Genomic DNA, 72089 nt, shown 5'->3' with positions numbered 1-72089 from the left:
AGAAACTTGAACAGTATGTGGAAAAGTTCACGATGTCGCTTTCAAGCTTATTTTCCAACATTCCATAGATAAAATTATCTGCAGTCTGCATGTGCAAGAAGCAGGAAGTGTGGGAGAGAGGCAGAAGGTTGTTCTAACCCTGAGAAAGAGAGTGCAGGAAAAGGCCAGAAAATAATGACTAGTGAACAACAGGGCAGCCAAGGGACATGTACTGATAACATAGCTAGAAAATGTGAGAAAGGAATAGTGTCCAAGCTTCAGGTTATTTAAGCACTGAAGCACGGGTGGGGGAATTGAAGCTCGCAGATGGAGTTGTGCAAACTGCCATCGCCCACATCGCTGCCTCCCTGGCTGTGCTGTTCTTAGACTACGACGCTCGAGGGGGAGAGAGGTTCGAGCGAGCGGGAGAGGGCTTCTCAGCATTGTAGTTAAAGTTAAGTTCCACCCAGGGATGAAAGGCCTTTGTTTCTCTGCTTTATTCTGATTGCTCAACATACTAGCGCTATGTCTGTAATCTAATGTATTCTGCTCATTTAAATCTGATTTCTTTGAATGTCTCAATGTGAATGTGATGCAGTAGCTGAATATACATTTCATAGGCAGCTGATTAATGTAGCTTCGTGTAGTAAAGCTATATTTGGATGACTATATTGATAAACTCTTTGCATACATATGAATAGATACTGTTATTGCTATTTTCATTCTACTCTGTTGGTGTGCCAAATATATATATATATATATATATATATATATATATATATATATATATTTTTTGCACTGATCATTCTAATAAAGCTAATCTGTGTGCATTACTGGCGTGTGGTCCTTCATTGAGCGTCCTTATTGACTTATATCCATTAGATCAGGTGTCAATCACCTGGCTAAGACATTTTGGTGGCAACAGTGGGATATAAATCAATAATGCCTCTTTGGGGACGTAAGAAGAATGGGGCAGAGAGTGAAAGGCAGCACGGGGCAGAAGCCAGGACCATTCCTGGGTGGTTAGCAACTGACCCGTTTTCTGGCGTAGCAGGACTCCTGAACCGGTGGGCAGCGCTGGTTTTATGGGAAGCACTAGATGAGAAAGTGACTCCTCTTTTAGTGGATGCAGTTGAGAGTGTGAAACTAAGAGGGGCAAAGCTGGAGCTGAAAGCAGCAGGGCAAGTGGGATGGCTTTTCCTGTCTGCGCTCCGCACTGTGTATAAGAAAACATTAACTCAAGATGCAGAAATAAGAAAACTGCGGAATGAGGTTGCAGCCTTGCAAGAGAAGCATTTACTCATGAAAGAGACTATAGAAAGTGCAGTGAATTGTGGTGATCAAATGGAGGCAAGGTGCACCACATTAGCAGTACGAGTAGCAAAGCAGAAGAGTAGGCAGAAGCCTAAAGTACTCTCAGCTGTGCAAATGAGGGCATTAGTACGTAAGGAAACCAGGGATCCCTATACCTTGAATGGAATGGTTTCTGATAATGATGATTGGGATTGGGACTGGGAGGATGAAGTGGAAGTACGTATAGCAGAATTAGGTGAAGTTGTGTAGGAAAGTACCATCTTGCCTGGCATGTTACCCCCATTTTTCACTGTATATATGTTGTTTTAGTTGTATGTGTCACTGGGACCCTGGTATCCAGGGCCCCCGTGCTCATAAGTGTGCCTGAATGTGTTACCTGTGTAGTGACTAACTGTCTCACTGAGGCTCTGCTATCCAGAACCTCAGTGGTTATGCTCTCTCATTTCTTTCTAAATTGTCACTAACAGGCTAGTGACCAATTTTACCAATTTACATTGGCTTACTGGAACACCCTTATAATTCCCTAGTATATGGTACTAAGGTACACAGGGTATTGGGGTTCCAGGAGATCCCTATGGGCTGCAGCATTTCTTTTGCCACCCATAGGGACCTCTGACAATTCTTACACAGGCCTGCCACTGCAGCCTGAGTGAAATAACGTCCACGTTATTTCACAGCCATTTTACACTGCACTTAAGTAACTTATAAGTCACCTATATGTCTAACCTTTACCTGGTAAAGGTTAGGTGCAAAGTTACTTAGTGTGAGGGCACCCTGGCACTAGCCAAGGTGCCCCCACATTGTTCAGGGCCAATTCCCCGGACTTTGTGAGTGTGGGGACACCATTACACGCGTGCACTACATATAGGTCACTACCTATATGTGGCTTCACAATGGTAACTCCGAATATGGCCATGTAACATGTCTATGATCATGGAATTGCCCCCTCTATGCCATCCTGGCATAGTTGGCACAATCCCATGATCCCAGTGGTCTGTAGCACAGACCCTGGTACTGCCAAACTGCCTTTTCAGGGGTTTCACTGCAGCTGCTGCTGCTGCTGCCAACCCCTCAGACAGGTTTCTGCCCTCCTGGGGTCAAGCCAGGCTTGTCCCAGGATGGCAGAACAAAGGACTTCCTCTGAGAGAGGGTGTTACACCCTCTCCCTTTGGAAAATGGTGTGAAGGCAGGGGAGGAGTAGCCTCCCCCAACCTCTGGAAATGCTTTCATGGGCACTTTTGGTGCCCATTTCTGCATAAGCCAGTCTACACCGGTTCAGGGACCCCTTAGCCCTGCTCTGGCGCGAAACTGGACAAAGGAAAGGGGAGTGACCACTCCCCTGACCTGCACCTCCCCTGGGAGGTGTCCAGAGCTCCTCCAGTGTGCTCCAGACCTCTGCCATCTTGGAAACAGAGGTGCTGCTGGCACACTGGACTGCTCTGAGTGGCCAGTGCCACCAGGTGACGTCAGAGACTCCTTCTGATAGGCTCCTTCAGGTGTTGCTAGCCTATCCTCTCTCCTAGGTAGCCAAACCCTCTTTTTTGGCTATTTAGGGTCTCTGTCTCTGGGGAAACTTTAGATAACGAATGCAAGAGCTCATCCGAGTTCCTCTGCATCTCTCTCTTCACCTTCTGCCAATGAATCGACTGCTGACCGCGCTGGAAGCCTGCAAAACTGCAACATAGTAGCAAAGACGACTACTGCAACTCTGTAACGCTGATCCTGCCGCCTTCTCAACTGTTTTCCTGGTGGTGCATGCTGTGGGGGTAGTCTGCCTCCTCTCTGCACTAGAAGCTCCAAAGAAATCTCCCATGGGTCGACGGAATCTTCCCCCTGCAACCGCAGGCACCAAAGAACTGCATCACCGGTACCTTGGGTCTCCTCTCAGCACGACGAGCGAGGTCCCTTGAATCCAGCAACTCTGTCCAAGTGACTCCCACAGTCCAGTGACTCTTCAGTCCAAGTTTGGTGGAGGTAAGTCCTTGCCTCCCCACGCCAGACTGCATTGCTTGGAACTGTGACTTTTGCAGCTACTCCGGCCTCCGTGCACTTCCGGCAGAAATCCTTTGTGCACATTCCAGCCTGGGTCCACGGCACTCTAACCTGCATTGCACGACCTCCTAAGTTGTTCTCCGGCGACGTGGGACTCCTTTGTGCGACTTCGGGTGAGCACCGTTTCACGCATCCTCGTAGTGCCTGTTTCTGGCACTTCTCCAGGTGCTACCTGCTACTGAGAGGGCTCCTTGTCTTGCTCGACGTCCCCTCTGTCTCCTGACACAATTTGCGACATCCTGGTCCCTCCTGGACCAAAGCAGCATCCAAAAACACTTACTGCACGATTTGCAGCTAGCAAGGCTTGTTGGCGGTCTTTCGGCGGGAAAACACTTCTGCACGACTCTCCATGGCGTGAGGGATCCGTCCTCCTAAGGGGAAGTCTCTAGCCCTTGTCGTTCCTGCAGAAACCTAAGCTTCTTCTGTCCAGTAGAAGCTTCTTTGCACCCACAGCTGGCATTTCCTGGGCATCTGCCCATCTCCGACTTGCTTGTGACTTTTGGACTTGGTCCCCTTGTTCCACAGGTACCCGCGACTGGAAATCCATTGTTGTTGCATTGCTGGTTTGTGTCTTTCCTGCAGAATTCCCCTATCACGACTTCTATGTCCTTTGGGGAACTTTAGTGCACTTTGCACTCACTTTTCAGGGTCTTGGGGTGGGTTATTTTTCTAACCCTTACTATTTTCTAATAGTCCCAGCTACCCTCTACAAGGTCACATAGGTTTGGGGTCCATTCGTGGTTCGCATTCCACTTTTGGAGTATATGGTTTGTGTTGCCCCTATCCCTATGTGTCCCCATTGCATCCTATTGTAACTATACATTGTTTGCACTGTTTTCTAAGACTATACTGCATATTTTTGGTATTGTGTACATATATCTTGTGTATATTTCCTATCCTCTCACTGAGGGTACACTCTAAGATACTTTGGCATATTGTCATAAAAATAAAGTACCTTTATTTTTAGTATAACTGTGTATTGTGTTTTCTTATGATATTGTGCATATGACACTAAGTGGTACTGTAGGAGCTTCACTCGTCTCCTAGTTCAGCCTAAGCTGCTCTGCTAAGCTACCATTATCTATCAGCCTATGCTGCTAGACACCCTATACACTAATAAGGGATAACTTGGCCTGGTGCAAGGTGCAAGTACCCCTTGGTACTCACTACAAGCCAGTCCAGCCTCCTACAAGTTGAAAGTGAGAAGGAAAGTGTATTGGAAACTTTTCCACTTGTGCAAAACAAATCAAAAGGAGTAAATGGTGGGCAAGTACAGAATTCTCGCTTAGTAAGAGACTATACACAAAGTGAGTTGTTGCAAATAACCTGTATGTTTAGACAAGCGCTTGCGGAGCCTTTGTTCAAATGGCTAGTGAGATTGTGGGACACGGGCGCAGATGGTACATTTTTATCACCAACTGAACTCTTGTAAATGGGGTCTGTAACCACCCATGCCATGCTAGGGCAACAGGTAAGAGGTGCATAGGGGCAACAAGCTTTTTCTCTGATGGTCTGGTTGATAGAAGGAATGAAGCAATTGTATCCAACTGCTATGGATGTGGAAGAGAATTGGGGCCCTTGGCACACAATTTCAGAGGCAAATGAGAAATTACGAGAAATAGGAATGCAGAATGCAATGTATTCCCAACAAGTAGCAGGACCTGATGTTGAACCTGTGACAGCAGGGATCAGGGCACGACTGATTAGGAATGCCCCTCCACATATGAAAGGTGCCTTGTTAGCCCTTCTGGGACCTGCTCAGTGAATCCCAGTAGGGGAAGTATCATTATTAATGGCACAATTGGAAGGGCTTGACAGACAGAAATCAGCAAGGGCTGTGGGGCAAGACAATAACTATAAGGGAAGAGAGCCTACAATAAAAGTGACCCAACGACAAATGTGGATAGATTTATTAAATGCTGGGATGAAGGAGGAGTAAATAGATGGGAAGCCAATCCCTTATTTGCTTAATAAATGGAAAGCATTGCAGCATAGACCGGAAGAAAAGGGGGCATTCGATGAGAAGCAGCCTTCAGCACCACCAATGGAAGAGGCTGAGAAGGAAAAAGCGGAGTCAGGAAAAAATAGGAAGGTGCATGTCTCGACTCTATATCCTGACTTGTCCAGCGATGGCTGGGAAGTCCAAAAATCCTTATTAAGGTCAGGCCAAACCCCAGAAATCAGACCAGTGCAAGAGGTAAGGCCTGGGGACAGGTGGCCATATGCACCTCTTATTATTTATTGGCAAAAAAGGAACGCAACATGTTATGGCACTGCTTGATACAGGTGCGGAAGTAACTCTGATAAATGGGAACCCTAAGAAGCTGCCAGGAAAAAGCGTGATCATTAATGATTATGGGGGTGCTGAGACAGAGGCTAAACCTGTTAGACTTAAATTATCAATTGGTAAAGGACCCCCGTTCACAGCAGAAGTATTAATGGCAGAAGTACCAGACTACATTAGTGGCATGGATCTGTTACTAGGAAAAACTATAGAAACACAATGGGGGACATTCACTTTTGCTGTGAGGTGCGTACACATAAAGAAATCTGACAATCCCGATTGGCCATGCAAAGTGGAGTCCATTACATGTGCCTCCTCCAAAGGAGCCAGTGTGTATCAAACAGTACTGAATACCTGGAGGTCACAAGGAGATTTCAGAAACTATTCAAGGGCTACAAGATGCAGGTGTGCTTAGGACAGCCGTGAGTCCATTTAATTCCCCTATATGATACATATAGAATGACTGTTGACTATCAACAGCTGAACAAAGTGGCCCCGCCCTTGGAAGCCACAGTCCCAGACATCATCACGCTAGTTGAACAGTTGAGCAAAGATGTGGGAGAATGGCATGCTGTAATTGATTTTGCAAATGCCTTTTTCTCAGTTGACATTGATGAGGCAAGTCAAGACCAATTTGCAATAAGCTGGCAAGACAGTTCACGTTCAGAAAGCTGCCCCAGGGGTATATACATAGCCCCACCTTGTGCCACGGACTAATAGCCAGAGATCTAGCCAACTTCTCGGCAGGGGACACCCACCTTGCACATTACGTTGATGACATCATAATTACTGGGGAAACCAAAGAACAGGCCTCAGACACACTGGCGAGGTGGACTGAGTACTTAGAGCAGAGGGGATGGGCGATCAACCCTAAAAAGGTCCAAGACCCTGCACAAGAGGTCAAATTCTTGGGCGCTATTTGGTCAGGGCCAATAAAAATAATACCACAGAAAGTGATTGATACGGTACAGCAGCTAAAGGTTCCTACAGCAAAAGCAGAACCACAACGATTCATTGGTTTGATGGGATTTTGGAGACAACATATCCCTCACTTAGGATTAATACTGAGACCATTATATCAAGTCACACGAAAAAAGCACGCATTTCAATGGGGACCTGAACAGCAAGAGGCCTTCAATGGGGCAAAAGATGCATTACAGAACAATTTTGCGTTAGGTCCTATCACAGAAGGAAACCAGTTTGAGTTGGAAATGATAGTACAGGATGATGTAGGGGTGTGGAGGCTATGGCAAAGGCAAGGGAGAAAGAGGATGCTACAAGGATTCTGGTCAAAGAGATAAACTCCATCCATGAGCAATTACACCCCATTAGAGAAAGAACTAGCAGGAGCATATTGGGCATTAGTGGAAACAGAACGCATAACTGGTGACCGGCCAGTTACCTTAAGAACACAGGTCCCTTTACTAGGCTGCATAAGAGAAGGAGGGGTTGGCGCTAAAGTAGGCAGATCACAGGAGTCTACCATCCTAAAGTGGAAATGGTGCCTGTAGGAAAGTACCATTTTGCCTGGCATGTTACCCCTATATTTTACTGTATATATGTTCTTTTAGTCTATGTGTTACTGGGACCCTGCCAGGCAGGGCCCCAGTGCTCATAAGTATGTGCCCTGTATGTGTTCCCTGTGTGATGACTAATTGTCTCACTGAGGCTCTGCTAACCAGAACCTCAGTGGTTATGCTCTCTCTGCTTTCCAAATTTGTCACTAACAGGCTAGTGACCAATTTCACCAGTTTACATTGGCATACTAGTACACTCATATAATTCCCTAGTATGTGGTACTGAGGTACCCAGGGTATTGGGGTATCTTAGAGTGTACCCTCAGTGAGAGGATAGAAAATATACACAAGATATATATACACAATAGCAAAAAATATGCAGTATAGTCTTAGAAAACAGTGCAAACAATGTATAGTTACAATAGGATGCAATGGGGAAACATAGGGGATAGGGGCAACACAAACCATATACTCCAAAAGTGGAATACGAACCACGAATGGACCCCAAACCTATGTGACCTTGTAGAGGGTCGCTGGGACTATTAGAAAATAGTGAGAGTTAGAAAAATAACCCTCCCCAAGACCCTGAAAAGTGAGTGCAAAGTGCACTAAAGTTCCCCTAAGGACAAGAAGTCGTGTTAGAGGAATAATGCAGGAAAGACACAAACCAACAATGCAACAACTGTGGATTTCCAATCTAGGGTACCTGTGGAACAAGGGGACCAAGTCCAAAAGTCACAAGCAAGTCATAGATGGGCAGATGCCCAGGAAATGCCAGCTGCGGGTGCAAAGAAGCTTCCACTGGACAGAAGAAGCTGCAGTTTCTGCAGGAACGCAAAGGGCTAGAGACTTCCCCTGTGGAGGACGGATTCCTCTCGCCTTGTAGAGTCGTGCAGAAGTGTTTTCCTGCCGAAAGAACGCCAACAAGCCTTGCTAGCTGCAAATCATGCGGTTAGCGTTTTTGGACGCTGCTGCGGCCCAGGAGGGACCAGGAGGTCGCAAATTGGACCAGGAGGTAGAGGGGACGTCGAGCAAGACAAGGAGCCCTCTTAGCAGCAGGTAGCACCCGGAAAAGTGCCAGAAACAGGCACTACGAGGATGCGTGAAACGGTGCTCACCCGAAGTTACACAAAGGAGTCCCACGTCGCCGGAGACCAACTCAGAAAGTCGTGCAAAGCCGGTTAGAGTGCCGTGGACCCAGGCTTGGCTGTGCACAAAGGATTTCCGCCGGAAGTGCACAGGGGCCGGAGTAGCTGCAAAAGTCGCGGTTCCCAGCAATGCAGTCTAGCGAGGTGAGGCAAGGACTTACCTCCACCAAACTTGGACTGAAGAGTCACTGGACTGTGGGGGTCACTTGGACAGAGTTGCTGGATTCGAGGGACCTCGCTCGTCGTGCTGAGAGGAGATCCAATGGACCGGTAATGCAGCTTTTTGGTGCCTGCGGTTGCAGGGGGAAGATTCCGTCGACCCACGGGAGATTTCTTCGGAGCTTCTAGTGCAGAGAGGAGGCAGACTACCCCCACAGCATGCACCACCAGGAAAACAGTCGAGAAGGCGGCAGGATCAGCGTTACAGAGTTGCAGTAGTCGTCTTTGCTACTATGTTGCAGTTTTGCAGGCTTCCAGCGCGGTCAGCAGTCGATTCCTTGGCAGAAGGTGAAGAGAGAGATGCAGAGGAACTCGGATGAGCTCTTGCATTTGTTATCTAAAGTTTCCCCAGAGACAGAGACCCTAAATAGCCAGAAAAGAGGGTTTGGCTACTTAGGAGAGAGGATAGGCTACTAACACCTGAAGGAGCCTATCAGAAGGAGTCTCTGACGTCACCTGGTGGCACTGGCCACTCAGAGCAGTCCAGTGTGCCAGCAGCACCTCTGTTTCCAAGATGGCAGAGGTCTGGAGCACACTGGAGGAGCTCTGGACACCTCCCAGGGGAGGTGCAGGTCAGGGGAGTGGTCACTCCCCTTTCCTTTGTCCAGTTTCGCGCCAGAGCAGGGCTAAGGGGTCCCCTGAACCGGTGTAGACTGGCTTATGCAGAATTGGGCACATCTGTGCCCAAGAAAGCATTTCCAGAGGCTGGGGGAGGCTACTCCTCCCCTGCCTTCACACCATTTTCCAAAGGGAGAGGGTGTAACACCCTCTCTCAGAGGAAGTCCTTTGTTCTGCCATCCTGGGCCAGGCCTGGCTGGACCCCAGGAGGGCAGATGCCTGTCTGAGGGGTTGGCAGCAGCAGCAGCTGCAGTGAAACCCCAGGAAGGGCAGTTTGGCAGTACCAGGGTCTGTGCTACAGACCACTGGGATCATGGGATTGTGCCAACCATGCCAGGATGGTATAGAGGGGGCAATTCCATGATCATAGACATGTTACATGGCCATATTCGGAGTTACCATTGTGAAGCTACTTATAGGTAGTGACCTATATGTAGTGCACGCGTGTAATGGTGTCCCCGCACTCACAAAGTCCGGGGAATTGGCCCTGAACAATGTGGGGGCACCTTGGCTAGTGCCAGGGTGCCCTCACACTAAGTAACTTTGCACCTAACCTTTACCAGGTAAAGGTTAGACATATAGGTGACTTATAAGTTACTTAAGTGCAGTGTAAAATGGCTGTGAAATAACGCGGACGTTATTTCACTCAGGCTGCAGTGGCAGGCCTGTGTAAGAATTGTCAGAGCTCCCTATGGGTGGCAAAAGAAATGCTGCAGCCCATAAGGATCTCCTGGAACCCCAATACCCTGGGTACCTCAGTACCATATACAAGGGAATTATAAGGGTGTTCCAGTAAGCCAATGTAAATTGGTAAAATTGGTCACTAGCCTGTCAGTGACAATTTGAAAGAAATGAGAGAGCATAACCACTGAGGTTCTGATTAGCAGAGCCTCAGTGAGACAGTTAGGCACCACACAGGGAACATATACATGCACACCTATGAGCACTGGGGCCCTGTGTGACAGGGTCCCAGTGACACATACATATAGGCCACAAACCTATGAGCACTGGGGTCCTGACCAGCAGGATCCCAGTGACACATAACAACCATACTGAAAATATAGTGTTTTCACTATGAGCACTGAGGCCTGGCTATCAGGGTCCCAGTGAGACAGTGAAAACAGTGACAAACACCCTGACATACACTCACAAACAGGCCAAAAGTGGGGGTAACAAGGCTAGAAAGAGGCTACCTTCTCACACAACCCCCCCCCCCCAAACGAAGGACAATAAGGCTAACCTTGGCCAGTTGAGACTTTATTGTCTAAGTGGTGATAAGTAGAGAGTAGCTCTGCAATAGACTGGTTACTCCCTTTATCATCCACTATATGGTTACTTCCCTTTGGGGATGTAAACCACCCTGTTTGAAGTTTTTTAGCTAAGCAACAATGTGAAGATGTATTTTCAGAGTTTCTATCAGTAAGTTTTAGTTTAGAGCAGTGGGAATTGTCCACTGAACCTATTTGTAGTGTTGGGAATGCCAGACAGGGATGCTGTCTCAGAAAAGCCATAGCTGGGCAAAAACTTTGTCCATCTGGGTGGAAGAGAGAACAGGGATGCTGTTTCTCTTGAGTTGGAGCAGGGCAGGGATGCTGTCCTATGAGCTCCACACTAGGGCAGGGATGCTGTCCTAAGTGTTGTGAGGTAGTGCAGGGTTTCTGCACTAAAGTTTCTCTGGGAGGGTTGGAGGGATGCTCCATGTTAACTAAAATGGTGCTGTTTTTCTCACCAATGTTAGTTATCCCACAGAGAGGTACTTCCACCTCAGGGAGTCCAGCTTTGCCAGCTGATGATTCCCTTGGAACAGGTGCCACCCCAGGAGAGGTTTCTCCCACCACAGGAATGGTATCCTGAATGGTAGGGTGGTTAGGGGATACTGTGATACCCTTTTTACCTGTTGATGGAGAGGGATCCTGAGTTTTCAGGCCTTCTCTCCTTTGCTTTTTCATTTCACTTGAAATGAGAGGGAACAATTCCTCAGGGATGCCCAGCATGGCTGCATGGGCATAAAACTCTACATCAGCCCAACCTGAGGTCTCTAGGTCATTACCTAAGAGACAGTCTACAGGTAAGCTAGGTGATACCACCACCTGCTTAGGGCCAGTAACTCCACCCCAACTAAACTGAATTATAGCTAAGGGAAGAAACTTAGTGGAGTTATGGACATCAATAATCTTATACTGTTGTCCAATGATGTGTTGTTCAGGAGGCACTAGGTCTTCAGTCACCAAAGTGAAACTGGCACCTGTGTCCCTGTAGGCCAAGGCCTCAACACCATTTATTGAAACTGTCTGCCTGTACTTATCCATTGTAAGGGGACAAGCAGCCAGTGTGGCAAGGCCAATGCCACTAGGTGTGACAGAAACTGTCTTGGGACTGATTACATCAGTTTCCACTATGGACCCATAAGTGAACCCAACTACACCCTTTGCCTGACTGTTGCCAGCAGTCCCACCACTAGTACCACTACTGCTAGGGGCACTAGAGCTTGATGTATTAGTGGTGGTAGGCTCAGGGGGTTTACCCGGACAGGACTTATGCCCTGGCCTATGGCCTCTGTTTTTACACACAAAGCACCAAGGCTTTTTAATGTGTGCAGGTTGGGAAGAAGAGGAAGAATTTGTTTTATCCCCACCCTCTGAAGAGTGTTTAAGATTTGAAGTGGGATCTTTGGTTTTACCCTTATCCCCATGCTTATCTTGAGATTTTTCACCATCTTTCTTCTTATTGCCATCTTTGTCACCCCCTGTATGAACTTTTCTGTTCACCCTTGTTCTGACCCATTTGTCTGCCTTCTTTCCCAATTCTTGGGGAGAGGTCAGATCAGAGTCTACCAGGTACTGGTGCAACAAATCAGACACACAATTATTAAGTATATGCTCTCTCAGGATTGTGTTATACAGGCTTTCATAATCAGTAACTTTACTGCCATGTAACCACCCCTCCAAGGCCTTCACTGCCTGGTCAATGAAATCAACCCAGTCTTGTGAAGACTCCTTTTTGGTCTCTCTGAACTTTATCCTGTACTGTTCAGTGGTTAAGCCATAACCATCCAGGAGTGCATTCTTAAGAACTGTAAAATTATTGGCATCATTTTCTTTCACAGTAAGGAGCCTATCCCTACCTTTTCCACTAAATGATAGCCATAGGATAGCAGCCCACTGCTTTTGAGGGACATCCTGTACAGCACAGGCCCTCTCAAGTGCAGCAAACCACTTGTTAATGTCATCCCCCTCCTTATAAGGGGGAACTATCTTGTGCAGATTCCTGGAATCATGCTCTTTTGCAGGATGACTATGGGGAATACTGCTGCTGCCACCATGGGTATCTAAACCCAACTTCTGTCTTTCCTTCTCTAATTCTAAAGACTGTCTATCCAAATCCAGCTGTTGCTTCTTGAGCTTCAGTCTGGTTTGTTCCACTCTCAATCTATTGAGCTCCCTTTCTAACAATCTGTCATCAGGGTGGGTGGGAGGGACATTTCTAGATACAGAGGTATGATGGGAATGAACAGAAGGAGACCTGTCCCTTACAGAGGGCACCCTAACAGCTTGGCTACCAGTATAATGTGAGAGCACACCATCAGTATGGTGTGATTCAACCTCTGTACCAACTATGCTAGACTGTCTAGTAATGGGCAGGCTGAGAAGTTTCTTTCCTGAACCTTTTCCTGTGGGAGTCCCTGGATCAGATTGAGAACCATTAGCTACTTTTTCTACAGATTGGGCACTTATGGCCTTATCCTGTACTCTAAGCATATTAATTAACAGTTCTAAGGAAGGATTCTTCCCTACACTCAAACCTCTCTCTATGCAGAGACTCCTTGCTCCTTTCCAGCTAAGGTGATCATATGCAAGTTTGGCCAGTTCAACATTTTGGCCTGTGCCAGACATTTTTAGAGAGAGTTAAAGTGATAGGAAAAGAGAAAAAAGTTTTCAGAACTTTTTGGAAAGACAGAAAAAACTTTTTTAAACTTTTAAGAACTTTTTGAAAGTTTAGAAGTACTTTTCAGCACTTAGAAAAGAGTGAAAAGAGGAAATGCAAAACTTTTTGGCTATGTGTATATACACTGACCTTGTTTTGTATATTTTTCTCTTATGAAAAGTACAATGACAAGAGTGGTAAGTAGTCTCAAGCACTTATCCCACCGCTGCACAACCAATGTAGGAGGCTGGACTGGCTTGTAGTGAGTACCAAGGGGTACTTGCACCTTGCACCAGGCCCAGTTATCCCTTATTAGTGTATAGGGTGTCTAGCAGCTTAGGCTGATAGATAATGGTAGCTTAGCAGAGCAGCTTAGGCTGAACTAGGAGACGTGTGAAGCTACTACAGTACCACTTAGTGTCATATGCACAATATCACAAGAAAACACAATACACAGTTATACTAAAAATAAAGGTACTTTATTTTTATGACAATATGCCAAAGTATCTTAGAGTGTACCCTCAGTGAGAGGATAGGAAATATACACAAGATATATATACACAATAGCAAAAATATACAGTATAGTCTTAGAAAACAGTGCAAACAATGTATAGTTACAATAGGATGCAATGGGGAAACATAGGGATAGGGGCAACACAAACCATATACTCCAAAAGTGGAATGCGAACCACGAATGGACCCCAAACCTATGTGACCTTGTAGAGGGTCGCTGGGACTATTAGAAAATAGTGAGAGTTAGAAAAATAACCCTCCCCAAGACCCTGAAAAGTGAGTGCAAAGTGCACTAAAGTTCCCCTAAGGACAAAAGAGTCGTGTTAGAGGAATAATGCAGGAAAGACACAAACCAGCAATGCAACAACTGTGGATTTCCAATCTAGGGTACCTGTGGAACAAGGGGACCAAGTCCAAGAGTCACAAGCAAGTCGGAGATGGGCAGATGCCCAGGAAATGCCAGCTGCGGGTGCAAAGAAGCTTCGACTGGACAGAAGAAGCTGAGGTTTCTGCAGGAACGAAAAGGGCTAGAGACTTCCCCTTTGGTGGACGGATCTCTCTCGCCTTGGAGAGTCGTGCAGAAGTGTTTTCCCGCCGGAAGGACGCCAACAAGCCTTGCTACACGCAAATCGTGTGTTTGGCGTTTTTGGACGCTGCTGGGGCCCAGGAGGGACCAGGAGGTCGCAAATTGGACCTGCAGAGAGAGGGGACGTCGAGCAAGACAAAGAGCCCTCACTAAAGCAGGTAGCACCCGGAGAAGTGCCAGAAACAGGCACTACGAGGGTGCGTGGAACGGTGCTCGCCGAAGTTGCACAAAGGAGTCCCACGTCGCCGGAGACCAACTTAGAAAGTCGTGCAATGCAGGTTAGAGTGCCGTGGACCCAGGCTTGGCTGTGCACGAAGGATTTCTGCCGGAAGTGCACAAGGGCCGGAGTAGCTGCAAAGTCGCGGTTCCCAGCAATGCAGCCCAGCAGGTGAGGCAAGGACTTACCTCCACCAAACTTGGGCTGAAGAGTCACTGGACTGGGGGGTCACTTGGACAGCGTCGCTGGATTCGAGGGACCTCGCTCGTCGTGCTGAGAGGAGACCCAAGGGACCGGTAATGCAGCTTTTTGGTGCCTGCGGTTGCAGGGGGAAGATTCCGTCGACCCACGGGAGATTTCTTCGGAGCTTCTGGTGTAGAGAGGAGGCAGGCTACCCCCACAGCATGCAAAAGCAGGAAAACAGTCGAGAAGGCGGCAGGATCAGCGTTACAGAGTTGCAGTAGTCGTCTTTGCTACTATGTTGCAGGTTTGCAGGCTTCCAGCGCGGTCAGCGGTCGATTCCTTATCAGAAGGTGAAGAGAGAGATGCAGAGGAACTCGGCTGAGCTCATGCATTCGTTATCTAAAGTTTCCCCAGAGACAGAGACCCTAAATAGCCAGAAAAGAGGGTTTGGCTACCTAGGAGAGAGGAAAGGCTACTAACACCTGAAGGAGCCTATCAGCAGGAGTCTCTGACGTCACCTGGTGGCACTGGCCACTCAGAGCAGTCCAGTGTGCCAGCAGCACCTCTGTTTCCAAGATGGCAGAGGTCTGGAGCACACTGGAGGAGCTCTGGACACCTCCCAGGGGAGGTGCAGGTCAGGGGAGTGGTCACTCCCCTTTCCTTTGTCCAGTTTTGCGCCAGAGCAGGGGCTAAGGGGTCCCTGAACCGGTGTAGACTGGCTTATTCAGAATTGGGCACATCTGTGCCCAACAAAGCATTTCCAGAGGCTGGGGGGGGCTACTCCTCCCCTGCCTTCACACCATTTTCCAAAGGGAGAGGGTGTCACACCCTCTCTCAGAGGAAGTTCTTTGTTCTGCCATCCTGGGCCAGGCCTGGCTGGACCCCAGGAGGGCAGATGCCTGTCTGAGGGGTTGGCAGCAGCAGCAGCTGCAGTGAAACCCCAGGAAGGGCAGTTTGGCAGTACCAGGGTCTGTGCTACAGACCACTGGGATCATGGAATTGTACCAACAATGCCAGGATGGCATAGAGGGGGCAATTCCATGATCATAGACATGTTCCATGGCCATATTCGGAGTTACCATTGTGAAGCTACATATAGGTAGTGACCTATATGTAGTGCACGCGTGTAATGGTGTCCCCGCACTCACAAAGTTCAGGGAATTGGCTCTGAACAATGTGGGGGCACCTTGGCTAGTGCCAGGGTGCCCTCACACTAAGTAACTTTGCACCTAACCTTTACCAGGTAAAGGTTAGACATATAGGTGACTTATAAGTTACTTAAGTGCAGTGTAAAATGGCTGTGAAATAACGTGGACGTTATTTCACTCAGGCTGCAGTGGCAGGCCTGTGTAAGAATTGTCAGAGCTCCCTATGGGTGGCAAAAGAAATGCTGCAGCCCATAGGGATCTCCTGGAACCCCAATACCCTGGGTACCTCAGTACCATATACTAGGGAATTATAAGGGTGTTCCAGTAAGCCAATGTAAATTGGTAAAATTGGTCACTAGCCTGTTAGTGACAATTTGAAAGTAATGAGAGAGCATAACCACTGAGGTTCTGGTTAGCAGAGCCTCAGTGAGACAGTTAGGCACCACACAGGGAACATATACATGCACACCTATGAGCACTGGGGCCCTGTGTGACAGGGTCCCAGTGACACATACATATAGGCCACAAACCTATGAGCACTGGGGTCCTGACCAGCAGGATCCCAGTGACACATAACAACCATACTGAAAATATAGTGTTTTCACTATGAGCACTGAGGCCTGGCTATCAGGGTCCCAGTGAGACAGTGAAAACAGTGACAAACACCCTGACATACACTCACAAACAGGCCAAAAGTGGGGGTAACAAGGCTAGAAAGAGGCTACCTTCTCACACCAGGGTGCCCACACACTAATTAACTTTGCACCCAACCTTCACCAGGTGAAGGTTAGACATATAGGTGACTTAAAAGTTACTTAAGTGCAGTGGTAATTTGCTGTGAAAAAACGTGGACGTGGCTGCACCGGCAGGCCTGTGTAAGAATTGTCAGATCTCCCTATGGGTGGCAAAAGAAATGCTGCAGCCCATAGGGATCTACTGGAACCCCAATACGCTGCATACCTCAGTACCATATACTAGGGAATTATATGGGTGTACCAGTATGCCAATGTGAAGTATGCCAGAGAGAGCATAACCACTGAGGTTCTGGTTAGCAGAGCCTCAGTGAGACAGTTAGTCATCACACAGGGAACACATACAGGGCACATACTTATGAGCACTGGGGCCCTGTCTGGCAGGGTCCCAGTGACACATAGACTAAAACAGCATATATACAGTGAAATATGGGGGTAAGATGCCAGGCAAGATGGTACTTTCCTACACAACCCCCCCCCCCCCCCAATCGAAGGACAATAAGACTAGCCATGACCTGATGAGTCTTCATTGTCTAAGTGGATATTTCTGGAGAGTCCATCTGCATTGGAGTGGGTACTCCCAGGTCTATGTTCCACTGTATAGTCCATTCCCTGTAGAGATATGGACCACCTCAACAATTTAGGATTTTCACCTTTCATTTGTTTTAGCCAGAGTAGAGGTTTGTAGTCTGTCTGAACAATAAAGTGAGTGCCAAACAGGTATGGCCTCATGTTTTTCAGTGCCCAGACCACAGCAAAGGCCTCCCTCTCTATGGTAGACCAACGCTTTTCTCTAGGGGTCATCTTTCTGCTGATAAAAGCAACTGGTTGATCCTGGACCACAGAATTCAGTTGTGATAAGACTGCCCCTACCCCTAATTCAGATGCATCAGTTTAAACAATGAATTTCTTGAAGTAACATGGGCTTTTTAGGACAGGTGCAGTGCACATGGCCTGTTTGAGCTCCTGTAGGAAAGTACCATCTTGCCTGGCATGTTACCCCCATTTTTCACTGTATATATGTTGTTTTAGTTGTATGTGTCACTGGGACCCTGGTAACCCAGGGCCCCAGTGCTCATAAGGGTGCCTGAATGTGTTACCTGTGTAGTGACTAACTGTCTCACTGAGGCTCTGCTAATCAGAACCTCAGTGGTTATGCTCTCTCATTTCTTTCCAAATTGTCACTAACAGGCTAGTGACCAATTTTACCAATTTACATTGGCTTACTGGAACACCCTTATAATTCCCTAGTATATGGTACTGAGGCACCCAGGGTATTGGGGTTCCAGGAGATCCCTATGGGCTGCAGCATTTCTTTTGCCACCCATAGGGAGCTCTGACAATTCTTACACAGGCCTGCCACTGCAGCCTGAGTGAAATAACGTCCACGTTATTTCACAGCCATTTTACACTGCACTTAAGTAACTTATAAGTCACCTATATGTCTAACCTTTACCTGGTAAAGGTTGGGTGCTAAGTTACTTAGTGTGTGGGCACCCTGGCACTAGCCAAGGTGCCCCCACATTGTTCAGGGCCAATTCCCCGGACTTTGTGAGTGCGGGGACACCATTACACGCGGGCACTACATATAGGTCACTACCTATATGTAGCTTCACAATGGTAACTCCGAATATGGCCATGTAATATGTCTATGATCATGGAATTGCCCCCTCTATACCATCCTGGCATAGTTGGCACAATCCTATGATCCCAGTGGTCTGTAGCACAGACCCTGGTACTGCCAAACTGCCTTTCCCGGGGTTTCACTGCAGCTGCTGCTGTTGCCAACCCCTCAGACAGGCATCTGCCCTCCTGGGGTCCAGCCAGGCCTGGCCCAGGATGGCAGAACAAAGGACTTCCTCTGAGAGAGGGTGTTACACTCTCTCCCTTTGGAAAATGGTGTGAAGGCAGGGGAGGAGTAGCCTCCCCCAGCCTCTGGAAATGCTTTCTTGGGCACAGATGTGCCCAATTCTGCATAAGCCAGTCTACACCGGTTCAGGGGACCCCTTAGCCCTGCTCTGGCGCGAAACTGGACAAAGGAAAGGGGAGTGACCACTCCCCTGACCTGTACCTCCCCTGGGAGGTGCCCAGAGCTCCTCCAGTGTGCTCCAGACCTCTGCCATCTTGGAAACAGAGGTGCTGCTGGCACACTGGACTGCTCTGAGTGGCCAGTGCCACCAGGTGACGTCAGAGACTCCTTGTGATAGGCTCCTTCAGGTGTTGCTAGCCTATCCTCTCTCCTAGGTAGCCAAACCCTCTTTTCTGGCTATTTAGGGTCTCTGTCTCTTGGGATTCTTTAGATAACGAATGCAAGAGCTCATCCGAGTTCCTCTGCATCTCTCTCTTCACCTTCTGCCAAGGAATCGACTGCTGACCGCGCTGGAAGCCTGCAAACCTGCAACATAGTAGCAAAGACGACTACTGCAACTCTGTAACGCTGATCCTGCCGCCTTCTCGACTGTTTTCCTGGTGGTGCATACTGTGGGGGTAGTCTGCCTCCTCTCTGCACTAGAAGCTCCGAAGAAATCTCCCGTGGGTCGACGGAATCTTCCCCCTGCAACCGCAGGCACCAAAAAGCTGCATTACCGGTCCCTTGGGTCTCCTCTCAGCATGACGAGCGAGGTCCCTCGAATTCAGCAACTCTGTCCAAGTGACTCCCACAGTCCAGTGACTCTTCAGTCCAAGTTTGGTGGAGGTAAGTCCTTGCCTCACCTCGCTAGACTGCATTGCTGGGAACCGCGACTTTTGCAGCTACTCCGGCCCCTGTGCACTTCCGGCGGAAATCCTTTGTGCACATCCAAGCCTTGGTCCACGGCACTCTAACCTGCATTGCACGACTTTCTAAGTTGGTCTCCGGTGACATGGGACTCCTTTGTGTAACTTCGGGTGAGTGCTGTTTCACGCATCCTTGTAGTGCCTGTTTCTGGCACTTCTCTGGGTGCTACCTGCTGCTAAGAGGGCTCCTTGTCTTGCTCGACATCCCCTCTACCTCCTGTTCTAATTTGCGACCTCCTGGTCCCTCCTGGCCCACAGCAGTGTCCAAAAACTCTAACTGCACGATTTGCAGCTAGCAAGGCTTGTTGGCGTTCTTTCGGCGGGAAAACACTTTTGCACGACTCTCCACGGCGAGGTGGATCCGTCCACCAAAGGGGAAGTCTCTAGCCCTTTTCGTTCCTGCAGAAACCTCAGCTTCTTCTGTCCAGTAGAAGCTTCTTTGCATCCACAGCTGGCATTTCCTGGGCATATGCCCATCTCCGACTTGCTTGTGACTTTTGGACTTGGTCCCCTTGTTCCACAGGTACCCTGGATTGGAAATCCATCGTTGTTGCATTGTTGGTTTGTGTCTTTCCTGCATTATTCCTCTAACACGACTTCTTTATCCTTAGGGGAACTTTAGTGCACTTTGCACTCACTTTTCAGGGTCTTGGGGAGGGTTATTTTTCTAACTCTCACTATTTTCTAATAGTCCCAGCGACCCTCTACAAGGTCACATAGGTTTGGGGTCCATTCGTGGTTCGCATTCCACTTTTGGAGTATATGGTTTGTGTTGCCCCAATCCCTATGTGTCCCCATTGCATCCTATTGTAACTATACATTGTTTGCACTGTTTTCTAAGACTATACTGCATATTTTTGCTATTGTGTATATATATCTTGTGTATATTTCCTATCCTCTCACTGAGGGTACACTCTGAGATACTTTGGCATATTGTCATAAAAATAAAGTACCTTTATTTTTAGTATAACTGTGTATTGTGTTTTCTTATAATATTGTGCATATGACACTAAGTGGTACTGTAGTAGCTTCACATGTCTCCTAGTTCAGCCTAAGCTGCTCTGCTAAGCTACCATTATCTATCAGCCTAAGCTGCTAGACACCCTATACACTAATAAGGGATAACTGGGCCTGGTGCAAGGTGCAAGTACCCCTAGGTACTCACTACAAGCCAGTCCAGCCTCCTACATTGGTTGTGCAGCGGTGGGATAAGTGCTTTGAGACTACTTACCACTCTTGTCATTGTACTTTTCATAAGAGAAAAATATACAAAACAAGTTCAGTGTATATACACATTGCCAAAAAGTTTTGCATTTCCTCTTTTCACTCTATTCTAAGTGCTGAAAAGTACTTCAAACTTTCTAAAAAGTTCTAAAAAGTTTAACAAGTTTTTTTTTCTCTGTCTTTCTAAAAGCTCTGACAAACTTTTTTCTCTTTTTCTATCACTTTAACTCTCTCTAAAAATGTCTGGCACAGGCCAAAATGTTGATCTGTCCAAACTTGCATATGATCACCTTAGCTGGAAAGGAGCAAGGAGTCTCTGCATAGAGAGAGGTTTGAGTGTAGGGAAGAATCCTTCCTTGGAATTGTTACTTAACATTCTTAGAGAACAGGATAAGGCTAGAAGTGCCCCATCTGTTGAAAAAGTAGCTAATGGTTCCCAATCTGATCCAGGGACTCCCCCAGGAAAAGATTCAGGAAAGAAACTTCCTAGCCTGCCCATTACTAGACAGTCTAGCATAGTTGGTAATGATGTAGAGCCACACCATACAAATAGTGTTGTCTCACATCATAGCAAAAGCATTTATTCACACCACAGTGGTACTGATGTTTCTGTTAGCCAAGCAGTTAGGGTGCCCTCTGTAAGGGACAGGTCTCCTTCTGTCCATTCTCACCATACTTCTGTTTCAAGGCATGTCCCTCCCACCCACCCTGATGACAGATTGTTAGAAAGGGAGCTCAATAGATTGAGAGTGGAACAAACCAGACTGAAGCTCAAGAAGCAACAGCTGGATTTGGATAGACAGACTTTAGAAGTAGAGAAGGAGAGACAGAAACTGGGTTTAGAAACCCATGGTGGCAGCAGCAGTATTCCCCATAGTCATCCTGCAAAAGAGCATGATTCCAGGAATCTGCACAATATAGTTCCCCCTTATAAGGAGGGGGATGACATTAACAAGTGGTTTGCTGCACTTGAGAGGGCCTGTGCTGTACAGGATGTCCCTCAAAGGCAGTGGGCTGCTATCCTATGGCTATCATTTAGTGGAAAAGGTAGGGATAGGCTCCTTACTGTAGGAGGCTGGAATGGCTTGTAGTGAGTACCAAGGGGTACTTGCACCTTGCACCAGGCCCAGTTATCCCTTATTAGTGTATAGGGTGTCTAGCAGTTTAGGCTGATAGATAATGGTAGCTTAGCAGAGCAGCTTAGGCTGAACTAGGAGACGTGTGAAGCTACTACAGTACCACTTAGTGTCATATGCACAATATCATAAGAAAACACAATACACAGTTATACTAAAAATAAAGGTACTTTATTTTTATGACAATATGCCAAAGTATCTTAGAGTGTACCCTCAGTGAGAGGATAGGAAATATACACAAGATATATATACACAATAGCAAAAATATGCAGTATAGTCTTAGAAAACAGTGCAAACAATGTATAGTTACAATAGGATGCAATGGGGAAACATAGGGATAGGGGCAACACAAACCATATACTCCAAAAGTGGAATGCGAACCACGAATGGACCCTAAACCTATGTGACCTTCTAGAGGGTCGCTGGGACTATTAGAAAATAGTGAGAGTTAGAAAAATAACCCTCCCCAAGACCCTGAAAAGTGAGTGCAAAGTGCACTAAAGTTCCCCTAAGGACAAAGAAGTCGTGTTAGATGAATAAGGCAGGAAAGACACAAACCAACAATGCAACAACTGTGGATTTCCAATCTGGGGTACCTGTGAAACAAGGGGACCAAGTCCAAAAGTCACAAGCAAGTCGGAGATGGGCAGATGCCCAGGAAATGCCAGCTGCGGGTGCAAAGAAGCTTCTACTGGACAGAAGAAGCTGCGGTTTCTGCAGGAACGCAAAGGGCTAGAGACTTCCCCTTTGGAGGACGGATCCGTCGTGCCTTGTAGAGTCGTGCAGACGTATTTTCCCGCCGAAAGAACGCCAACAAGCCTTGCTAGCTGCAAATCGTGCGGTTAGCGTTTTTGGACGCTGCTGTAGCCCTGGAGGGACCAGGAGGTCGCAAATTGGACCAGAAGAGAGAGGAAGCGACGAGCAAGACAAGGAGCCCTCTCAGCAGCAGGTAGCACCTGGAGAAGTGCCAGAAACAGGCACTACGAGGATGCGTGAAACAGTGCTCACCCAAAGTTACACAAAGGAGTCCCACGTCGCCGAAGAATAACTTAGGAGGTCGTGCAATGCAGGTTAGAGTGCCGTGGGCCCAGGCTGGACTGTGCACAAAGGATTTCTGCCGGAAGTGCACGGAGGCCGGAGTAGCTGCAAAAATCGCGGTTCCCAGCAATGCAGTCTAGCGAGGTGAGGCAAGGACTTACCTCCACCAAACTTGGACTGAAGAGTCACTGGACTGTGGAGGCCACTTGGACAGAGTTGCTGGATTCGAGGGACCTCGCTCGTCGTGCTGAGAGGAGACCCAAGGGACCGGTAATGCAGCTTTTTGGTGCCTGCGGTTGCAGGGGGAAGATTCCGTCGACCCACAGGAGATTTCTTCGGAGCTTCTAGTGCAGAGAGGAGGCAGACTACCCCCACAGCATGCACCACCAGGAAAACAGTCGAGAAGGCGGCAGGATCAGCGTTACAGAGTTGCAGTAGTCGTCTTTGCTACTATGTTGCAGTTTTGCAGGCTTCCAGCGCGGTCAGCAGTCGATTCCTTGGTAGAAGGTGAAGAGAGAGATGCAGAGGAACTCGCCTGAGCTCTTGCATTCGTTATCTAAAGTTTCCCCAGAGACAGAGACCCTAAATAGCCAGAAAAGAGGGTTTGGCTACCTAGGAGAGAGGATAGGCTACTAACACCTGAAGGAGCCTATCAGAAGGAGACTCTGACATCACCTGGTGGCACTGGCCACTCAGAGCAGTCCAGTGTGCCAGCAGCACCTCTGTTTCCAAGATGGCAGAGGACTGGAGCACACTGGAGGAGCTCTGGACACCTCCCAGGGGAGGTGCAGGTCAGGGGAGTGGTCACTCCCCTTTCCTTTGTCCAATTTCGCGCCAGAGCAGGTCTAAGGGGTCCCCTGAACCGGTGTAGACTGGCTTATGCAGAATTGGGCACATCTGTGCCCAACAAAGCATTTCCAGAGGCTGGGGGAGGCTACTCCTCCCCTGCCTTCACACCATTTTCCAAAGGGAGAGGGTGTCACACCCTCTCTCAGAGGAAGTTCTTTGTTCTGCCATCCTGGGCCAGGCCTGGCTGGACCCCAGGAGGGCAGATGCCTGTCTGAGGGGTTGGCAGCAGCAGCAGCTGCAGTGAAACCCCAGGAAGGGCAGTTTGGCAGTACCAGGGTCTGTGCTACAGACCACTGGGATCATGGGATTGTGCCAACCATGCCAGGATGGTATAGAGGGGGCAATTCCATGATCATAGACATGTTACATGGCCATATTCGGAGTTACCATTGTGAAGCTACATATAGGTAGTGACCTATATGTAGTGCACGTGTGTAATGGTGTCCCCGCACTCACAAAGTTCAGGGAATTGGCTCTGAACAATGTGGGGGCACCTTGGCTAGTGCCAGGGTGCCCTCACACTAAGTAACTTTGCACCTAACCTTTACCAGGTAAAGGTTAGACATATAGGTGACTTATAAGTTACTTAAGTGCAATGTAAAATGGCTGTGAAATAACATGGACGTTATTTCACTCAGGCTGCGGTGGCAGGCCTGTGTAAGAATTGTCAGAGCTCCCTATGGGTGGCAAAAGAAATGCTGCAGCCCATAGGGATCTCCTGGAACCCCAATACCCTGGGTACCTCAGTACCATATACTAGGGAATTATAAGGGTGTTCCAGTAAGCCAATGTAAATTGGTAAAAATGGTCACTAGCCTGTTAGTGACAATTTGGAAAGAAATGAGAGAGCATAACCACTGAGGTTCTGATTAGCAGAGCCTCAGTGAGACAGTTAGTCACTACACAGGTAACACATTCAGGCACACTTATGAGCACTGGGGCCCTGGTGAACAGGGTCCCAGTGACACATACAACTAAAACAACATATATACAGTGAAAAATGGGGGTAACATGCCAGGCAAGATGGTACTTTCCTACACAACCCCCCCCCCCCAAACGAAGGACAATAAGACTAGCCATGACCTGATGAGTCTTCATTGTCTAAGTGGAAATATCTGGAGAGTCCATCTGCATTGGAGTGGCTACTCCCAGGTCTATGTTCCACTGTATAGTCCATTCCCTGTAGGGACATGGACCACCTCAACAATTTAGGATTTTCACCTTTCATTTGTTTTAGCCAAAGTAGAGGTTTGTGGTCTGTCTGAACAATGAAGTGAGTGCCAAACAGGTATGGCCTCAACTTCTTCAGTGCCCAGACCACAGCAAAGGCCTCCCTCTCAATGGCAGACCAACGCTTTTCTCTAGGGGTCAACCTCCTACTAATAAAAGCAACAGGTTGATCCTGGCCCTCAGAATTAAGTTGTGATAGGACTGCCCCTACTCCTAATTCAGATGCATCAGTTTGGACATATAATTTTTTAGAGTAACAAGGGCTTTTCAGGACAGGTGCAGAGCACATGGCCTGCTTCAGCTCCTCAAAAGCTTTCTGACAGTTTGCTGTCCATAATACCTTTTTAGGCATTTTCTTGGATGTGAGGTCATTAAGAGGGGCTGCAATGGAGCCATAGTTCTTAATGAACCTCCTGTAATACCCAGTGAGGCCTAGGAAGGCTCTCACCTGAGTCTGAGTGGTAGGGGGAACCCAATCAATAATTGTTTGGATTTTCCCCTGCAGTGGTGCAATCTGTTCCCCACCAACAAGGTGTCCCAGATAAACCACCTTACCCTGCCCTATCTGGCACATTGAAGCCTTGATAGTGAGGCCTGCCTTTTGCAGGGCCTCCAAAACTTTCCATAGGTGGACCAGGTGATCATCCCAGCTGGAGCTAAAGTCAGCTATATCGTCCAAATATGCTGCACTGAAAGCTTCCAGCCCTTGCAGGACTGTGTTCACCAACCTCTGAAAAGTGGCAGGTGCATTTTTCAAACCAAAAGGCATTACAGTAAACTGGTAATGTCCTCCAATGGTTGAAAATGCAGTCTTAGGTTTAGCATCTTCTGACAATTTGATCCGCCAATACCCTGCAGTCAAATCAAAAGTGCTTAGATACTTGGCAGATGCCAGTGTATCTATGAGCTCATCTACCCTGGGTATAGGGTGAGCATCAGTTTTGGTTACCAAGTTGAGACCTCTATAGTCTACACAAAACCGCATTTCCTTCTTTCCATCTTTGGAATGGGGTTTTGGTACCAGTACCACAGGAGAAGCCCATGGACTGTCAGAGTGCTCAACCACTCCTAGTTCTAACATTTTCTGGACCTCTTGCTTTATGCAGTCCCTGACATGGTCAGGCTGCCTATAGATCTTACTTTTGACAGGCAAGCTGTCTCCAGTATCTATAGTGTGCTCACACCAAGAAGTGGTACCTGGCACAGTAGAGAAGAGTTCAGAGAATTGATCTAGGAGGTTTATGCAATTGTCTTTCTGCTCAGCAGTAAGACAATCAGCCAAAACTACACCTTCCACCAGAGCATCTTGTTTTGTGGAAGAGAAGAGATCAGGTAGATGATCACTGTCTTCTTCCTGTCCCTCATCTGTTGCCATGAGCAGGGTGAGATCAGCCCTGTCATAGTAGGGTTTCAGGCGGTTGACATGGAGCACCCTAAGGGGACTCCTGGCAGTGCCTAAGTCAACTAAATAGGTGACTTCTCCCTTCTTTTCAACAATTGTGTGGGGTCCACTCCATTTATCTTGGAGTGCTCTTGGGGCCACAGGCTCCAAGACCCACACTTTCTGCCCTGGTTGGTACTGAACCAAAACAGCCTTCTGATCATGCCATTGCTTCTGGAGCTCTTGGCTGGCCTGAAGGTTTTTACTGGCCTTTTTCATGTACTCAGCCATCCTTGATCTGAGGCCAAGTACATAATCCACAATATCCTGCTTAGGAGCTTTTAAAGGTTGTTCCCAACCCACCTTTACAAGTGTGAGTGGACCCCTAACAGGGTGTCCAAAAAGAAGTTCAAAGGGGCTGAAGCCCACTCCTTTCTGGGGTACCTCCCTGTAGGCAAAAAGGAGGCATGGTAGAAGGATATCCCATCTCCTGCGAAGTTTTTCAGGGAGACCCATAATCATGCCTTTGAGAGTTTTATTAAATCTCTCCACCAGTCCATTTGTTTGTGGATGATAGGGTGTTGTGAACTTGTACGTTACACCACACTCCTTCCACATGGCCTTTAAGTATGCAGACATGAAATTGCTTCCCCTGTCTGATACTACTTCCTTTGGGAAGCCCACCCTGGAAAATATTCCCAGGAGGGCCTTTGCCACTGCAGGTGCTGTAGTGGTCCTTAAAGAAATAGCTTCAGGATATCTTGTGGCATGGTCCACTACCACCAAGATAAACCTATTGCCTGAAGCAGCAGGAGGGTCAAGGGGGCCAACTATGTCAACCCCTACCCTTTCAAAGGGAACCCCTACCACAGGCAGTGGGATAAGGGGTGCCTTTGGGGTGCCACCTGTCTTGCCACTGGCTTGACAGGTTTCACAGGACTTACAAAATTCCTTTGTGTCCTCAGACATTCTAGGCCAATGAAACAGGGGAACAAGCCTGTCCCAAGTTTTCATTTGTCCTAGATGCCCAGCTAGGGGAATGTCATGTGCCAGGGTTAGGAGGAACTTTCTGTACTCCTGAGGAATCACTAATCTCCTGGCAGCTCCAGGTTTAGGATCCCTATGCTCAGTGTACAAGAGGTTGTCCTCCCAGTAAACTCTGTGAGAGTCACTGACATCCCCATTAGCCTGTTTGACAGCTTGCTGTCTGAGACCCTCTAATGTGGGACAGGTTTGCTGTGCCACACTCAGCTCCTCTCTGGCAGGCCCCCCTTCACCCAAAAGCTCAGCAGTGTCTGCTTCCAGCTCCTCTGGTGTAGTTTCTGCACAGGGAAGGAATTCTTCTTTCTCAGAAGATGAATCCACTGTAGAGGGAGGGATAGTAGGAAGTGGTTTGCTTCTACTAGCCCTAGCTTTAGGGAGCACTTGGTCCATTGTTCCAGGATCCAAGCTTCCCTGTCCTTTTTGCTTTTTGGCCTGAGCCCTTGTCAAAGCAAAAATATGCCCTGGGATGCCCAGCATTGCTGCATGGGCCTCCAACTCCACATCTGACCAAGCTGATGTCTCCAAATCATTTCCTAGTAGACAGTCTACAGGTAAATCTGTGGCTACCACAACTTTCTTTGGACCAGTAACCCCCCCCAGTTGAGATTAACAACAGCCATGGGGTGGCTAAGTGTGTTGTTGTGAGCATCGGTTACTTGGTACTGGTGACCAAGTAGGTGTTGTTCAGGGTGGACCAGTTTCTCTATGACCATAGTCACACTGGCACCAGTGTCCCTGTAGGCCTGAACCTCAACACCATTTATTAGGGGTAGCTGCTTGTACTTATCCATATTAAGGGGACAAGCAACTAAGGTGGCTAAATCAATGGCCCCCTCAGAGACTAACACAGCCTCTGTGGCCTCCCTAACAAGGCCAACCCCAACTAAGTTACCAATAGTGAGCCCAGCTACTCCCTTGGATTGGCTATTAGTAGGTTTGCTCCCACCACCACTGCTATTAGTAGGGACACTAGGGGTAGCAGTAGGGGTTGTAGTGGTAGGAGCATTGGTGCTTTTCTTTGGACAACTGGGATCTGTTGTCCAATGGCCTTTTATTTTACATAAATAGCACCATGGTTTCTTTTCCTTGTTCTGATTAAAAGACGATTTGGGCCCACCACCCCCACCAGAGTGTTTTTGTGGGCCTGATGAAGACTCATTTTTAGCTTTGTCCCCACCCTTGTCAGAAGACTTACCATCCTTCTTTTTGTTGCCATCTTTGTCACCCCCTGTATGAACTTTTCTGTTCACCCTTGTTCTGACCCATTTGTCTGCCTTCTTTCCCAATTCTTGGGGAGAGGTCAGATCAGAGTCCACCAAGTACTGGTGCAACAAATCAGACACACAATTATTAAGAATATGCTCTCTCAGGATCAAGTTATACAGGCTGTCATAATCAGTAACTTTACTGCCATGTAACCACCCCTCCAAGGCCTTCACTGAATGGTCAATTAAATCAACCCAGTCTTGTGAAGACTCCTTTTTGGTCTCTCTGAACTTTATCCTGTATTGTTCAGTGGTTAAGCCATAACCATCCATGAGTGCATTCTTAAGAACTTGGAAATTATTAGCATCATTTTCTTTCACAGTAAGGAGCCTATCCCTACCTTTTCCACTAAATGATAGCCATAGGATAGCAGCCCACTGCCTTTGAGGGACATCCTGTACAACACAGGCCCTCTCAAGTGCAGCAAACCACTTGTTAATGTCATCCCCCTCCTTATAAGGGGGAACTATCTTGTGCAGATTCCTGGAATCATGCTCTTTTGCAGGATGACTATGGGGAATACTGCTGCTGCCACCATGGGTTTCTAAACCCAACTTCTGTCTTTCCTTCTCTAGTTCAAAAGACTGTCTATCCAAATCCAGCTGTTGCTTTTTAAGCTTCAGTCTGGTTTGTTCCACCCTCAACTTATTGAGTTCCCTCTCTAACATTCTGTCATCAGGGTTGGTGGGAGGGACATTCCTAGATACAGAGGTATGATGGGAATGAACAGAAGGAGACCTGTCCCTTACAGAAGCCACCCTAACAGCTTGGCTAACAGAAACATCACTACCAGTATGGTGAGAATAAATGCTTTTGCTATGATGTGAGACAACACTATTTGTATGGTGTGGCTCATCATCATTACCAACTATGCTAGACTGTCTAGTAATGGGCAGGCTAAGAAGTTTCTTTCCTGAACCTTTTCCTGGGGGAGTCCCTGGATCAGATTGAGAACCATTAGCTACTTTTTCAACAGATGGGGCACTTTTAGCCTTATCCTGTTCTCTAAGCATGTTAATTAACAGTTCCAAGGAAGGATTCTTCCCTACACTCAAACCTCTCTTTATGCAGAGACTCCTTGCTCCTTTCCAGCTAAGGTGATCATATGCAAGTTTGGACAGATCAACATTTTGGCCTGTGCCAGACATTTTTAGAGAGAGTTAAAAGTGATAGAAAAAGAGAAAAAAGTTTTCAGAACTTTTTGGAAAGACAGAAAAAAACTTTTTAAACTTTTAAGAACTTTTTGAAAGTTTAGAAGTACTTTTCAGCACTTAGAAAAGAGTGAAAAGAGGAAATGCAAAACTTTTTGGCTATGTGTATATACACTGACCTTGTTTTGTATATTTTTATCTTATGAAAAGTACAATGACAAGAGTGGTAAGTAGTCTCAAAGCACTTATCCCACCACTGCACAACCAATGTAGGAGGCTGGACTGGCTTGTAGTGAGTACCAAGGGGTACTTGCACCTTGCACCAGGCCCAGTTATCCCTTATTAGTGTACAGGGTGTCTAGCAGCTTAGGCTGATAGATAATGGTAGCTTAGCAGAGCAGCTTAGGCTGAACTAGGAGACGTGTGAAGCTACTACAGTACCACTTAGTGTCATATGCACAATATCATAAGAAAACACAATACTCATTTATACTAAAAATAAAGGTACTTTATTTTTATGACAATATGCCAAAGTATCTTAGAGTGTACCCTCAGTGAGAGGATAGGAAATATACACAAGATATATATACACAATAGCAAAAATATGCAGTATAGTCTTAGAAAACAGTGCAAATAATGTATAGTTACAATAGGATGCAATGGGGAAACATAGGGATAGGGGCAACACAAACCATATACTCCAAAAGTGGAATGCGAACCACAAATGGACCCCAAACCTATGTGACCTTGTAGAGGGTCGCTGGGACTATTATAAAATAGTGAGAGTTAGAAAAATAACCCTCCCCAAGACCCTGAAAAGTGAGTGCAAAGTGCACTAAAGTTCCCCTAAGGACAAAGAAGTCGTGTTAGAGGAATAAGGCAGGAAAGACACAAACCAACAATGCAACAACTGTGGATTTCCAATCTGGGGTACCTGTGAAACAAGGGGACCATGTCCAAAAGTCACAAGCAAGTCGGAGATGGGCAGATGCCCAGGAAATGCCAGCTGTGGGTGCAAAGAAGCTTCTACTGGACAGAAGAAGCTGCGGTTTCTGCAGGAACGCAAAGGGCTAGAGACTTCCCCTTTGGAGGACGGATCCTACTCGCCTTGTAGAGTCGTGCAAAAGTGTCTTCCCGCCGAAAGAACGCCAACAAGCCTTGCTAGCTGCAAATCGTACGGTTAGCGTTTTTGGACGCTGCTGTGGCCCTGGAGGGACCAGGAGGTCGCAAATTGGACCAGAAGAGAGAGGGGGCGTCGCGCAAAACAAAGATTCCTCTCAGCAGCAGGTAGCACCTGAAGAAGTGCCAGAAACAGGCACTACGAGGATGCGTGAAACGGTGCTCACCCGAAGTTACACAAAGGAGTCCCACGTCGCCGAAGAACAACTTAGGAGGTCGTGCAATGCAGGTTAGAGTGCCGTGGACCCAGGCTGGACTGTGCACAAAGGATTTCCGCCGGAAGTGCACGGAGGCCGGAGTAGCTGCAAAAATCGCAGTTCCCAGCAATGCAGTCTAGCGAGGTGAGGCAAGGACTTACCTCCACCAAACTTGGACTGAAGAGTCACTGGACTGTGGGGGCCACTTGGACAGAGTTGCTGGATTCGAGGGATCTCGCTCGTCGTGCTGAGAGGAGACCCAAGGGACCGGTAATGCAGCTTTTTGGTGCCTGCGGTTGCAGGGGGAAGATTCCGTCGACCCACGGGAGATTTCTTTGGAGCTTCTAGTGCAGAGAGGAGGCAGACTACCCCCACAGCATGCACCACCAGGAAAACAGTCGAGAAGGCGGCAGAATCAGCGTTACAGACTTGCAGTAGTCGTCTTTGCTACTATGTTGCAGTTTTGCAGGCTTCCAGCACGGTCAGCAGTCGATTCCTTGGTAGAAGGTGAAGAGAGAGATGCAGAGGAACTCGCCTGAGCTCTTGCATTCGTTATCTAAAATTTCCCCAGAGACAGAGACCCTAAATAGCCAGAAAAGAGGGTTTGGCTACCTAGGAGAGAGGATAGGCTACTAACACCTGAAGGAGCCTATCAGAAGGAGTCTCTGACGTCACCTGGTGGCACTGGCCACTCAGAGCAGTCCAGTGTGCCAGCAGCACCTCTGTTTCCAAGATGGCAGAGGTCTGGAGCACACTGGAGGAGCTCTGGACACCTCCCAGGGGAGGTGCAGGTCAGGGGAGTGGTCACTCCCCTTTCCTTTGTCCAGTTTCGCGCCAGAGCAGGTCTAAGGGGTCCCATGAACCGGTGTAGACTGGCTTATGCAGAATTGGGCACACCTGTGCCCAACAAAGCATTTCCAGAGGCTGGGGGAGGCTACTCCTCCCCTGCCTTCACACCATTTTCCAAAGGGAGAGGGTGTAACACCCTCTCTCAGAGGAAGTTCTTTGTTCTGCCATCCTGGGCCAGGCCTGGCTGGACCCCAGGAGGGCAGATGCCTGTCTGAGGGGTTGGCAGCAGCAGCAGCTGCAGTGAAACCCCAGGAAGGGCAGTTTGGCAGTACCAGGGTCTGTGCTACAGACCACTGGGATCATGGGATTGTGCCAACCATGCCAGGATGGTATAGAGGGGGCAATTCCATGATCATAGACATGTTACATGGCCATATTCGGAGTTACCATTGTGAAGCTACATATAGGTAGTGACCTATATGTAGTGCACGCGTGTAATGGTGTCCCCGCACTCACAAAGTTCAGGGAATTGGCTCTGAACAATGTGGGGGCACCTTGGCTAGTGCCAGGGTGCCCTCACACTAAGTAACTTTGCACCTAACCTTTACCAGGTAAAGGTTAGACATATAGGTGACTTATAAGTTACTTAAGTGCAGTGTAAAATGGCTGTGAAATAACGTGGACGTTATTTCACTCAGGCTGCGGTGGCAGGCCTGTGTAAGAATTGTCAGAGCTCCCTATGGGTGGCAAAAGAAATGCTGCAGCCCATAGGGATCTCCTGGAACCCCAATACCCTGGGTACCTCAGTACCATATACTAGGGAATTATAAGGGTGTTCCAGTAAGCCAATGTAAATTGGTCAAAATGGTCACTAGCCTGTTAGTGACAATTTGGAAAGAAATGAGAGAGCATAACCACTGAGGTTCTGATTAGCAGAGCCTCAGTGAGACAGTTAGTCACTACACAGGTAACACATTCAGGCACACTTATGAGCACTGGGGCCCTGGTGAACAGGGTCCCAGTGACACATAAAACTAAAACAACATATATACAGTGAAAAATGAGGGTAACATGCCAGGCAAGATGGTACTTTCCTACACTTACTGTAAAAGAAAATGAAGCTAATGATTACAAAGTTCTTAAGAATGCACTCCTGGATGGTTATGGCTTAACCACTGAACAATACAGGATAATGTTCAGAGAGACCAAAAAGGAGTCTTCACAAGACTGGGTTGATTTAATTGACCATTCAGTGAAGGCGTTGGAGGGGTGGTTACATGGCAGTAAAGTTACTGAATATGACAGCCTGTATAACTTGATCCTGAGAGAGCATATTCTTAATAATTGTGTGTCTGATTTGTTGCACCAGTAGTTGGTGGACTCTGATCTGACCTCTCCCCAAGAATTGGGAAAGAAGGCAGACAAATGGGTCAGAACAAGGGTGAACAGAAAAGTTCATACAGGGGGTGACAAAGATGGCAACAAGAAGAAGGATGGTAAGTCTTCTGACAAGGGTGGGGACAAATCTAAAAATGAGTCTTCATCAGGCCCACAAAAACACTCTGGTGGGGGTGGTGGGCCCAAATCCTCTTCTAATCAAAACAAGGAAAAGAAACCATGGTGCTATTTATGTAAAATAAAAGGCCATTGGACAACAGATCCCAGTTGTCCAAAGAAAAGCACCAAGCCTCCTACCACTACAACCCCTACTGCTACACCTAGTGTCCCTACTAATAGCAGTGGTGGTGGGAGCAAACCTACTAATAGCCAATCCAAGGGAGTAGCTGGGCTCACTATTGGTAACTTAGTTGGGGTTGGTCTTGTTAGGGATACCACAGAGGCTGTGTTAGTCTCTGAGGGGGCTATTGATTTAGCCACCTTAGTTGCTTGTCCCCTTAATATGGATAAGTACAAGCAGCTACCCCTAATAAATGGTGTTGAGGTTCAGGCCTACAGGGACACTGGAGCCAGTGTGACTATGGTCATAGAGAAACTGGTCCACCCTGAACAACACCTACTTGGTCACCAGTACCAAGTAACCGATGCTCACAACAACACACTTAGCCACCCCATGGCTGTTGTAAATCTCAACTGGGGGGGGTTACTGGTCCAAAGAAAGTTGTGGTAGCTTCAGATTTACCTGTAGACTGTCTATTAGGGAATGATTTGGAGACATCAGCTTGGTCAGATGTGGAGTTGGAGGCCCATGCAGCAATGCTGGGCATCCCAGGGCATATTTTTGCTTTGACAAGGGCTCAGGCCAAAAAGCAAAAAGGACAGGGAAGCTTGGATCCTGGAACAATGGACCAAGTGCTCCCTAAAGCTAGGGCTAGTAGAAGCAAACCACTTCCTACTATCCCTCACTCTACAGTGGATTCTACTTCTGAGGAAGAAGAAATCCCTCCCTGTGCAGAACCTACACCAGAGGGCTTCAAGCAGACACTGCTGAGCTTTTGGGTGAAGGGGGGCCTGCCAGGGAGGAGCTGAGTGTGGCACAGCAAACCTGTCCCACATTAGAGGGTCTAAGACAGCAAGCTGTCAAACAGGCTAATGGGGATGTCAGTGACTCTCACAGAGTTTACTGGGAGGACAACCTCTTGTACACTGAGACAAGGGATCCTAAACCTGGAACTGCCAGGAGATTAGTGATCCCTCAGGAGTACAGAAAGTTCCTCCTAACTCTTGCACACGACATTCCCCTAGCTGGGCACCTGGGACAAATGAAAACTTGGGACAGACTAGTTCCCTTGTTTCATTGGCCTAGGATGTCTGAGGACACAAAAGATTTTTGTAAGTCCTGTGAAACCTGTCAAGCCAGTGGCAAGACAGGTGGCACTCCAAAGGCACCCCTTATTCCACTGCCTGTGGTTGGGGTACCCTTTGAAAGGGTAGGGGTTGACATAGTTGGCCCCCTTGACCCTCCTACTGGTTCAGGCAATAGGTTTATCTTGGTGGTAGTGGACCATGCCACAAGATATCCTGAAGCAATTCCTTTAAGGACCACTACAGCTCCTGCAGTGGCAAAGGCCCTCCTGGGAATATTTTCCAGGGTGGGCTTCCCAAAGGAAGTAGTATCAGACAGGGGAAGCAATTTCATGTCTGCATACTTAAAGGCCATGTGGAAGGGGTGTGGTGTAACTTACAAGTTCACTACACCCTATCATCCACAAACAAATGGACTGGTGGAGAGATTTAATAAAACTCTCAAAGGCATGATTATGGGTCTCCCTGAAAAACTCAGCAGGAGATGGGTTATCCTGTTACCATGCCTCCTTTTTGCCTACAGGGAGGTACCCCAGAAAGGAGTGGGCTTCAGCCCCTTTGAACTTCTTTTTGGACACCCTGTTAGGGGTCCACTCACACTTGTAAACGAGTGTTGGGAACAACCTTTAAAAGCTCCTAAGCAAGATATTGTGGATTATGTACTTGGCCTCAGATCAAGGATGGCTGAGTATATGAAAAAGGCCAGTAAAAACCTTCAGGCCAGCCAAGAGCTCCAGAAGCAATGGCATGATCAGAAGGCTGTTTTGGTTCAGTACAAACCAGGGCAGAAAGTGTGGGTCTTGGAGCCTGTGGCCCCAAGAGCACTCCAAGATAAATGGAGTGGACCCCACACAATTGTTGAAAAAAGGGTGAAGTCACCTATTTAGTTGACTTAGGCACTGCAAGAAGTCCCCTTAGGGTACTCCATGTAAACCGCCTAAAACCCTACTATGACAGGGCTGATCTCACCCTGCTGTAGGAAAGTACCATCTTGCCTGGCATGTTACCCCCATTTTTTACTGTATATATGTTGTTTTAGTTGTATGTGTCACTGGGACCCTGGTAACCCAGGGCCCCAGTGCTCATAAGTGTGCCTGAATGTGTTACCTGTGTAGTGACTAACTGTCTCACTGAGGCTCTGCTAATCAGAACCTCAGTGGTTATGCTCTCTCATTTCTTTCCAAATTGTCACTGACAGGCTAGTGACCATTTTTTACCAATTTACATTGGCTTACTGGAACACCCTTATAATTCCCTAGTATATGGTACTGAGGTACCCAGGGTATTGGGGTTCCAGGAGATCCCTATGGGCTGCAGCATTTCTTTTGCCACCCATAGGGAGCTCTGACAATTCTTACACAGGCCTGCCACTGCAGCCTGAGTGAAATAACGTCCACGTTATTTCACAGCCATTTTACACTGCACTTAAGTAACTTATAAGTCACCTATATGTCTAACCTTTACCTGGTAAAGGTTAGGTGCAAAGTTACTTAGTGTGAGGGCACCCTGGCACTAGCCAAGGTGCCCCCACATTGTTCAGAGCCAATTCACTGAACTTTGTGAGTGCGGGGACACCATTACACGCGTGCACTACATATAGGTCACTACCTATATGTAGCTTCACCATGGTAACTCCGAATATGGCCATGTAACATGTCTATGATCATGGAATTGCCCCCTCTATGCCATCCTGGCATTGTTGGTACAATTCCATGATCCCAGTGGTCTGTAGCACAGACCCTGGTACTGCCAGACTGCCCTTCCTGGGGTTTCACTGCAGCTGCTGCTGCTGCCAACCCCTCAGACAGGCAGCTGCCCTCCTGGGGTCCAGCCAGGCCTGGCCCAGGATGGCAGAACAAAGAACTTCCTCTGAGAGAGGGTGTGACACCCTCTCCCTTTGGAAAATGGTGTGAAGGCAGGGGAGGAGTAGCCTCCCCCAGCCTCTGGAAATGCTTTGTTGGGCACAGATGTGCCCAATTCTGCATAAGCCAGTCTACACCGGTTCAGGGACCCCTTAGCCCCTGCTCTGGCGCGAAACTGGACAAAGGAAAGGGGAGTGACCACTCCCCTGACCTGCACCTCCCCTGGGAGGTGTCCAGAGCTCCTCCAGTGTGCTCCAGACCTCTGCCATCTTGGAAACAGAGGTGCTGCTGGCACACTGGACTGCTCTGAGTGGCCAGTGCCACCAGGTGACGTCAGAGACTCCTGCTGATAGGCTCCTTCAGGTGTTAGTAGCCTTTCCTCTCTCCTAGGTAGCCAAACCCTCTTTTCTGGCTATTTAGGGTCTCTGTCTCTGGGGAAACTTTAGATAACGAATGCATGAGCTCAGCCGAGTTCCTCTGCATCTCCCTCTTCACCTTCTGATAAGGAATCGACCGCTGACCGCGCTGGAAGCCTGCAAACCTGCAACATAGTAGCAAAGACGACTACTGCAACTCTGTAACGCTGATCCTGCCGCCTTTTCGACTGTTTTCCTGCTTGTGCATGCTGTGGGGGTAGTCTGCCTCCTCTCTGCACCAGAAGCTCCGAAGAAATCTCCCATGGGTCGACGGAATCTTCCCCCTGCAACCGCAGGCACCAAAAAGCTGTATTACCGGTCCCTTGGGTCTCCTCTCAGCACGACGAGCGAGGTCCCTCGAATCCAGCGACGCTGGCCAAGTGACCCCCACAGTCCAGTGACTCTTCAGCCTAAGTTTGGTGGAGGTAAGTCCTTGCCTCACCTCGCTGGGCTGCATTGCTGGGAACCGTGACTTTGCAGCTACTCCGGCCCCTGTGCACTTCTGGCGGAAATCCTTCGTGCACAGCCAAGCCTGGGTCCACGGCACTCTAACCTGCATTGCACGACTTTCTAAGTTGGTCTCCGGCGACGTGGGACTCCTTTGTGCAACTTCGGCGAGCACCGTTTCACGCATCCTCGTAGTGCCTGTTTCTGGCACTTCTCCGGGCGCTACCTGCTTCAGTGAGGGCTCTTTGTCTTGCTCGACGTCCCTTCTCTCTGCAGGTCCAATTTGGGACCTCCTGGTCCCTCCTGGGCCCCAGCAGCGTCCAAAAACGCCAAACGCACGATTTGCGACTAGCAAGGCTTGTTGGCATCCTTCCAGCGGGAAAACACTTCTGCACGACTCTCCACGGCGAGAGGGATCCTTCCACCAAAGGGGAAGTCTCTAGCCCTTTTCGTTCCTGCAGAAACCTCAGCTTCTTCTGTCCAGTAGAAGCTTCTTTGCACCCGCAGCTGGCATTTCCTGGGCATCTGCCCATCTCCGACTTGCTTGTGACTTTTGGACTTGGTCCCCTTGTTCCACAGGTACCCTAGATTGGAAATCCACAGTTGTTGCATTGCTGGTTTGTGTCTTTCCTGCATTATTCCTCTAACACGACTACTTTGTCCTTAGGGGAACTTTAGTGCACTTTGCACTCACTTTTCAGGGTCTTGGGGAGGGTTATTTTTCTAACTCTCACTATTTTCTAATAGTCCCCGCGACCCTCTACAAGGTCACATAGGTTTGGGGTCCATTCGTGGTTCGCATTCCACTTTTGGAGTATATGGTTTGTGCTGCCCCTATCCCTATGTTTCCCCATTGCATCCTATTGTAACTATACATTGTTTGCACTGTTTTCTAAGACTATACTGCATATTTTTGCTATTGTGTATATATATCTTGTGTATATTTCCTATCCTCTCACTGAGGGTACACTCTAAGATACTTTGGCATATTGTCATAAAAATAAAGTACCTTTATTTTTAGTATAACTGTGTATTGTGTTTTCTTATGATATTGTGCATATGACACTAAGTGGTACTGTAGTAGCTTTACACGTCTCCTAGTTCAGCCTAAGCTGCTCTGCTAAGCTACCATTATCTATCAGCCTAAGCTGCTAGACACCCTATACACTAATAAGGGATAACTGGGCCTGGTGCAAGGTGCAAGTACCCCTTGGTACTCACTACAAGCCAGTCCAGCCTCCTACATTGGTTGTGCAGTGGTGGGATAAGTGCTTGAGACTACTTACCACTCTTGTCATTGTACTTTTCATAAGAGAAAAATATACAAAACAAGGTCAGTGTATATACACATAGCCAAAAAGTTTTGCATTTCCTCTTTTCACTCTTTTCTAAGTGCTGAAAAGTACTCCTAAACTTTCAAAAAGTTCTTAAAAGTTTAAAAAGTTTTTTTTCTGTCTTTCCAAAAAGTTCTGAAAACTTTTTTCTCTTTTTCTATCACTTTAACTCTCTCTAAAAAATGTCTGGTACAGGCCAAAATGTTGAACTGTCCAAAATTGCATATGATCACCTTAGCTGGAAAGGAGCAAGGAGTCTCTGCATAGAGAGAGGTTTGAGTGTAGGGAAGAATCCTTCCTTAGAACTGTTAATTAATATGCTTAGAGTACAGGATAAGGCCATAAGTGCCCAATCTGGTGAAAAAGTAACTAATGGTTCTCAATCTGATCCAGGGACTCCTCCAGGAAAAGGTTCAGGAAAGAAACTTCTCAGCCTGCCCATTACTAGACAGTCTAGCATAGTTGGTACAGAGGTTGAATCACACCATACTGATGGTGTGCTCTCACATTATGCTGGTAGCCAAGCTGTTAGGGTGCCCTCTGTAAGGGACAGGTCTCCTTCTGTTCATTCCCATCATACCTCTGTATCTAGAAATGTCCCTCCCACCCACCCTGATGACAGATTGTTAGAAAGGGAGCTCAATAGATTGAGAGTGGAACAAACCAGACTGAAGCTCAAGAAGCAACAGCTGGATTTGGATAGACAGTCTTTAGAATTAGAGAAGGAAAGACAGAAGTTGGGTTTAGATACCCATGGTGGCAGCAGCAGTATTCCCCATAGTCATCCTGCAAAAGAGCATGATTCCAGGAATCTGCACAAGATAGTTCCCCCTTATAAGGAGGGGGATGACATTAACAAGTGGTTTGCTGCACTTGAGAGGGCCTGTGCTGTACAGGATGTCCCTCAAAAGCAGTGGGCTATCCTATGGCTATCATTTAGTGGAAAAGTTAGGGATAGGCTCCTTACAGTGAAAGAAAATGATGCCAATAATTTCCAAGTTCTTAAGAATGCACTCCTGGATGGTTATGGCTTAACCACTGAACAGTACAGGATAAAGTTCAGAGAGACCAAAAAGGAGTCTTCACAAGACTGGGTTGATTTCATTGACCAGGCAGTGAAGGCCTTGGAGGGGTGGTTACATGGCAGTAAAGTTACTGATTATGACAGCCTGTATAACTTAATCCTGAGAGAGCATATTCTTAATAATTGTGTGTCTGATTTGTTGCACCAGTACTTGGTGGACTCTGATCTGACCTCTCCCCAAGAATTGGGAAAGAAGGCAGACAAATGGGTCAGAACAAGAGTGAACAGAAAAGTTCATACAGGGGGTGACAAAGATGGCAACAAAAAGAAGGATGGTAAGTCTTCTGACAAGGGTGGGGACAAATCTAAAAATGAGTCTTCATCAGGCCCACAAAAACACTCTGGTGGGGGTGGTGGGTCCAAATCCTCCTTTAATCAGAACAAGGAAAAGAAACCATGGTGCTATTTATGTAAAATAAAAGGCCATTGGACAACAGATCCCAGTTGTCCAAAGAAAGGCACCACAGCTCCTACCACTACAACCCCTACTGCTACACCTAGTGTCCCTACTAATAGCAGTGGTGGTGGGAGCAAACCTACTAATAGCCAATCCAAGGGAGTAGCTGGGCTCACTTTTGGTAATTTAGTTGGGGTTGGTCTGATTAGGGAGACCACAGAGGCTACTTTAGTCTCTGAAGGGGCTATTGATTTAGCCACTTTGGTTGCTTGCCCCCATAACTTGGAGAAGTACAAGCAACTAACCCTAATAAATGGTGTTGAGGTCCAGGCCTACAGGGACACAGGTGCCAGTGTCACAATGGTGATTGAGAAACTGGTGCACCCTGAACAACACATACTTGGACACCAGTACCAAGTAACCGATGCTCACAACATAACACAAAGCCACCCCATGGCTGTTGTAAATCTCAACTGGGGGGGGGTAACTGGTCCAAAGAAAGTTGTGGTAGCTTCAGATTTACCTGTAGACTGTCTATTAGGGAATGATTTGGAGACATCAGCTTGGTCAGATGTGGAGTTGGAGGCCCATGCAGCAATGCTGGGCATCCCAGGGCATATTTTTGCTTTGACAAGGGCTCAGGCCAAAAAGCAAAAAGGACAGGGAAGCTTGGATCCTGGAACAATGGACCAAGTGCTCCCTAAAGCTAGGGCTAGTAGAAGCAAACCACTTCCTACTATCCCTCCCTCTACAGTGGATTCAACTTCTGAGGAAGAAGAATTCCCTCCCTGTGCAGAACCTACACCAGAGGAGCTGGAAGCAGACACTGCTGAGCTTTTGGGTGAAGGGGGGCCTGCCAGGGAGGAGCTGAGTGTGGCACAGCAAACCTGTCCCACATTAGAGGGTCTCAGACAGCAAGCTGTCAAACAGGCTAATGGGGATGTCAGTGACTCTCACAGAGTTTACTGGGAGGACAACCTCTTGTACACTGAGCATAGGGATCCTAAACCTGGAGCTGACAGGAGATTAGTGATTCCTCAGGAGTACAGAAAGTTCCTCCTAACACTGGCACATGACATTCCCTTAGCTGGGCACCTGGGTCAAATGAAAACTTGGGACAGATTGGTACCATTGTTTCATTGGCCTAGGATGTCTGAGGACACAAAGGAATTTTGTAAGTCCTGTGAAACCTGTCAAGCCAGTGGCAAGACAGGTGGCACTCCAAAGGCACCCCTTATCCCACTGCCTGTGGTTGGGGTTCCCTTTGAAAGGGTAGGGGTTGACATAGTTGGCCCCCTTGACCCTCCTACTGCTTCAGGCAATAGGTTTATCTTAGTGGTAGTGGACCATGCCACAAGATATCCTGAAGCTATTCCTTTAAGGACCACTACAGCTCCTGCAGTGGCAAAGGCCCTCCTGGGAATATTTTCCAGGGTGGGCTTCCCAAAGGAAGTAGTATCAGACAGAGGAAGCAATTTCATGTCTGCATACTTAAAGGCCATGTGGAAGGAGTGTGGTGTAACGTACAAGTTCACAACACCCTATCATCCACAAACAAATGGACTGGTGGAGAGATTTAATAAAACTCTCAAAGGCATGATTATGGGTCTCCCTGAAAAACTCCGCAGGAGATGGGATATCCTTCTACCATGCCTCCTTTTTGCCTACAGGGAGGTACCCCAGAAAGGAGTGGGCTTCAGCCCCTTTGAACTTCTTTTTGGACACCCTGTTAGGGGTCCACTCACACTTGTAAAGGAGGGTTGGGAACAACCTTTAAAAGCTCCTAAGCAGGATATTGTGGATTATGTACTTGGCCTCAGATCAAGGATGGCTGAGTACATGAAAAAGGCCAGTAAAAACCTTCAGGCCAGCCAAGATCTCCAGAAGCAATGGCATGATCAGAAGGCTGTTTTGGTTCAGTACCAACCAGGGCAGAAAGTGTGGGTCTTGGAGCCTGTGGCTCCAAGAGCACTCCAAGATAAATGGAGTGGACCCCACACAATTGTTGAAAAGAAGGGTGAAGTCACCTACTTGGTTGACTTAGGCACTGCAAGGAGTCCCCTTAGGGTGCTCGATGTCAACCGCCTGAAACCCTACTATGACAGGGCTGATCTCACCCTGCTCATGGCAACAGATGAGGGACAGGAAGAAGACAGTGATCCTCTACCTGATCTCTTCTCTTCCACAGATCAAGATGCTCTTGTGGAAGGTGTAGTTTTGGCTGATTGTCTTACTGCTGAGCAGAAAGACAATTGCATAAATCTCCTAGGACAATTTTCAGAACTCTTCTCTATTGTGCCAGGCACCACTTCTTGGTGTGAGCACACTATAGATACTGGAGACAGTTTACCTGTCAAAAGTAAGATCTATAGGCAGCCTGACCATGTCAGGGACTGCATAAAGCAAGAAGTTCAGAAAATGTTGGAACTAGGAGTGGTTGAGCACTCTGACAGTCCATGGGCTTCTCCTGTGGTACTGGTACCAAAACCCAATTCTAAAGATGGAAAGAAAGAAATGCGGTTTTGTGTAGACTATAAAGGTCTCAACTTGGTAACCAAAACTGATGCTCACCCTATACCCAGGGCAGATGAGCTCATAGATACACTGGCATCTGCCAAGTATCTAAGCACTTTTGATTTGACTGCAGGGTATTGGCAGATCAAATTGTCAGAAGATGCTAAACCTAAGACTGCATTTTCTACCATTGGAGGACATTACCAGTTTACTGTAATGCCTTTTGGTTTGAAAAATGCACCTGCCACTTTTCAGAGGTTGGTGAACACAGTCCTGCAAGGGCTGGAAGCTTTCAGTGCAGCATATTTGGACGATATAGCTGTCTTTAGCTCCAGCTGGGATGATCACCTGGTCCACCTATGGAAAGTTTTGGAGGCCCTGCAAAAGGCAGGCCTCACTATCAAGGCTTCAAAGTGCCAGATAGGGCAGGGTAAGGTGGTTTATCTGGGACACCTTGTTGGTGGGGAACAGATTGCACCACTTCAGGGGAAAATCCAAACAATTATTGATTGGGTTCCCCCTACCACTCAGACTCAGGTGAGAGCCTTCCTAGGCCTCACTGGGTATTACAGGAGGTTCATTAAGAACTATGGCTCCATTGCAGCCCCTCTTAATGACCTCACTTCCAAGAAAATGCCTAAAAAGGTATTATGGACAGCAAGCTGTCAGAAAGCTTTTGAGGAGCTGAAGCAGGCCATGTGCTCTGCACCTGTCCTGAAAAGCCCTTGTTACTCTAAAAAATTCTATGTCCAGACTGATGCATCTGAATTAGGAGTAGGGGCAGTCCTATCACAACTTAATTCTGAGGGCCAGGATCAACCTGTTGCTTTTATTAGTAGAAGGTTGACCCCTAGAGAAAAGCGTTGGTCTGCCATTGAGAGGGAGGCCTTTGCTGTGGTCTGGGCTCTGAAGAAGTTAAGGCCATACCTGTTTGGCACTCACTTCATTGTTCAGACAGACCACAAACCTCTACTTTGGCTAAAACAAATGAAAGGTGAAAATCCTAAATTGTTGAGGTGGTCCATATCCCTACAGGGAATGGACTATACAGTGGAACATAGACCTGGGAGTAGCCACTCCAATGCAGATGGACTCTCCAGATATTTCCACTTAGACAATGAAGACTCATCAGGTAATGGCTAGTCTTATTGTCCTTCGTTTGGGGGGGGGTTGTGTAGGAAAGTACCATCTTGCCTGGCATGTTACCCCCATTTTTCACTGTATATATGTTGTTTTAGTTGTATGTGTCACTGGGACCCTGGTAACCCAGGGCCCCAGTGCTCATAAGTGTGCCTGAATGTGTTACCTGTGTAGTGACTAACTGTCTCACTGAGGCTCTGTTAATCAGAACCTCAGTGGTTATGCTCTCTCATTTCTTTCCAAATTGTCACTGACAGGCTAGTGACCATTTTTTACCAATTTACATTGGCTTACTGGAACACCCTTATAATTCCCTAGTATATGGTACTGAGGTACCCAGGGTATTGGGGTTCCAGGAGATCCCTATGGGCTGCAGCATTTCTTTTGCCACCCATAGGGAGCTCTGACAATTCTTACACAGGCCTGCCACTGCAGCCTGAGTGAAATAACGTCCACGTTATTTCACAGCCATTTTACACTGCACTTAAGTAACTTATAAGTCACCTATATGTCTAACCTTTACCTGGTAAAGGTTAGGTGCAAAGTTACTTAGTGTGAGGGCACCCTGGCACTAGCCAAGGTGCCCCCACATTGTTCAGAGCCAATTCACTGAACTTTGTGAGTGCGGGGACACCATTACACGCGTGCACTACATATAGGTCACTACCTATATGTAGCTTCACCATGGTAACTCCGAATATGGCCATGTAACATGTCTATGATCATGGAATTGCCCCCTCTATGCCATCCTGGCATTGTTGGTACAATTCCATGATCCCAGTGGTCTGTAGCACAGACCCTGGTACTGCCAGACTGCCCTTCCTGGGGTTTCACTGCAGCTGCTGCTGCTGCCAACCCCTCAGACAGGCAGCTGCCCTCCTGGGGTCCAACCAGGCCTGGCCCAGGATGGCAGAACAAAGAACTTCCTCTGAGAGAGGGTGTGACACCCTCTCCCTTTGGAAAATGGTGTGAAGGCAGGGGAGGAGTAGCCTCCCCCAGCCTCTGGAAATGCTTTGTTGGGCACAGATGTGCCCAATTCTGCATAAGCCAGTCTACACCGGTTCAGGGACCCCTTAGCCCCTGCTCTGGCGCGAAACTGGACAAAGGAAAGGGGAGTGACCACTCCCCTGACCTGCACCTCCCCTGGGAGGTGTCCAGAGCTCCTCCAGTGTGCTCCAGACCTCTGCCATCTTGGAAACAGAGGTGCTGCTGGCACACTGGACTGCTCTGAGTGGCCAGTGCCACCAGGTGACGTCAGGGACTCCTGCTGATAGGCTCCTTCAGGTGTTAGTAGCCTTTCCTCTCTCCTAGGTAGCCAAACCCTCTTTTCTGGCTATTTAGGGTCTCTGTCTCTGGGGAAACTTTAGATAACGAATGCATGAGCTCAGCCGAGTTCCTCTGCATCTCCCTCTTCACCTTCTGATAAGGAATCGACCGCTGACCGCGCTGGAAGCCTGCAAACCTGCAACATAGTAGCAAAGACGACTACTGCAACTCTGTAACGCTGATCCTGCCGCCTTCTGGACTGTTTTCCTGCTTGTGCATGCTGTGGGGGTAGTCTGCCTCCTCTCTGCACCAGAAGCTCCGAAGAAATCTCCCGTGGGTCGACGGAATCTTCCCCCTGCAACCGCAGGCACCAAAAAGCTGCATTACCGGTCCCTTGGGTCTCCTCTCAGCACGACGAGTGAGGTCCCTCGAATCCAGCGACGCTGTTCAAGTGACCCCCACAGTCCAGTGACTCTTCAGCCCAAGTTTGGTGGAGGTAAGTCCTTGCCTCACCTCGCTGGGCTGCATTGCTGGGAACCGCGACTTTGCAGCTACTCCGGCCCCTGTGCACTTCCGGCGGAAATCCTTCGTGCACAGCCAAGCCTGGGTCCACGGCACTCTAACCTGCATTGCACGACTTTCTAAGTTGGTCTCCGGCGACGTGGGACTCCTTTGTGCAACTTCGGCGAGCACCGTTTCACGCATCCTCGTAGTGCCTGTTTCTGCTTGCTCGACGTCCCCTCTCTCTGCAGGTCCAATTTGGGACCTCCTGGTCCCTCCTGGGCCCCAGCAGCATCCAAAAACGCCAAACGCACGATTTGCGTGTAGCAAGGCTTGTTGGCGTCCTTCCGGCGGGAAAACACTTCTGCACGACTCTCCAAGGCGAGAGGGATCCGTCCACCAAAGGGGAAGTCTCTAGCCCTTTTCGTTCCTGCAGAAACCTCAGCTTCTTCTGTCCAGTCGAAGCTTCTTTGCACCCGCAGCTGGCATTTCCTGGGCATCTGCCCATCTCCGACTTGCTTGTGACTTTTGGACTTGGTCCCCTTGTTCCACAGGTACCCTAGATTGGAAATCCACAGTTGTTGCATTGCTGGTTTGTGTCTTTCCTGCATTATTCCTCTAACACGACTCTTTTGTCCTTAGGGGAACTTTAGTGCACTTTGCACTCACTTTTCAGGGTCTTGGGGAGGGTTATTTTTCTAACTCTCACTATTTTCTAATAGTCCCAGCGACCCTCTACAAGGTCACATAGGTTTGGGGTCCATTCGTGGTTCGCATTCCACTTTTGGAGTATATGGTTTGTGTTGCCCCTATCCCTATGTTTCCCCATTGCATCCTATTGTAACTATACATTGTTTGCACTGTTTTCTAAGACTATACTGCATATTTTTGCTATTGTGTATATATATCTTGTGTATATTTCCTATCCTCTCACTGAGGGTACACTCTAAGATACTTTGGCATATTGTCATAAAAATAAAGTACCTTTATTTTTAGTATAACTGTGTATTGTGTTTTCTTATGATATTGTGCATATGACACTAAGTGGTACTGTAGTAGCTTCACACGTCTCCTAGTTCAGCCTAAGCTGCTCTGCTAAGCTACCATTATCTATCAGCCTAAGCTGCTAGACACCCTATACACTAATAAGGGATAACTGGGCCTGGTGCAAGGTGCAAGTACCCCTTGGTACTCACTACAAGCCAGTCCAGCCTCCTACATTGGTTGTGCAGTGGTGGGATAAGTGCTTGAGACTACTTACCACTCTTGTCATTGTACTTTTCATAAGAGAAAAATATACAAAACAAGGTCAGTGTATATACACATAGCCAAAAAGTTTTGCATTTCCTTTTTTCACTCTTTTCTAAGTGCTGAAAAGTACTCCTAAACTTTAAAAAAGTTCTTAAAAGTTTTAAAAGTTTTTTTTCTGTCTTTCCAAAAAGTTCTGAAAACTTTTTTCTCTTTTTTCTATCACTTTAACTCTCTCTAAAAAATGTCTGGTACAGGCCAAAATGTTGAACTGTCCAAAATTGCATATGATCACCTTAGCTGGAAAGGAGCAAGGAGTCTCTGCATAGAGAGAGGTTTGAGTGTAGGGAAGAATCCTTCCTTAGAACTGTTAATTAATATGCTTAGAGTACAGGATAAGGCCATAAGTGCCCAATCTGGTGAAAAAGTAGCTAATGGTTCTCAATCTGATCCAGGGACTCCCCCAGGAAAAGGTTCAGGAAAGAAACTTCTCAGCCTGCCCATTACTAGACAGTCTAGCATAGTTGGTACAGAGGTTGAATCACACCATACTGATGGTGTGCTCTCACATTATGCTGGTAGCCAAGCTGTTAGGGTGCCCTCTGTAAGGGACAGGTCTCCTTCTGTTCATTCCCATCATACCTCTGTATCTAGAAATGTCCCTCCCACCCACCCTGATGACAGATTGTTAGAAAGGGAGCTCAATAGATTGAGAGTGGAACAAACCAGACTGAAGCTCAAGAAGCAACAGCTGGATTTGGATAGACAGTCTTTAGAATTAGAGAAGGAAAGACAGAAGTTGGGTTTAGATACCCATGGTGGCAGCAGCAGTATTCCCCATAGTCATCCTGCAAAAGAGCATGGTTCCAGGAATCTGCACAAGATAGTTCCCCCTTATAAGGAGGGGGATGACATTAACAAGTGGTTTGCTGCACTTGAGAGGGCCTGTGCTGTACAGGATGTCCCTCAAAAGCAGTGGGCTGCTATCCTATGGCTATCATTTAGTGGAAAAGGTAGGGATAGGCTCCTTACAGTGAAAGAAAATGATGCCAATAATTTCCAAGTTCTTAAGAATGCACTCCTGGATGGTTATGGCTTAACCACTGAACAGTACAGGATAAAGTTCAGAGAGACCAAAAAGGAGTCTTCACAAGACTGGGTTGATTTCATTGACCAGGCAGTGAAGGCCTTGGAGGAGTGGTTACATGGCAGTAAAGTTACTGATTATGACAGCCTGTATAACTTAATCCTGAGAGAGCACATTCTTAATAATTGTGTGTCTGATTTGTTGCACCAGTACTTGGTGGACTCTGATCTGACCTCTCCCCAAGAATTGGGAAAGAAGGCAGACAAATGGGTCAGAACAAGAGTGAACAGAAAAGTTCATACAGGGGGTGACAAAGATGGCAACAAAAAGAAGGATGGTAAGTCTTCTGACAAGGGTGGGGACAAATCTAAAAATGAGTCTTCATCAGGCCCACAAAAACACTCTGGTGGGGGTGGTGGGTCCAAATCCTCCTTTAATCAGAACAAGGAAAAGAAACCATGGTGCTATTTATGTAAAATAAAAGGCCATTGGACAACAGATCCCAGTTGTCCAAAGAAAGGCACCACATCTCCTACCACTACAACCCCTACTGCTATACCTAGTGTCCCTACTAATAGCAGTGGTGGTGGGAGCAAACCTACTAATAGCCAATCCAAGGGAGTAGCTGGGCTCACTTTTGGTAATTTAGTTGGGGTTGGTCTGATTAGGGAGACCACAGAGGCTACTTTAGTCTCTGAAGGGGCTATTGATTTAGCCACTTTGGTTGCTTGCCCCCATAACTTGGAGAAGTACAAGCAACTAACCCTAATAAATGGTGTTGAGGTCCAGGCCTACAGGGACACAGGTGCCAGTGTCACAATGGTGATTGAGAAACTGGTGCACCCTGAACAACACATACTTGGACACCAGTACCAAGTAACCGATGCTCACAACATAACACAAAGCCACCCCATGGCTGTTGTAAATCTCAACTGGGGGGGGGTAACTGGTCCAAAGAAAGTTGTGGTAGCTTCAGATTTACCTGTAGACTGTCTATTAGGGAATGATTTGGAGACATCAGCTTGGTCAGATGTGGAGTTGGAGGCCCATGCAGCAATGCTGGGCATCCCAGGGCATATTTTTGCTTTGACAAGGGCTCAGGCCAAAAAGCAAAAAGGACAGGGAAGCTTGGATCCTGGAACAATGGACCAAGTGCTCCCTAAAGCTAGGGCTAGTAGAAGCAAACCACTTCCTACTATCCCTCCCTCTACAGTGGATTCAACTTCTGAGGAAGAAGAATTCCCTCCCTGTGCAGAACCTACACCAGAGGAGCTGGAAGCAGACACTGCTGAGCTTTTGGGTGAAGGGGGGCCTGCCAGGGAGGAGCTGAGTGTGGCACAGCAAACCTGTCCCACATTAGAGGGTCTCAGACAGCAAGCTGTCAAACAGGCTAATGGGGATGTCAGTGACTCTCACAGAGTTTACTGGGAGGACAACCTCTTGTACATTGAGACAAGGGATCCTAAACCTGGAACTGCCAGGAGATTAGTGATCCCTCAGGAGTACAGAAAGTTCCTCCTAACTCTTGCACACGACATTCCCCTAGCTGGGCACCTGGGACAAATGAAAACTTGGGACAGACTAGTTCCCTTGTTTCATTGGCCTAGGATGTCTGAGGACACAAAGGAATTTTGTAAGTCCTGTGAAACCTGTCAAGCCAGTGGCAAGACAGGTGGCACTCCAAAGGCACCCCTTATCCCACTGCCTGTGGTTGGGGTTCCCTTTGAAAGGGTAGGGGTTGACATAGTTGGCCCCCTTGACCCTCCTACTGCTTCAGGCAATAGGTTTATCTTAGTGGTAGTGGACCATGCCACAAGATATCCTGAAGCTATTCCTTTAAGGACCACTACAGCTCCTGCAGTGGCAAAGGCCCTCCTGGGAATATTTTCCAGGGTGGGCTTCCCAAAGGAAGTAGTATCAGACAGAGGAAGCAATTTCATGTCTGCATACTTAAAGGCCATGTGGAAGGAGTGTGGTGTAACGTACAAGTTCACAACACCCTATCATCCACAAACAAATGGACTGGTGGAGAGATTTAATAAAACTCTCAAAGGCATGATTATGGGTCTCCCTGAAAAACTCCGCAGGAGATGGGATATCCTTCTACCATGCCTCCTTTTTGCCTACAGGGAGGTACCCCAGAAAGGAGTGGGCTTCAGCCCCTTTGAACTTCTTTTTGGACACCCTGTTAGGGGTCCACTCACACTTGTAAAGGAGGGTTGGGAACAAAGTTTAAAAGCTCCTAAGCAGGATATTGTGGATTATGTACTTGGCCTCAGATCAAGGATGGCTGAGTACATGAAAAAGGCCAGTAAAAACCTTCAGGCCAGCCAAGAGCTCCAGAAGCAATGGCATGATCAGAAGGCTGTTTTGGTTCAGTACCAACCAGGGCAGAAAGTGTGGGTCTTGGAGCCTGTGGCCCCAAGAGCACTCCAAGATAAATGGAGTGGACCCCACACAATTGTTGAAAAGAAGGGTGAAGTCACCTACTTGGTTGACTTAGGCACTGCAAGGAGTCCCCTTAGGGTGCTCCATGTCAACCGCCTGAAACCCTACTATGACAGGGCTGATCTCACCCTGCTCATGGCAACAGATGAGGGACAGGAAGAAGACAGTGATCCTCTACCTGATCTCTTCTCTTCCACAGATCAAGATGCTCTTGTGGAAGGTGTAGTTTTGGCTGATTGTCTTACTGCTGAGCAGAAAGACAATTGCATAAATCTCCTAGGACAATTTTCAGAACTCTTCTCTATTGTGCCAGGCACCACTTCTTGGTGTGAGCACACTATAGATACTGGAGACAGTTTACCTGTCAAAAGTAAGATCTATAGGCAGCCTGACCATGTCAGGGACTGCATAAAGCAAGAAGTTCAGAAAATGTTGGAACTAGGAGTGGTTGAGCACTCTGACAGTCCATGGGCTTCTCCTGTGGTACTGGTACCAAAACCCAATTCTAAAGATGGAAAGAAAGAAATGCGGTTTTGTGTAGACTATAGAGGTCTCAACTTGGTAACCAAAACTGATGCTCACCCTATACCCAGGGCAGATGAGCTCATAGATACACTGGCATCTGCCAAGTATCTAAGCACTTTTGATTTGACTGCAGGGTATTGGCAGATCAAATTGTCAGAAGATGCTAAACCTAAGACTGCATTTTCTACCATTGGAGGACATTACCAGTTTACTGTAATGCCTTTTGGTTTGAAAAATGCACCTGCCACTTTTCAGAGGTTGGTGAACACAGTCCTGCAAGGGCTGGAAGCTTTCAGTGCAGCATATTTGGACGATATAGCTGTCTTTAGCTCCAGCTGGGATGATCACCTGGTCCACCTATGGAAAGTTTTGGAGGCCCTGCAAAAGGCAGGCCTCACTATCAAGGCTTCAAAGTGCCAGATAGGGCAGGGTAAGGTGGTTTATCTGGGACACCTTGTTGGTGGGGAACAGATTGCACCACTTCAGGGGAAAATCCAAACAATTATTGATTGGGTTCCCCCTACCACTCAGACTCAGGTGAGAGCCTTCCTAGGCCTCACTGGGTATTACAGGAGGTTCATTAAGAACTATGGCTCCATTGCAGCCCCTCTTAATGACCTCACTTCCAAGAAAATGCCTAAAAAGGTATTATGGACAGCAAGCTGTCAGAAAGCTTTTGAGGAGCTGAAGCAGGCCATGTGCTCTGCACCTGTCCTGAAAAGCCCTTGTTACTCTAAAAAATTCTATGTCCAGACTGATGCATCTGAATTAGGAGTAGGGGCAGTCCTATCACAACTTAATTCTGAGGGCCAGGATCAACCTGTTGCTTTTATTAGTAGAAGGTTGACCCCTAGAGAAAAGCGTTGGTCTGCCATTGAGAGGGAGGCCTTTGCTGTGGTCTGGGCTCTGAAGAAGTTGAGGCCATACCTGTTTGGCACTCACTTCATTGTACAGACAGACCACAAACCTCTACTTTGGCTAAAACAAATGAAAGGTGAAAATCCTAAATTGTTGAGGTGGTCCATATCCCTACAGGGAATGGACTATACAGTGGAACATAGACCTGGGAGTAGCCACTCCAATGCAGATGGACTCTCCAGATATTTCCACTTAGACAATGAAGACTCATCAGGTAATGGCTAGTCTTATTGTCCTTCGTTTGGGGGGGGGGTTGTGTAGGAAAGTACCATCTTGCCTGGCATGTTACCCCCATTTTTCACTGTATATATGTTGTTTTAGTTGTATGTGTCACTGGGACCCTGGTAACCCAGGGCCCCAGTGCTCATAAGTGTGCCTGAATGTGTTACCTGTGTAGTGACTAACTGTCTCACTGAGGCTCTGCTAATCAGAACCTCAGTGGTTATGCTCTCTCATTTCTTTCCAAATTGTCACTGACAGGCTAGTGACCATTTTTTACCAATTTACATTGGCTTACTGGAACACCCTTATAATTCCCTAGTATATGGTACTGAGGTACCCAGGGTATTGGGGTTCCAGGAGATCCCTATGGGCTGCAGCATTTCTTTTGCCACCCATAGGGAGCTCTGACAATTCTTACACAGGCCTGCCACTGCAGCCTGAGTGAAATAACGTCCACGTTATTTCACAGCCATTTTACACTGCACTTAAGTAACTTATAAGTCACCTATATGTCTAACCTTTACCTGGTAAAGGTTAGGTGCAAAGTTACTTAGTGTGAGGGCACCCTGGCACTAGCCAAGGTGCCCCCACATTGTTCAGAGCCAATTCACTGAACTTTGTGAGTGCGGGGACACCATTACACGCTTGCACTACATATAGGTCACTACCTATATGTAGCTTCACCATGGTAACTCCGAATATGGCCATGTAACATGTCTATGATCATGGAATTGCCCCCTCTATGCCATCCTGGCATTGTTGGTACAATTCCATGATCCCAGTGGTCTGTAGCACAGACCCTGGTACTGCCAGACTGCCCTTCCTGGGGTTTCACTGCAGCTGCTGCTGCTGCCAACCCCTCAGACAGGCAGCTGCCCTCCTGGGGTCCAGCCAGGCCTGGCCCAGGATGGCAGAACAAAGAACTTCCTCTGAGAGAGGGTGTGACACCCTCTCCCTTTGGAAAATGGTGTGAAGGCAGGGGAGGAGTAGCCTCCCCCAGCCTCTGGAAATGCTTTGTTGGGCACAGATGTGCCCAATTCTGCATAAGCCAGTCTACACCGGTTCAGGGACCCCTTAGCCCCTGCTCTGGCGCGAAACTGGACAAAGGAAAGGGGAGTGACCACTCCCCTGACCTGCACCTCCCCTGGGAGGTGTCCAGAGCTCCTCCAGTGTGCTCCAGACCTCTGCCATCTTGGAAACAGAGGTGCTGCTGGCACACTGGACTGCTCTGAGTGGCCAGTGCCACCAGGTGACGTCAGAGACTCCTGCTGATAGGCTCCTTCAGGTGTTAGTAGCCTTTCCTCTCTCCTAGGTAGCCAAACCCTCTTTTCTGGCTATTTAGGGTCTCTGTCTCTGGGGAAACTTTAGATAACGAATGCATGAGCTCAGCCGAGTTCCTCTGCATCTCCCTCTTCACCTTCTGATAAGGAATCGACCGCTGACCGCGCTGGAAGCCTGCAAACCTGCAACATAGTAGCAAAGACGACTACTGCAACTCTGTAACGCTGATCCTGCCGCCTTCTCGACTGTTTTCCTGCTTGTGCATGCTGTGGGGGTAGTCTGCCTCCTCTCTGCACCAGAAGCTCCGAAGAAATCTCCCGTGGGTCGACGGAATCTTCCCCCTGCAACCGCAGGCACCAAAAAGCTGCATTACCGGTCCCTTGGATCTCCTCTCAGAACGACGAGCGAGGTCCCTCGAATCCAGCGACGCTGTTCAAGTGACCCCCACAGTCCAGTGACTCTTCAGCCCAAGTTTGGTGGAGGTAAGTCCTTGCCTCACCTCGCTGGGCTGCATTGCTGGGAACCGCGACTTTGCAGCTACTCCGGCCCCTGTGCACTTCCGGCGGAAATCCTTCGTGCACAGCCAAGCCTGGGTCCACGGCACTCTAACCTGCATTGCACGACTTTCTAAGTTGGTCTCCGGCGATGTGGGACTCCTTTGTGCAACTTCGGCGAGCACCGTTTCACGCATCCTCGTAGTGCCTGTTTCTGGCACTTCTCCGGGTGCTACCTGCTTCAATGAGGGCTCTTTGTCTTGCTCGACGTCCCCTCTCTCTGCAGGTCCAATTTGGGACCTCCTGGTCCCTCCTGGGCCCCAGCAGCGTCCAAAAACGCCAAACGCACGATTTGCGTGTAGCAAGGCTTGTTGGCGTCCTTCCGGCGGTAAAACACTTCTGCACGACTCTCCAAGGCGAGGGGGATCCGTCCACCAAAGAGGAAGTCTCTAGCCCTTTTCGTTCCTGCAGAAACCTCAGCTTCTTCTGTCCAGTCGAAGCTTCTTTGCACCCGCAGCTGGCATTTCCTGGGCATCTGCCCATCTCCGACTTGCTTGTGACTTTTGGACTTGGTCCCCTTGTTCCACAGGTACCCTAGATTGGAAATCCACAGTTGTTGCATTGCTGGTTTGTGTCTTTCCTGCATTATTCCTCTAACACAACTCTTTTGTCCTTAGGGGAACTTTAGTGCACTTTGCACTCACTTTTCAGGGTCTTGGGAGGGTTATTTTTCTAACTCTCACTATTTTCTAATAGTCCCAGCGACCCTCGACAAGGTCACATAGGTTTGGGGTCCATTCGTGGTTCGCATTCCACTTTTGGAGTATATGGTTTGTGTTGCCCCTATCCCTATGTTTCCCCATTGCATCCTATTGTAACTATACATTGTTTGCACTGTTTTCTAAGACTATACTGCATATTTTTGCTATTGTGTATATATATCTTGTGTATATTTCCTATCCTCTCACTGAGGGTACACTCTAAGATACTTTGGCATATTGTCATAAAAATTAAGTACCTTTATTTTTAGTATAACTGTGTATTGTGTTTTCTTATGATATTGTGCATATGACACTAAGTGGTACTGTAGTAGCTTCACACGTCTCCTAGTTCAGCCTAAGCTGTTCTGCTAAGCTACCATTATCTATCAGCCTAAGCTGCTAGACACCCTATACACTAATAAGGGATAACTGGGCCTGGTGCAAGGTGCAAGTACCCCTTGGTACTCACTACAAGCCAGTCCAGCCTCCTACATTGGTTGTGCAGTGGTGGGATAAGTGCTTGAGACTACTTACCACTCTTGTCATTGTACTTTTCATAAGAGAAAAATATACAAAACAAGGTCAGTGTATATACACATAGCCAAAAAGTTTTGCATTTCCTCTTTTCACTCTTTTCTAAGTGCTGAAAAGTACTCCTAAACTTTCAAAAAGTTCTTAAAAGTTTAAAAAGTTTTTTTTCTGTCTTTCCAAAAAGTTCTGAAAACTTTTTTCTCTTTTTCTATCACTTTAACTCTCTCTAAAAAATGTCTGGTACAGGCCAAAATGTTGAACTGTCCAAAATTGCATATGATCACCTTAGCTGGAAAGGAGCAAGGAGTCTCTGCATAGAGAGAGGTTTGAGTGTAGGGAAGAATCCTTCCTTAGAACTGTTAATTAATATGCTTAGAGTACAGGATAAGGCCATAAGTGCCCAATCTGGTGAAAAAGTAGCTAATGGTTCTCAATCTGATCCAGGGACTCCCCCAGGAAAAGGTTCAGGAAAGAAACTTCTCAGCCTGCCCATTACTAGACAGTCTAGCATAGTTGGTACAGAGGTTGAATCACACCATACTGATGGTGTGCTCTCACATTATGCTGGTATCCAAGCTGTTAGGGTGCCCTCTGTAAGGGACAGGTCTCCTTCTGTTCATTCCCATCATACCTCTGTATCTAGAAATGTCCCTCCCACCCACCCTGATGACAGATTGTTAGAAAGGGAGCTCAATAGATTGAGAGTGGAACAAACCAGACTGAAGCTCAAGAAGCAACAGCTGGATTTGGATAGACAGTCTTTAGAATTAGAGAAGGAAAGACAGAAGTTGGGTTTAGATACCCATGGTGGCAGCAGCAGTATTCCCCATAGTCATCCTGCAAAAGAGCATGATTCCAGGAATCTGCACAAGATAATTCCCCCTTATAAGGAGGGGGATGACATTAACAAGTGGTTTGCTGCACTTGAGAGGGCCTGTGCTGTACAGGATGTCCCTCAAAAGCAGTGGGCTGCTATCCTATGGCTATCATTTAGTGGAAAAGGTAGGGATAGGCTCCTTACAGTGAAAGAAAATGATGCCAATAATTTCCAAGTTCTTAAGAATGCACTCCTGGATGGTTATGGCTTAACCACTGAACAGTACAGGATAAAGTTCAGAGAGACCAAAAAGGAGTCTTCACAAGACTGGGTTGATTTCATTGACCAGGCAGTGAAGGCCTTGGAGGGGTGGTTACATGGCAGTAAAGTTACTGATTATGACAGCCTGTATAACTTAATCCTGAGAGAGCATATTCTTAATAATTGTGTGTCTGATTTGTTGCACCAGTACTTGGTGGACTCTGATCTGACCTCTCCCCAAGAATTGGGAAAGAAGGCAGACAAATGGGTCAGAACAAGAGTGAACAGAAAAGTTCATACAGGGGGTGACAAAGATGGCAACAAAAAGAAGGATGGTAAGTCTTCTGACAAGGGTGGGGACAAATCTAAAAATGAGTCTTCATCAGGCCCACAAAAACACTCTGGTGGGGGTGGTGGGTCCAAATCCTCCTTTAATCAGAACAAGGAAAAGAAACCATGGTGCTATTTATGTAAAATAAAAGGCCATTGGACAACAGATCCCAGTTGTCCAAAGAAAGGCACCACAGCTCCTACCACTACAACCCCTACTGCTACACCTAGTGTCCCTACTAATAGCAGTGGTGGTGGGAGCAAACCTACTAATAGCCAATCCAAGGGAGTAGCTGGGCTCACTTTTGGTAATTTAGTTGGGGTTGGTCTGATTAGGGAGACCACAGAGGCTACTTTAGTCTCTGAAGGGGCTATTGATTTAGCCACTTTGGTTGCTTGCCCCCATAACTTGGAGAAGTACAAGCAACTAACCCTAATAAATGGTGTTGAGGTCCAGGCCTACAGGGACACAGGTGCCAGTGTCACAATGGTGATTGAGAAACTGGTGCACCCTGAACAACACATACTTGGACACCAGTACCAAGTAACCGATGCTCACAACATAACACAAAGCCACCCCATGGCTGTTGTAAATCTCAACTGGGGGGGGGTAACTGGTCCAAAGAAAGTTGTGGTAGCTTCAGATTTACCTGTAGACTGTCTATTAGGGAATGATTTGGAGACATCAGCTTGGTCAGATGTGGAGTTGGAGGCCCATGCAGCAATGCTGGGAATCCCAGGGCATATTTTTGCTTTGACAAGGGCTCAGGCCAAAAAGCAAAAAGGACAGGGAAGCTTGGATCCTGGAACAATGGACCAAGTGCTCCCTAAAGCTAGGGCTAGTAGAAGCAAACCACTTCCTACTATCCCTCCCTCTACAGTGGATTCAACTTCTGAGGAAGAAGAATTCCCTCCCTGTGCAGAACCTACACCAGAGGAGCTGGAAGCAGACACTGCTGAGCTTTTGGGTGAAGGGGGGCCTGCCAGGGAGGAGCTGAGTGTGGCACAGCAAACCTGTCCCACATTAGAGGGTCTCAGACAGCAAGCTGTCAAACAGGCTAATGGGGATGTCAGTGACTCTCACAGAGTTTACTGGGAGGACAACCTCTTGTACACTGAGCATAGGGATCCTAAACCTGGAGCTGACAGGAGATTAGTGATTCCTCAGGAGTACAGAAAGTTCCTCCTAACACTGGCACATGACATTCCCTTAGCTGGGCACCTGGGTCAAATGAAAACTTGGGACAGATTGGTACCATTGTTTCATTGGCCTAGGATGTCTGAGGACACAAAGGAATTTTGTAAGTCCTGTGAAACCTGTCAAGCCAGTGGCAAGACAGGTGGCACTCCAAAGGCACCCCTTATCCCACTGCCTGTGGTTGGGGTTCCCTTTGAAAGGGTAGGGGTTGACATAGTTGGCCCCCTTGACCCTCCTACTGCCTCAGGCAATAGGTTTATGTTAGTGATAGTGGACCATGCCACAAGATATCCTGAAGCTATTCCTTTAAGGACCACTACAGCTCCTGCAGTGGCAAAGGCCCTCCTGGGAATATTTTCCAGGGTGGGCTTCCCAAAGGAAGTAGTATCAGACAGAGGAAGCAATTTCATGTCTGCATACTTAAAGGCCATGTGGAAGGAGTGTGGTGTAACGTACAAGTTCACAACACCCTATCATCCACAAACAAATGGACTGGTGGAGAGATTTAATAAAACTCTCAAAGGCATGATTATGGGTCTCCCTGAAAAACTCCGCAGGAGATGGGATATCCTTCTACCATGCCTCCTTTTTGCCTACAGGGAGGTACCCCAGAAAGGAGTGGGCTTCAGCCCCTTTGAACTTATTTTTGGACACCCTGTTAGGGGTCCACTCACACTTGTAAAGGAGGGTTGGGAACAACCTTTAAAAGCTCCTAAGCAGGATATTGTGGATTACGTACTTGGCCTCAGATCAAGGATGGCTGAGTACATGAAAAAGGCCAGTAAAAACCTTCAGGCCAGCCAAGAGCTCCAGAAGCAATGGCATGATCAGAAGGCTGTTTTGGTTCAGTACCAACCAGGGCAGAAAGTGTGGGTCTTGGAGATTGTGGCCCCAAGAGCACTCCAAGATAAATGGAGTGGACCCCACACAATTGTTGAAAAGAAGGGTGAAGTCACCTACTTGGTTGACTTAGGCACTGCAAGGAGTCCCCTTAGGGTGCTCCATGTCAACCGCCTGAAACCCTACTATGACAGGGCTGATCTCACCCTGCTCATGGCAACAGATGAGGGACAGGAAGAAGACAGTGATCCTCTACCTGATCTCTTCTCTTCCACAGATCAAGATGCTCTTGTGGAAGGTGTAGTTTTGGCTGATTGTCTTACTGCTGAGCAGAAAGACAATTGCATAAATCTCCTAGGACAATTTTCAGAACTCTTCTCTATTGTGCCAGGCACCACTTCTTGGTGTGAGCACACTATAGATACTGGAGACAGTTTACCTGTCAAAAGTAAGATCTATAGGCAGCCTGACCATGTCAGGGACTGCATAAAGCAAGAAGTTCAGAAAATGTTGGAACTAGGAGTGGTTGAGCACTCTGACAGTCCATGGGCTTCTCCTGTGGTACTGGTACCAAAACCCAATTCTAAAGATGGAAAGAAAGAAATGCGGTTTTGTGTAGACTATAGAGGTCTCAACTTGGTAACCAAAACTGATGCTCACCCTATACCCAGGGCAGATGAGCTCATAGATACACTGGCATCTGCCAAGTATCTAAGCACTTTTGATTTGACTGCAGGGTATTGGCAGATCAAATTGTCAGAAGATGCTAAACCTAAGACTGCATTTTCTACCATTGGAGGACATTACCAGTTTACTGTAATGCCTTTTGGTTTGAAAAATGCACCTGCCACTTTTCAGAGGTTGGTGAACACAGTCCTGCAAGGGCTGGAAGCTTTCAGTGCAGCATATTTGGACGATATAGCTGTCTTTAGCTCCAGCTGGGATGATCACCTGGTCCACCTATGGAAAGTTTTGGAGGCCCTGCAAAAGGCAGGCCTCACTATCAAGGCTTCAAAGTGCCAGATAGGGCAGGGTAAGGTGGTTTATCTGGGACACCTTGTTGGTGGGGAACAGATTGCACCACTTCAGGGGAAAATCCAAACAATTATTGATTGGGTTCCCCCTACCACTCAGACTCAGGTGAGAGCCTTCCTAGGCCTCACTGGGTATTACAGGAGGTTCATTAAGAACTATGGCTCCATTGCAGCCCCTCTTAATGACCTCACTTCCAAGAAAATGCCTAAAAAGGTATTATGGACAGCAAGCTGTCAGAAAGCTTTTGAGGAGCTGAAGCAGGCCATGTGCTCTGCACCTGTCCTGAAAAGCCCTTGTTACTCTAAAAAATTCTATGTCCAGACTGATGCATCTGAATTAGGAGTAGGGGCAGTCCTATCACAACTTAATTCTGAGGGCCAGGATCAACCTGTTGCTTTTATTAGTAGAAGGTTGACCCCTAGAGAAAAGCGTTGGTCTGCCATTGAGAGGGAGGCCTTTGCTGTGGTCTGGGCTCTGAAGAAGTTGAGGCCATACCTGTTTGGCACTCACTTCATTGTTCAGACAGACCACAAACCTCTACTTTGGCTAAAACAAATGAAAGGTGAAAATCCTAAATTGGTGAGGTGGTCCATATCCCTACAGGGAATGGACTATACAGTGGAACATAGACCTGGGAGTAGCCACTCCAATGCAGATGGACTCTCCAGATATTTCCACTTAGACAATGAAGACTCATCAGGTAATGGCTAGTCTTATTGTCCTTCGTTTGGGGGGGGTTGTGTAGGAAAGTACCATCTTGCCTGGCATGTTACCCCCATTTTTCACTGTATATATGTTGTTTTAGTTGTATGTGTCACTGGGACCCTGGTAACCCAGGGCCCCAGTGCTCATAAGTGTGCCTGAATGTGTTACCTGTGTAGTGACTAACTGTCTCACTGAGGCTCTGCTAATCAGAACCTCAGTGGTTATGCTCTCTCATTTCTTTCCAAATTGTCACTGACAGGCTAGTGACCATTTTTTACCAATTTACATTGGCTTACTGGAACACCCTTATAATTCCCTAGTATATGGTACTGAGGTACCCAGGGTATTGGGGTTCCAGGAGATCCCTATGGGCTGCAGCATTTCTTTTGCCACCCATAGGGAGCTCTGACAATTCTTACACAGGCCTGCCACTGCAGCCTGAGTGAAATAACGTCCACGTTATTTCACAGCCATTTTACACTGCACTTAAGTAACTTATAAGTCACCTATATGTCTAACCTTTACCTGGTAAAGGTTAGGTGCAAAGTTACTTAGAATTGTGAGGGCACCCTGGCACTAGCCAAGGTGCCCCCACATTGTTCAGAGCCAATTCACTGAACTTTGTGAGTGCGGGGACACCATTACACGCGTGCACTACATATAGGTCACTACCTATATGTAGCTTCACCATGGTAACTCCGAATATGGCCATGTAACATGTCTATGATCATGGAATTGCCCCCTCTATGCCATCCTGGCATTGTTGGTACAATTCCATGATCCCAGTGGTCTGTAGCACAGACCCTGGTACTGCCAGACTGCCCTTCCTGGGGTTTCACTGCAGCTGCTGCTGCTGCCAACCCCTCAGACAGGCAGCTGCCCTCCTGGGGTCCAGCCAGGCCTGGCCCAGGATGGCAGAACAAAGAACTTCCTCTGAGAGAGGGTGTGACACCCTCTCCCTTTGGAAAATGGTGTGAAGGCAGGGGAGGAGTAGCCTCCCCCAGCCTCTGGAAATGCTTTGTTGGGCACAGATGTGCCCAATTCTGCATAAGCCAGTCTACACCGGTTCAGGGACCCCTTAGCCCCTGCTCTGGCGCGAAACTGGACAAAGGAAAGGGGAGTGACCACTCCCCTGACCTGCACCTCCCCTGGGAGGTGTCCAGAGCTCCTCCAGTGTGCTCCAGACCTCTGCCATCTTGGAAACAGAGGTGCTGCTGGCACACTGGACTGCTCTGAGTGGCCAGTGCCACCAGGTGACGTCAGAGACTCCTGCTGATAGGCTCCTTCAGGTGTTAGTAGCCTTTCCTCTCTCCTAGGTAGCCAAACCCTCTTTTCTGGCTATTTAGGGTCTCTGTCTCTGGGGAAACTTTAGATAACGAATGCATGAGCTCAGCCGAGTTCCTCTGCATCTCCCTCTTCACCTTCTGATAAGGAATCGACCGCTGACCGCGCTGGAAGCCTGCAAACCTGCAACATAGTAGCAAAGACGACTACTGCAACTCTGTAACGCTGATCCTGCCGCCTTCTCGACTGTTTTCCTGCTTGTGCATGCTGTGGGGGTAGTCTGCCTCCTCTCTGCACCAGAAGCTCCGAAGAAATCTCCCGTGGGTCGACGGAATCTTCCCCCTGCAACCGCAGGCACCAAAAAGCTGCATTACCGGTCCCTTGGGTCTCCTCTCAGCACAACGAGCGAGGTCCCTCGAATCCAGCGACGCTGTTCAAGTGACCCCCACAGTCCAGTGACTCTTCAGCCCAAGTTTGGTGGAGGTAAGTCCTTGCCTCACCTCGCTGGGCTGCATTGCTGGGAACCGCGACTTTGCAGCTACTCCGGCCCCTGTGCACTTCCGGCGGAAATCCTTCGTGCACAGCCAAGCCTGGGTCCACGGCACTCTAACCTGCATTGCACGACTTTCTAAGTTGGTCTCCGGCGACGTGGGACTCCTCTGTGCAACTTCGGCGAGCACCGTTTCACGCATCCTCGTAGTGCCTGTTTCTGGCACTTCTCCGGGTGCTACCTGCTTCAGTGAGGGCTCTTTGTCTTGCTCGACTTCCCTTCTCTCTGCAGGTGCAATATGGGACCTCCTGGTCCCTCCTGGGCCCCAGCAGCGTCCAAAAACGCCAAACGCACGATTTGCGTGTAGCAAGGCTTGTTGGCGTCCTTCCGGCGGGAAAACACTTCTGCACGACTCTCCAAGGCGAGTGGGATCCGTCCACCAAAGGGGAAGTCTCTAGCCCTTTTCGTTCCTGCAGAAACCTCAGCTTCTTCTGTCCAGTCGAAGCTTCTTTGCACCCGCAGCTGGCATTTCCTGGGCATCTGCCCATCTCCGACTTGCTTGTGACTTTTGGACTTGGTCCCCTTGTTCCACAGGTACCCTAGATTGGAAATCCACAGTTGTTGCATTGCTGGTTTGTGTCTTTCCTGCATTATTCCTCTAACACGACTCTTTTGTCTTAGGGGAACTTTAGTGCACTTTGCACTCACTTTTCAGGGTCTTGGGAGGGTTATTTTTCTAACTCTCACTATTTTCTAATAGTCCCAGCGACCCTCTACAAGGTCACATAGGTTTGGGGTCCATTCGTGGTTCGCATTCCACTTTTGGAGTATATGGTTTGTGTTGCCCCTATCCCTATGTTTCCCCATTGCATCCTATTGTAACTATACATTGTTTGCACTGTTTTCTAAGACTATACTGCATATTTTTGCTATTGTGTATATATATCTTGTGTATATTTCCTATCCTCTCACTGAGGGTACACTCTAAGATACTTTGGCATATTGTCATAAAAATAAAGTACCTTTATTTTTAGTATAACTGTGTATTGTGTTTTCTTATGATATTGTGCATATGACACTAAGTGGTACTGTAGTAGCTTCACACGTCTCCTAGTTCAGCCTAAGCTGCTCTGCTAAGCTACCATTATCTATCAGCCTAAGCTGCTAGACACCCTATACACTAATAAGGGATAACTGGGCCTGGTGCAAGGTGCAAGTACCCCTTGGTACTCACTACAAGCCAGTCCAGCCTCCTACATTGGTTGTGCAGTGGTGGGATAAGTGCTTGAGACTACTTACCACTCTTGTCATTGTACTTTTCATAAGAGAAAAATATACAAAACAAGGTCAGTGTATATACACATAGCCAAAAAGTTTTGCATTTCCTCTTTTCACTCTTTTCTAAGTGCTGAAAAGTACTCCTAAACTTTCAAAAAGTTCTTAAAAGTTTAAAAAGTTTTTTTTCTGTCTTTCCAAAAAGTTCTGAAAACTTTTTTCTCTTTTTCTATCACTTTAACTCTCTCTAAAAAATGTCTGGTACAGGCCAAAATGTTGAACTGTCCAAAATTGCATATGATCACCTTAGCTGGAAAGGAGCAAGGAGTCTCTGCATAGAGAGAGGTTTGAGTGTAGGGAAGAATCCTTCCTTAGAACTGTTAATTAATATGCTTAGAGTACAGGATAAGGCCATAAGTGCCCAATCTGGTGAAAAAGTAGCTAATGGTTCTCAATCTGATCCAGGGACTCCCCCAGGAAAAGGTTCAGGAAAGAAACTTCTCAGCCTGCCCATTACTAGACAGTCTAGCATAGTTGGTACAGAGGTTGAATCACACCATACTGATGGTGTGCTCTCACATTATGCTGGTAGCCAAGCTGTTAGGGTGCCCTCTGTAAGGGACAGGTCTCCTTCTGTTCATTCCCATCATACCTCTGTATCTAGAAATGTCCCTCCCACCCACCCTGATGACAGATTGTTAGAAAGGGAGCTCAATAGATTGAGAGTGGAACAAACCAGACTGAAGCTCAAGAAGCAACAGCTGGATTTGGATAGACAGTCTTTAGAATTAGAGAAGGAAAGACAGAAGTTGGGTTTAGATACCCATGGTGGCAGCAGCAGTATTCCCCATAGTCATCCTGCAAAAGAGCATGATTCCAGGAATCTGCACAAGATAGTTCCCCCTTATAAGGAGGGGGATGACATTAACAAGTGGTTTGCTGCACTTGAGAGGGCCTGTGCTGTACAGGATGTCCCTCAAAAGCAGTGGGCTGCTATCCTATGGCTATCATTTACTGGAAAAGGTAGGGATAGGCTCCTTACAGTGAAAGAAAATGATGCCAATAATTTCCAAGTTCTTAAGAATGCACTCCTGGATGGTTATGGCTTAACCACTGAACAGTACAGGATAAAGTTCAGAGAGACCAAAAAGGAGTCTTCACAAGACTGGGTTGATTTCATTGACCAGGCAGTGAAGGCCTTGGAGGGGTGGTTACATGGCAGTAAAGTTACTGATTATGACAGCCTGTATAACTTAATCCTGAGAGAGCATATTCTTAATAATTGTGTGTCTGATTTGTTGCACCAGTACTTGGTGGACTCTGATCTGACCTTTCCCCAAGAATTGGGAAAGAAGGCAGACAAATGGGTCAGAACAAGAGTGAACAGAAAAGTTCATACAGGGGGTGACAAAGATGGCAACAAAAAGAAGGATGGTAAGTCTTCTGACAAGGGTGGGGACAAATCTAAAAATGAGTCTTCATCAGGCCCACAAAAACACTCTGGTGGGGGTGGTGGGTCCAAATCCTCCTTTAATCAGAACAAGGAAAAGAAACCATGGTGCTATTTATGTAAAATAAAAGGCCATTGGACAACAGATCCCAGTTGTCCAAAGAAAGGCACCACAGCTCCTATCACTACAACCCCTACTGCTACACCTAGTGTCCCTACTAATAGCAGTGGTGGTGGGAGCAAACCTACTAATAGCCAATCCAAGGGAGTAGCTGGGCTCACTTTTGGTAATTTAGTTGGGGTTGGTCTGATTAGGGAGACCACAGAGGCTACTTTAGTCTCTGAAGGGGCTATTGATTTAGCCACTTTGGTTGCTTGCCCCCATAACTTGGAGAAGTACAAGTAACTAACCCTAATAAATGGTGTTGAGGTCCAGGCCTACAGGGACACAGGTGCCAGTGTCACAATGGTGATTGAGAAACTGGTGCACCCTGAACAACACATACTTGGACACCAGTACCAAGTAACCGATGCTCACAACATAACACAAAGCCACCCCATGGCTGTTGTAAATCTCAACTGGGGGGGGGTAACTGGTCCAAAGAAAGTTGTGGTAGCTTCAGATTTACCTGTAGACTGTCTATTAGGGAATGATTTGGAGACATCAGCTTGGTCAGATGTGGAGTTGGAGGCCCATGCAGCAATGCTGGGAATCCCAGGGCATATTTTTGCTTTGACAAGGGCTCAGGCCAAAAAGCAAAAAGGACAGGGAAGCTTGGATCCTGGGACAATGGACCAAGTGCTCCCTAAAGCTAGGGCTAGTAGAAGCAAACCACTTCCTACTATCCCTCCCTCTACAGTGGATTCAACTTCTGAGGAAGAAGAATTCCCTCCCTGTGCAGAACCTACACCAGAGGAGCTGGAAGCAGACACTGCTGAGCTTTTGGGTGAAGGGGGGCCTGCCAGGGAGGAGCTGAGTGTGGCACAGCAAACCTGTCCCACATTAGAGGGTCTCAGACAGCAAGCTGTCAAACAGGCTAATGGGGATGTCAGTGACTCTCACAGAGTTTACTGGGAGGACAACCTCTTGTACACTGAGCATAGGGATCCTAAACCTGGAGCTGACAGGAGATTAGTGATTCCTCAGGAGTACAGAAAGTTCCTCCTAACACTGGCACATGACATTCCCTTAGCTGGGCACCTGGGTCAAATGAAAACTTGGGACAGATTGGTTCCATTGTTTCATTGGCCTAGGATGTCTGAGGACACAAAGGAATTTTGTAAGTCCTGTGAAACCTGTCAAGCCAGTGGCAAGACAGGTGGCACTCCAAAGGCACCCCTTATCCCACTGCCTGTGGTTGGGGTTCCCTTTGAAAGGGTAGGGGTTGACATAGTTGGCCCCCTTGACCCTCCTACTGCCTCAGGCAATAGGTTTATCTTAGTGGTAGTGGACCATGCCACAAGATATCCTGAAGCTATTCCTTTAAGGACCACTACAGCTCCTGCAGTGGCAAAGGCCCTCCTGGGAATATTTTCCAGGGTGGGCTTCCCAAAGGAAGTAGTATCAGACAGAGGAAGCAATTTCATGTCTGCATACTTAAAGGCCATGTGGAAGGAGTGTGGTGTAACGTACAAGTTCACAACACCCTATCATCCACAAACAAATGGACTGGTGGAGAGATTTAATAAAACTCTCAAAGGCATGATTATGGGTCTCCCTGAAAAACTCCGCAGGAGATGGGATATCCTTCTACCATGCCTCCTTTTTGCCTACAGGGAGGTACCCCAGAAAGGAGTGGGCTTCAGCCCCTTTGAACTTATTTTTGGACACCCTGTTAGGGGTCCACTCACACTTGTAAAGGAGGGTTGGGAACAACCTTTAAAAGCTCCTAAGCAGGATATTGTGGATTATGTACTTGGCCTCAGATCAAGGATGGCTGAGTACATGAAAAAGGCCAGTAAAAACCTTCAGGCCAGCCAAGAGCTCCAGAAGCAATGGCATGATCAGAAGGCTGTTTTGGTTCAGTACCAACCAGGGCAGAAAGTGTGGGTCTTGGAGATTGTGGCCCCAAGAGCACTCCAAGATAAATGGAGTGGACCCCACACAATTGTTGAAAAGAAGGGTGAAGTCACCTACTTGGTTGACTTAGGCACTGCAAGGAGTCCCCTTAGGGTGCTCCATGTCAACCGCCTGAAACCCTACTATGACAGGGCTGATCTCACCCTGCTCATGGCAACAGATGAGGGACAGGAAGAAGACAGTGATCCTCTACCTGATCTCTTCTCTTCCACAGATCAAGATGCTCTTGTGGAAGGTGTAGTTTTGGCTGATTGTCTTACTGCTGAGCAGAAAGACAATTGCATAAATCTCCTAGGACAATTTTCAGAACTCTTCTCTATTGTGCCAGGCACCACTTCTTGGTGTGAGCACACTATAGATACTGGAGACAGTTTACCTGTCAAAAGTAAGATCTATAGGCAGCCTGACCATGTCAGGGACTGCATAAAGCAAGAAGTTCAGAAAATGTTGGAACTAGGAGTGGTTGAGCACTCTGACAGTCCATGGGCTTCTCCTGTGGTACTGGTACCAAAACCCAATTCTAAAGATGGAAAGAAAGAAATGCGGTTTTGTGTAGACTATAGAGGTCTCAACTTGGTAACCAAAACTGATGCTCACCCTATACCCAGGGCAGATGAGCTCATAGATACACTGGCATCTGCCAAGTATCTAAGCACTTTTGATTTGACTGCAGGGTATTGGCAGATCAAATTGTCAGAAGATGCTAAACCTAAGACTGCATTTTCTACCATTGGAGGACATTACCAGTTTACTGTAATGCCTTTTGGTTTGAAAAATGCACCTGCCACTTTTCAGAGGTTGGTGAACACAGTCCTGCAAGGGCTGGAAGCTTTCAGTGCAGCATATTTGGACGATATAGCTGTCTTTAGCTCCAGCTGGGATGATCACCTGGTCCACCTATGGAAAGTTTTGGAGGCCCTGCAAAAGGCAGGCCTCACTATCAAGGCTTCAAAGTGCCAGATAGGGCAGGGTAAGGTGGTTTATCTGGGACACCTTGTTGGTGGGGAACAGATTGCACCACTTCAGGGGAAAATCCAAACAATTATTGATTGGGTTCCCCCTACCACTCAGACTCAGGTGAGAGCCTTCCTAGGCCTCACTGGGTATTACAGGAGGTTCATTAAGAACTATGGCTCCATTGCAGCCCCTCTTAATGACCTCACTTCCAAGAAAATGCCTAAAAAGGTATTATGGACAGCAAGCTGTCAGAAAGCTTTTGAGGAGCTGAAGCAGGCCATGTGCTCTGCACCTGTCCTGAAAAGCCCTTGTTACTCTAAAAAATTCTATGTCCAGACTGATGCATCTGAATTAGGAGTAGGGGCAGTCCTATCACAACTTAATTCTGAGGGCCAGGATCAACCTGTTGCTTTTATTAGTAGAAGGTTGACCCCTAGAGAAAAGCGTTGGTCTGCCATTGAGAGGGAGGCCTTTGCTGTGGTCTGGGCTCTGAAGAAGTTGAGGCCATACCTGTTTGGCACTCACTTCATTGTTCAGACAGACCACAAACCTCTACTTTGGCTAAAACAAATGAAAGGTGAAAATCCTAAATTGTTGAGGTGGTCCATATCCCTACAGGGAATGGACTATACAGTGGAACATAGACCTGGGAGTAGCCACTCCAATGCAGATGGACTCTCCAGATATTTCCACTTAGACAATGAAGACTCATCAGGTAATGGCTAGTCTTATTGTCCTTCGTTTGGGGGGGGTTGTGTAGGAAAGTACCATCTTGCCTGGCATGTTACCCCCATTTTTCACTGTATATATGTTGTTTTAGTTGTATGTGTCACTGGGACCCTGGTAACCCAGGGCCCCAGTGCTCATAAGTGTGCCTGAATGTGTTACCTGTGTAGTGACTAACTGTCTCACTGAGGCTCTGCTAATCAGAACCTCAGTGGTTATGCTCTCTCATTTCTTTCCAAATTGTCACTGACAGGCTAGTGACCATTTTTTACCAATTTACATTGGCTTACTGGAACACCCTTATAATTCCCTAGTATATGGTACTGAGGTACCCAGGGTATTGGGGTTCCAGGAGATCCCTATGGGCTGCAGCATTTCTTTTGCCACCCATAGGGAGCTCTGACAATTCTTACACAGGCCTGCCACTGCAGCCTGAGTGAAATAACGTCCACGTTATTTCACAGCCATTTTACACTGCACTTAAGTAACTTATAAGTCACCTATATGTCTAACCTTTACCTGGTAAAGGTTAGGTGCAAAGTTACTTAGAATTGTGAGGGCACCCTGGCACTAGCCAAGGTGCCCCCACATTGTTCAGAGCCAATTCACTGAACTTTGTGAGTGCGGGGACACCATTACACGCGTGCACTACATCTAGGTCACTACCTATATGTAGCTTCACCATGGTAACTCCGAATATGGCCATGTAACATGTCTATGATCATGGAATTGCCCCCTCTATGCCATCCTGGCATTGTTGGTACAATTCCATGATCCCAGTGGTCTGTAGCACAGACCCTGGTACTGCCAGACTGCCCTTCCTGGGGTTTCACTGCAGCTGCTGCTGCTGCCAACCCCTCAGACAGGCAGCTGCCCTCCTGGGGTCCAGCCAGGCCTGGCCCAGGATGGCAGAACAAAGAACTTCCTCTGAGAGAGGGTGTGACACCCTCTCCCTTTGGAAAATGGTGTGAAGGCAGGGGAGGAGTAGCCTCCCCCAGCCTCTGGAAATGCTTTGTTGGGCACAGATGTGCCCAATTCTGCATAAGCCAGTCTACACCGGTTCAGGGACCCCTTAGCCCCTGCTCTGGCGCGAAACTGGACAAAGGAAAGGGGAGTGACCACTCCCCTGACCTGCACCTCCCCTGGGAGGTGTCCAGAGCTCCTCCAGTGTGCTCCAGACCTCTGCCATCTTGGATACAGAGGTGCTGCTGGCACACTGGACTGCTCTGAGTGGCCAGTGCCACCAGGTGACGTCAGAGACTCCTGCTGATAGGCTCCTTCAGGTGTTAGTAGCCTTTCCTCTCTCCTAGGTAGCCAAACCCTCTTTTCTGGCTATTTAGGGTCTCTGTCTCTGGGGAAACTTTAGATAACGAATGCATGAGCTCAGCCGAGTTCCTCTGCATCTCCCTCTTCACCTTCTGATAAGGAATCGACCGCTGACCGCGCTGGAAGCCTGCAAACCTGCAACATAGTAGCAAAGACGACTACTGCAACTCTGTAACGCTGATCCTGCCGCCTTCTCGACTGTTTTCCTGCTTGTGAATGCTGTGGGGGTAGTCTGCCTCCTCTCTGCACCAGAAGCTCCGAAGAAATCTCCCGTGGGTCGACGGAATCTTCCCCCTGCAACCGCAGGCACCAAAAAGCTGCATTACCGGTCCCTTGGGTCTCCTCTCAGCACGACGAGCGAGGTCCCTCGAATCCAGCGACACTGTCCAAGTGACCCCCACAGTCCAGTGACTCTTCAGCCCAAGTTTGGTGGAGGTAAGTCCTTGCCTCACCTCGCTGGGCTGCATTGCTGGGAACCGCAACTTTGCAGCTACTCCGGCCCCTGTGCACTTCCGGCGGAAATCCTTCGTGCACAGCCAAGCCTGGGTCCACGGCACTCTAACCTGCATTGCACGACTTTCTAAGTTGGTCTCCGGCGACGTGGGACTCCTTTGTGCAACTTCGGCGAGCACCGTTTCACGCATCCTTGTAGTGCCTGTTTCTGGTTCTTCTCCGGGTTCTACCTGCTTCAGTGAGGGCTCTTTGTCTTGCCCGACGTCCCCTTTCTCAGCAGGTCCAATGTGCGACCTCCTGGTCCCTCCTGGGCCCCAGCAGCGTCCAAAAACGCCAAACGCACGATTTGCATGTAGCAAGGCTTGTTGGCATCCTTCCGGCGGGAAAGCACTTCTGCACAACTCTCCCAGGCGAGTGGGATCCGTCCACCAAAGGAGAAGTCTCTAGCCCTTTTTGTTCCTGCAGAAATCTCAGCTTCTTCTGTCCAGTCGAAGCTTCTTTGCACCCGCAGCTGGCATTTCCTGGGCATCTGCCCATCTCCGACTTGCTTGTGACTTTTGGACTTGGTCCCCTTGTTCCACAGGTACCCTAGATTGGAAATCCACAGTTGTTGCATTGCTGGTTTGTGTCTTTCCTGCATTATTCCTCTAACACGACTCTTTTGTCCTTAGGGGAACTTTAGTGCACTTTGCACTCACTTTTCAGGGTCTTGGGGAGGGTTATTTTTCTAACTCTCACTATTTTCTAATAGTCCCAGCGACCCTCTACAAGGTCACATAGGTTTGGGGTCCATTCGTGGTTCGCATTCCACTTTTGGAGTATATGGTTTGTGTTGCCCCTATCCCTATGTTTCCCCATTGCATCCTATTGTAACTATACATTGTTTGCACTGTTTTCTAAGACTATACTGCATATTTTTGCTATTGTGTATATATATCTTGTGTATATTTCCTATCCTCTCACTGAGGGTACACTCTAAGATACTTTGGCATATTGTCATAAAAATAAAGTACCTTTATTTTTAGTATAACTGTGTATTGTGTTTTCTTATGATATTGTGCATATGACACTAAGTGGTACTGTAGTAGCTTCACACGTCTCCTAGTTCAGCCTAAGCTGCTCTGCTAAGCTACCATTATCTATCAGCCTAAGCTGCTAGACACCCTATACACTAATAAGGGATAACTGGGCCTGGTGCAAGGTGCAAGTACCCCTTGGTACTCACTACAAGCCAGTCCAGCCTCCTACACCTGCTCATGGCAACTGATGAGGGACAGGAAGAAGACAGTGATCCTCTACCTGATCTCTTCTCTTCCACAGAACAAGATGCTCTTGTGGAAGGTGTAGTTTTGGCTGATTGTCTTACTGCTGAGCAGAAAGACCATTGCATAAATCTCCTAGATCAATTCTCTGAACTCTTCTCTACTGTGCCAGGTAACACTTCTTGGTGTGAGCACACTATAAATACTGGAGACAGTTTAGCTGTCAAAAGTAAGATCTATAGGCAGCCTGACCATGTCAGGGACTGCATAAAGCAAGAGGTGCAGAAAATGTTAGAACTAGGAGTGGTTGAGCACTCTGAAAGTCCATGGGCTTCTCCTGTGGTACTTGTACCAAAACCCCATTACAAAGATGGAAAGAAGGAAATGCGGTTTTGTGTAGACTATAGAGGTCTCAACCTGGTAACCAAAACTGATGCTCACCCTATACCCAGGGCAGATGAGCTCATAGATACACTGGCATCTGCCAAGTATCTAAGCACTTTTGATTTGACTGCAGGGTATTGGCAGATCAAATTGTCAGAAGATGCTAAACCTAAAACTGCATTTTCAACCATTGGAGGCCATTACCAGTTTACTGTAATGCCTTTTGGATTGAAAAATGCACCTGCCACTTTTCAGAGGTTGGTG

The sequence above is a fragment of the Pleurodeles waltl genome, chromosome 4_2, assembly GCF_031143425.1.
Source record: "Pleurodeles waltl isolate 20211129_DDA chromosome 4_2, aPleWal1.hap1.20221129, whole genome shotgun sequence".
Classification (NCBI taxonomy): Eukaryota; Metazoa; Chordata; class Amphibia; order Caudata; family Salamandridae; genus Pleurodeles; species Pleurodeles waltl.
The sequence above is the reverse complement of the archived record's forward strand: the minus strand, read 5'-3'. Positions refer to the sequence as shown.